Raw genomic sequence first — 72089 nt, 5'->3', positions numbered from 1 at the left:
ACAAAGATCAAGAAATGGCTCCTATCCTCTCACAAACGCTCTAGCTCCTTTAGGGTTTCTCTCTGGGGTTTGGTAGCCGCAAATGACGGCCCAAAGGCCTTTAAATAGGTCCCAAACCCAGGAAATTAGGGTTTCATTAAACAGCATGGACTCGCCGAGTCCACCTCATGAACTCGCCAAGTCCAACCATGAACCCGGATGAGAATGCGGGACCCTACTCGGCGAGTCTAAGCACCAACTCGCCGAGTCCCCTCACAACCTCCAAAAATAAAAGAATAAATAAATATACCTGGGAATCCGGATGTTACAATTCTCCCCCACTAGAATCAGACTTCGTCCTCGAAGTCTTACTTTGCAAACAACTCGGGATTCTACTCCCGCATCTCTCGCTCTGGCTCCCAAGTCAACTCTGACCCTTTCTGATGCTGCCATTGGACCTGCACCAGAGGCACCTCCTTGTTCCTCAGAACCTTGATCTTCCGATCCCTGATCGCCACCGGTCTCTCAACATAGTTCAGGCTCGCATCCACCTGAATATCCTTTAATGGCACCACTGCCGACTCGTCGGCTATACACTTTCTCAGCTGCGACACGTGGAAGGTGTCATGAATCTGACCCAACTCCGCAGGTAGCTCCAACCGGTAAGCTACCCTTCCTATCCTCGCGATCACCCTGAAAGGACCAATATATCAGGGCCCCAACTTGCCCCTCTTCTGAATCGGATCACTCCTTTCCAAGGAGAGACCTTCAGGAGCACGAAGTCGCCGACCTGAAATTCGAGCTCGGACCGGCGCCTGTCCGCATAACTCTTCTGGCGACTCTGAGCAGTGAACAACCTCTGTCTGACCTGCTGTATTTGCTCTGTCGTCTGAAGCATGGTCTATGTACTACCCATCACACGCTGCCCTACCTCTCCGCAACAAATTGGGGTCCGACACGTCCTCCCATACAACAGCTCAAAGGGTGGCATACCAATGCTCGAATGATGGCTTTTGTTGTAGGAAAACTCTGCCAAGGGCAAGTACGTGTCCCAACTCCCGCCGAAATCCAACACACATGCTCGGAGCATGTCCTCGAGCGTCTGAATCATCCGCTCACTCTGCCCATCAGTCTGTGGGTGGTATGTGGTACTAAAATGCAGCCTCGTACCCAATTCCTCATGAAATTTCTTCCAGAATCTGGAACTGAAACGTACATCTCGATCTGAGACAATCGAGATCAGCACCCTATACCGCGATACCACCTCCCTCACGTATATCTCTGCCAACCTCTCTGCGAAAGATCTCTAACAGATAGCAAGGAAATAAGCGCTCTTCGTCAACCTGTCCACAATCACCCAAATTGCATCGACACCTCTCGCAGTACTCATCAATTTTGTGATGAAATCCATGGTAATCTGTTCCCATTTCCACTCGGGAATCTCTAACGGATGCAGCTTACCTTGTGGACACTGGTGCTCGGACTTAACCCTGCGACAGGTCAGGCATCTCTCTACAAACCATGCGACATCCCTCTTCATACAGGGCCACCAATACTCCCTCTTCAGGTCCAAATACATCTTAGTGGCCCCGGGATGGATCGAGAACATCGATCGATGAGCCTCTTCCATCAAAATGGTACGCGTCCCGCCCACAAACGGTACCCATATCCGACCCTGAAATGTCATAAGTCCTCGACTATCGGTAACGAACTCCGATACCTGCCCGATCACCCGCTCCCTTTTTCGGTTCTCCGGTCTCACATCCTCAGCTTGGGCCCCTCGAACGGTCTCCAACACCAGAGTCATCACCTTCAATCTCATACAAACGCCTCACATCAGGGCGCTCTCTGCCCTACGACTCAAGGCATCTTCTACAACATTAGCCTTGCCCGGATGGTATAGGATCTCACATTCATAATCCTTTACAACATCTAACCATCTCCTCTGGCGCATATTCAAGTTGGGATGATCCATCAAGTACTTCAGACTATTGTGGTCTGTGTATATGGTACACCGAACCCCATACAGATAGTGACGTCAGATCTTGAGGGCGAACACCACGGCCCCCAACTCCAGGTCGTGGATGGGATGCCTCGACTCATGAGGCTTCAGTTGCCTCGATGCATAGGCTATCACATGCCCCCTCTGCATAAGCACTACTCCCAACCCGGATATCGATGCATCACAATACACCACAAAATCCTCCATCACTTCCGGGAGTCCTAGCACCGGGGCTTCGCACAACTTCTTGCGAAGTGTCTCAAATGAGGTCTGCTGCTCCGGACCCCAGGAGAAAGCGACACCCTTTCGACTTAACTTGGTGAGTGGCACGACGATCTTGGAGAAATCCTTAATAAATATCCGATAATAGCCGGCCAATCCTAAGAAGCTCCGGATCTCGGTGGGCGATCTTGGCACCTCCCACCTCATGAACGCCTCAATCTTGGCCGGATCGACCAATATCCCATTCTGGTTGACGAGATGTCCCAAGAACTGGACCTCTCGTAACCAGAACTCACACTTGGAGAATTTGGCATAAAGCCTCTCCGATCTCAAAACTCCAAGGATCTCCCTCAAATGCTCCTCATGTTGTTCTTTAGACCTCGAATACACCAAAATATCATCAATGAATACGATCACCGACCGATCCAGCATCGGTCTGCACACTCTGTTCATGAGATCCATGAACGCAGCTGGTGCATTGGTGAGCTCAAAAGGCATCACGACGAACTCGTAATGCCCATAACGAGTTCTGAATGCTGTCTTCTGGATATCTTCATCCCGAACCCTCATCTGATGATAACCCGACCTCAAGTCTATCTTGGAGAACCAAGACGCCCCCCGCAACTGATCGAACAGATCATCGATCCTCGGCAACAGATAACGGTTCGTGACCGTCAACTTGTTCAACTCCCGGTAATCAATGCACATCCGGTGTGAACAATCCTTTTTCTTGACAAAAAGAATCGGTGCTCCCCAAGGCGAGCTACTTGGTCGAATAAACCCCTTCCCCAGCAGCTCCTGAAGCTGCAAGGATAACACCTGCATCTCTGGCGGCGCGAGGCGATAAGGCGCCTTGGCGACAGGTGCTGCTCCCGGAATCAAATCGATACAGAACTTCAGTTGCCTCTCGGGAGGCACACCTGGCAATTCCTCGGGAAAAACATCCGGGAACTCGCACACTATCGGAACCTCATCAATCGAACCTGGCCTCCTAGCGGCCAATCGCGTGTCCATCATATAGGCTACGAATCCCCTGCAGCACTACTGCAAACTCTGCCTCGCCCTGGCAGCCGAGCAAAATGCTGACCCACATCGGGTTCCCTCGCCATACATCGTATGTACTCCCCCACTAGGGTCTCGTATCGTCACCAACTAACGCTCACAGTCTATAACAGCTCCGAATCGGCTCAACCAATCCATGCCCACTATAACACACATGTCCCCCATCGCAATCGGAACCAGATTTATTGGGAACTCCACACCGAATATCTCAAGAATACATCCTCGAATTACCTCCGTACCATACACTGCTCGCTCGTCAGTGATGGAAACTCGCAGGGGTCGACTCAACGCCTCTTGAAGGATACTAATGTGCTGACTAAATGCCAAAGAAACAAATGACCGACTCGCAGCCGAGTCAAATAACACCAAAGCAGGTACAGAACTCACAAGAAAAGTACCTATGCTTATCATCATATAAGCACAATATCTCAACAGAAAGATAAATACAAAATACATACCAGCCACAACATCGGGCGTCGCGCGAACCTCCTCCGCAATCAACTAGAATGCTCTCCCATGAGCCTTCGGAGCCTCGACCTTCACTGGTCGAACCTCGGTAACCCTAGCAACATGTGCAGATCCCTGAGCTGACCCCTGATGCAACTGTGGACACTCGGCCTTCCGATGGCCAGTCTGGTTGAAATGAAAGCAAACCATAAATCCCTTGGGGCAATCCTTGGTGATATGCCCCTCCTTGCCACATTTGTAGCAAGCACCCGATCGACAGGCCCCGTCATGACTCTTGCCGCACTTTCCACAAGTGCGGCCCTTCTGGTCTCCAGTCCTCGAATCACCGAACTTGGTCCGCTTGGCTGCCGGCTGAGACTGAGCCGGCCGTCGATCCATCCTCTGAGACTCGGCCTCCTCCCTGGCCTGAGTCTCCAGCTCAATCTCCCTCTTCCGGGCATTTTCCTGGAGCTCAAAAAATGTCTGGTACGTCGAGTTCGACACGAAATCCCAAATGTCCCTCCTCAAAATGCCCAAATACCAACTCATCCGTTGATACGTGTATGGGCTGTTTTGTATTGAGATTGAATAGTGTTTGAGACAAAAACAATAAAAGGATAGATTTGATAAACAAACTAGACCTATAGCTTGTAAATCTGAAGACAAACTAAGACCTATTAGTTTGAATTCGATCAACTCAAGGATCACGTCCAAAAGATGATAATTTGTGAACTATGACAATAATTCAAAGTGACAAAAGGGTTCTTTGATTAAAAATTCGTCTATTACTTTTTCCATGCATAATTTGGCTTTATATGAAGCCTTTATTACAAATTTGGTGGTTACAAGCCAACCAACCAATTATTCATTAAAACTAGTAAATAGAAATTAAGGTAACTCTTGAAAGAACACAAAAAAAACGTCCATGAGACTTGTGAATGAAAAAAAACGGCTATGCTTCATTAAGGAGCCATAAGAAGCATTAAGGAGTCATCATAAGCATTAAAGTGTAACCCTAATCCACCAAAGAGTGTCAAAAACGGCTAGGAGGCTTTATGAAGCAAATAGTAACGTTTTTAGCACTTATGAAGCCTTAAAAATGTTGCCCTAGTCTTCATGCAACCCTAATTCAATTTGTGGGTTACCATGCACAACCCAACCATTGAGCCCAAACCACCTTCTAGCCTACTAGTAATCACTAATCCATCACATTTTGGGCTTTCATGATCCATGCATGGATCATCCCCTCCCCCTTTGAAAGGAATTGACCTCAATTCATCAAGTCCATCATCATCAAGATAAGGTGAAAGATCTCCCACATTAAAGGTAGCATGCACTCCATGGTCTCCTCCCAAATCTACCTTATAAGCATTATCATTGACACGTGACACCACTCTGTAAGGACCTTCAGCTCTTGGCATCAACTTGTTTTTCCTTTTGTTAGGAAAACGTTCTTTCCTCATATACACCCACACCAAGTCACCATCTTGAAAGACACGTGGTTTCCTATGCTTGTTGGACTTCTGTTTGTACAACTCATTCACGGCTTCAATCTTCTCACGAACTTGTTGGTGTAGTTTCATCATAGCCTTCAACTTGTCATTAGCATCCTTGTGAACCAATTCATCCTTTGGCAATGGAATCAAATCCAAAGGCATGTAAGGATTCACACCATACACCACCTCAAAAGGAGAGTGACCTGTAGCATAAGTAGGAGAACGATTATAGGCAAATTCAGCATGTGCAAGTTTGATGTCCCAATCTTTTTGAGTTTTGCTAACCAACCCTCTCAACAAAGCACCCAAAGTTCTATTAGTCACCTCCGTTTGCCCATCCGTTTGTGGATGATGGGATGTACTAAAAAGTAACTTAGTACCGACTTTCCTCCACAAAGTGTTCCAAAAGTAACTTAGAAACTTGGAATCCCTATCAGAAACAATTGTTTTAGGAATACCATGCAAACGAACCACCTCTTTAAAGTACAAATCAGCCACGTTAGATGCATCATTTGTTTTATGACATGGCACAAAGTGAGCCATTTTTGAAAACCTATCCACCACCACCATAATGGAATCCTTCCCCCTTTGAGTTCTAGGCAAAGCCATAATGAAATCCATGGACACATCTTCCCAAGGACGAATAGGAACCGGCAAAGGAGTGTAAACACCATGCTTGAAAGTTGTTTTTGCCATATGACATGTAACACACTTGCCCACTATGTTGGTTACATCCCCCAACATCTTCGGCCAAAAGAAATGTTCTTTAAGCACCTGCAAAGTTTTGGTAATGCCAAAATGACCAGCCAAACCACCGCCATGAGCTTCACGAATCAACAACTCCCGTATTGCATGTTTTGGGACACAAAGGCGATTGCCTTTGAATAGAAAGCCATCTTGAATCACAAATTCACCATTAGGACCACCTGCACATTTCAAAAACATATCTCCAAAGTCCATATCAGATTGATAATGGTCCTTTAGAGTTTCAAATCCCAAGAAACGAACATCCAAAGTCACCAACAACGAGTAACGCCTCGAGAGTGCATCAGCCACCACATTGCTTCTACCATCCTTGTATTTGCATGAGAAATGAAAGGATTGCAAGAACTCCACCCACTTTGCATGTCTTGTGCTCAACTTTTGTTGCCCATTGATGTACTTTAAGGATTCATGATCAGAATGCAAAATAAAATGATTTGCACGCAAATAATGACTCCAATGATCTAAAGCACGGACAATAGCATAAAACTCCTTATCATAAGTGCAATAATTCAAACGAGCACCACCCAACTTTTCAGAAAAATAAGCAATAGGACGTTTGGATTGGATCAAAACAGCCCCAATACCAATTCCACTTGCATCACACTCCACTTCAAATGGTTGAGAAAAATCAGGAAGAGCCAAAATAGGAGCATCACACAACAATGCCTTGAGTTTCTCAAATGCCTTTTGAGCTTCTTCTCCCCATGCAAAGACTCCTTTCTTCAAACAACCTGTTATGGGACTTGCAATGGTGCTAAAATCACGAACAAATCTTCTATAGAAAGAAGCAAGACCATGAAATGATCTAACTTCAGAAATATTAGTAGGAATAGGCCATGACTTGATGGCTTCAGTCTTGGATGGGTCCACGGACACGCCATTTCTTGACACCACAAAACCCAAAAATGCCACTTCTTCCACCAAAAACGAACATTTTTCTTGCTTCCCATAGAGTTTTTGAGCTCTAAGCGTCTCGAAAACCTGTTTTAAGTGCACCAAATGATCCTCCAAGCTCTTGCTATATACCAAGATATCATCAAGGTACACAACCACAAACCTGCCCAAAAAAGATTTTAGCACTTCATTCATTAGTCGCATGAAAGTGCTAGGTGCATTAGTTAGACCGAAAGGCATCACGGTCCATTCATACAAGCCATGTTTAGTTTTAAAGGCTGTTTTCCATTCATCCCCTTCACGCATACGAATTTGATGGTAACCACTTCTCAAATCAATTTTTGAGAACACAATAGAACCATGCAACTCGTCCAACAAATCATCAATTCTAGGAATAGGAAATCGGTATTTTATGGTGATGTTATTAACGGCCCTACTATCAACACACATCCTCCAAGAACCATCTTTTTTTGGAACCAACAAAACTGGAACAGCACAAGGACTTAGGCTTTCACGAACATAACCCATTTTCATGAGTTCATCAATTTGTTTTTGCAACTCTTTTGTCACCTCCGGATTACATCTATAGGCAGCTTTATTGGGCAAAGGAGCACCCGGAATAAGGTCAATTTGGTGTTCGATACCACGGATTGGAGGCAAACCCGGTGGTAATTCGCTTGGAAACACATCTTGAAACTCCAAAAGCAAATCAGCAATAGCGTTTTCTCCATGCACCATCTTCTCCACCTTTGCATGCTCTTTGGCCACAAGCATGTAGATAACATCACCTTTGTCAAGAACTTGCTCCACCTCCCTTTCACTAGCAAACATAGAAAGATTAGGTTTTTTTACTTGTTTAGAATTCATGGACCTTATGGCCGTTGGGGACATGGGTTTTAACACAATTTTTTTTATTATTGTGTTTCAACTCATATTCATTGCTCCTCCCTCTATGTAACACGTCCCTATCAAATTGCCAAGGACGCCCCAACAAAATATGACATGCATCCATAGGAATAACATCACACAACACTTCATCTTCATAAGACCCCATAGTTAGACCAACTCTAACCTGTTTTGTCACCTTTATTTTGCTTCCATCATCCAACCAATGAAGAACATATGGTTTTGGGTGGTTTGTAGTAGACAAACCCAATTTGATCACCATTTCATTAGAAGCAACATTAGTACAACTTCCACCATCAATAATCAAACTACACCACTTGTCTCTAACCAAACATTTGGTGTGAAACAATTGGTCTCGTTGATCCATATCAGCCACGGTTTGAACCCCTTGAGTTTTAAGGGTTCTAAGCACCAAAACTGTATCATACACCGGTGCTTCATACTCTACCTCCTCCTCTTCTTCCTCTTCTTGTTGTGTATCATAAAAAATACCCGCCAACCTCTCTTCTTCCTCCAACTCTTCACGACATTCAATGGCCTCCCTTAAAGTCACCACCCTTTTGTTTGGACAAGCATTTTGGTAATGACCAAAACCTTGACACTTGAAACATCTAATTTTCGCCAAACTAGTTTCTTTGGTACCACTAGTAAGTTTAGGAGCAACGGGAACACTACTAGAACCAGAAGGAGTAGAAACAGAATTTTGTCTATTGCTAGACTCGGGCTTGGACCACGACTTTGACTTGGGACTTTCGAGACTTGAACTTGAACTCCCACCATAACGTGCTTTGGCCTGCCCCTCCAACTTCAAACACAAACCACAAAGAGTTCCAAAATCAGCATAAGGATACAACTCCACAACATTGGCAATGTTGTAGTTCAACCCTTTCAGAAAACGAGTCATTTTTTGTTCTTCAATTTCTTCAATATCCCCCATCAAGGTCAACTTCTCAAATTCATCAATGTATTCTCCAACACTCATTTTTCCTTGCCTCAAATCAGCAATCTTCTTGTAAGTGGCAATTCTATGAGTAGAAGGAACATATCTCTTTCTTAGCTTTCGTTTTAGAGAAAGCCAAGAACAAATTTTTTCTTTGCCTTCACGGGTTCTCTTGGCCTTAAGCCCTTCAAACCACAATGAAGCACCACCACTTAGCTTGAGAATGGCATACTTGCAGCTTTTTTCATCATCCACTTCTTTGAACTCAAACATTCTTTCAATCTTCCTTTCCCACTCCAAGTAGCGTTCAGGATCAGTTCCACCAACAAATTCAGGCAATTCAGACACCTTGAATTCTTCCACAACCCTATGTTCACCACGGCGGGGTTGCCTTCGATTTCCACCTTCTTGGATGTTTCTTAATGCTTCACGAAGATTTTGTAGGAACTCCGGATCATCAAAATCCATTATGCGCTCTGATACCACTTATGATACGTGTATGGGCTGTTTTGTATTGAGATTGAATAGTGTTTGAGACAAAAACAATAAAAGGATAGATTTGATAAACAAACTAGACCTATAGCTTGTAAATCTGAAGACAAACTAAGACCTATTAGTTTGAATTCGATCAACTCAAGGATCACGTCCAAAAGATGATAATTTGTGAACTATGACAATAATTCAAAGTGACAAAAGGGTTCTTTGATTAAAAATTCGTCTATTACTTTTTCCATGCATAATTTGGCTTTATATGAAGCCTTTATTACAAATTTGGTGGTTACAAGCCAACCAACCAATTATTCATTAAAACTAGTAAATAGAAATTAAGGTAACTCTTGAAAGAACACAAAAAAAACGTCCATGAGACTTGTGAATGAAAAAAAAACGGCTATGCTTCATTAAGGAGCCATAAGAAGCATTAAGGAGTCATCATAAGCATTAAAGTGTAACCCTAATCCACCAAAGAGTGTCAAAAACGTCTAGGAGGCTTTATGAAGCAAATAGTAACGTTTTTAGCACTTATGAAGCCTTAAAAATGTTGCCCTAGTCTTCATGCAACCCTAATTCAATTTGTGGGTTACCATGCACAACCCAACCATTGAGCCCAAACCACCTTCTAGCCCACTAGTAATCACTAATCCATCACATTTTGGGCTTTCATGATCCATGCATGGATCATCCGTGCCTGCTCAGAAGACACCTGCTCAGGGCAGAACATCGCCCTCTCATGAAACTTCCGGGTAACCACAGTAACCGAATCATTACCCTGCTTGAGGGTCAAGAACTTCTGAACCAACCGTTCCCTCTCTACCGGGGGAACATACTCGTCTCTAAACATGGTGGTGAACCTCTCCCAGGTCACCGCTGAAATATCTGCAAGAGTGAAGCTCACCGTCACAAACTTACACCAATCCTTCGCTCCCAAGCGAAGCTGGTTCAAAGCGAACCATACCCTCAGATGCTCCGGACATGAACACGTATAGAAGCATCCCTCAATATCAGCAATCCATCTCATCGCAACGATTGGATCCTGTGTCCCATCAAAATCGGGTGGCTTCGTGTTGCTGAACTCCTGGAACAACATCGAGTCACCTCCCTAAGGCTTGGAAGCAGCCACAGCTATTGTAGCTGCAGCGGCTGCAGCCTCAGTCACCGCAGCTTACCGCTCATCAAAAGTCTCAATCAGTTTGGTCTTGATAGACCCAAACATCTCCGGAATCTCGGCCCTGATCGCCGCAGCCACCTCATCGTGGATCATCCGACGAAGCTCCTCATCACTCACACCAGCGCCTCAGGTCTGTGGTGTGTCCCAACCATGATGTATCTGAAATATAACACAACAATATCAAAAACTCATTCGAGCATGCTCGCGCTCGATAACTCAACCCTACTTGTTCCTTAGTACCCAAAGGATTCTTACTTAGAGTGTGCACTGCTCCGGTGTCTTCGGTAGTACGGGCCCTTATACTACCGCCGACACCGCATCAGTATTCACCCTAAGTCCTCCTCATTGGATCCCAGATCACAAGTACCCTATATCTCACTGGCATAGGCTACCCTTCGGTAGACCTCTTATCAGCCCCTCACCGCTACCTACTCGCTTTCAAGCATCACATAGCAGCACAATCGTTCTTAGACTAAGGCATCACAAAATCAGGCCACTCTAGTTCTAATATGAATACCTAGACAAGTCTAGCATGCATAAACATATCATCTCTCATAACACATAGCGTAAGGGCATTTTGGGGATTCACCGTTCGGGTGTTGGCTGACCGTACACACTGCTTCGCTCTAGTTGTCTCAAAACCTCTTGTATTTTTCTTTTTTTAGAAAAATTAATTTTTATCGTTTGAAAATTTTCTCAAATCCTCGGTTTGAGTTCAGTTACGCCCGAAGGTGCATCCGAATACCTCAAACCAAGGCTCTGATACCAACTTGTAACAACGTAAATTTTCAAAACAATTTTTCATTTCTTTAAAACATAATTTCATTCAAGACAAACCATAAAATCCAATGTAACATGATCATAATACAAAACATATCAAATCCCAAGATCAGACATATCTAGTCCACCTATGTGTGTGTGTATGAGTCATGTCGGCGCCTTCCTACGGTCCTCATTAATACCTGAAACACATTACACATAACACTGTAAGCAAGAAGCTTAGTGAGTTCCTCAAAATACCACTTACACACATACGCCATTCCAGGCCATACTCCACACGACCTTCCGGTCCATGTGTATCAGGGGACTTCCGTCCCAACCCGGTAAACCTTCCGGTCCTACCCGTGTTGACCTTTCGGTCCATAATTCCCTGACCTTCCGGTCCACATCATAATGCCTTCCGACCCATATCAAGCATAGCATCCATATCACATACATAGTGCATACAAAACAGGCAACTCATAGCATATGATACATATATCTCATAGCATACCAGACCTTCCGGTCACACATATACCCATCCAGGTACAGTATAGTGAGAAGACTCACCTCAGATGTCTCGGTAAATCTCTGACTCGGTAGAAATATGATCTAGCCTCCGCCTAATCACATAAAGTAAATACTCTCATAAATATATCTCTTGGGACTAGACTCAACCCTCTCTTGGCACCCTTAGAAGGGCAAAAGACCATTTTACCCCTCTTTGACTCAAAGGCCACATTGTTGACCAAAACCTAAAAGTCAACAAAAGTCAACGGTCAAACTTTGACCCGACTTGTCGAGTGCACTTGGGCGACTCGGCGAGTCTACACGTGTCCACTAACTCTATAGTCTCGCTTGGCACGTCGAGTTCCTCCCCTTGCTCGACGAGTCACACCTGGCATGAATCGCGGGGCCACCCCGACTCAACTCGCCGAGTCTCAAGATCAACTCGGCGAGTTCCGCTTTAAACTCCAACCTCTAAACCCCCCTGACTCACTGAGTTATTCCCTCAACTCGGCAAGTCCACTGACTGAGTGATTCACGGGAAACCCTAACCCTACTCGCCGAGTCTGCCCTTGCACTTGGCGAGTTCATGCCATGCATAAACTTAAATGGCCTCCTGAGGTCAGATCTGTTCCTTGAATCCATAGGTCTGACCTTCCCAAGCCAGATAAACACGTAAAGTTCGAAACTTGACACTCATGGGAAGTCTAGGAGGCTTCACTTGACGATTTAGTCCCAAAAGTAACATCCTTAGCTCGACACCTCTATATCTCAACATAAAGCAAGCTGAGATTAGCTCTATAGACCACTATGGGTCCAAATCTGAAGTATCAAAGTGAATAGGGCCATATCCTCACAATCTTCTTCCAATAAAGGTCATAAAACTCTACATCCATGGATTCCTTCCACAAAACAAATAAAGGGGCGATAATATACCTCAAAGATGAAGTCTCTTGCTTGAAATCCATAGATGCACGACCTCATTGGTCTCCTCTAAGTTGGAAACACCTCCTTCTTGCAAGAATCAACCACAAAGGCCAAGAAATGGCTCCTATCCTCTCACAAACGCTCTAGCTCCTTTAGGGTTTCTCTCTGGGGTTTGGTAGCCGCAAATGACGGCCCTAAGAGCCTTTAAATAGGTCCCAAACCTAGGAAATTAGGATTTCATTAAACAGCATGGACTCGCCGAGTCCACCTCATGAACTCGCCGAGTCCAACCATGACCCCGGATGAGAATCCGCGACCCTACTCGGCGAGTCTAAGCACCAACTCGCCGAGTCCCCTCACAACCTCCAAAAATAAAAGAATAAAATAATATACCTAGGAATCCAGATGTTACACATGTGTTCTGATATGTCTAATAGACATTAAAGTATTAATCAAAATGAAGAATGTGTCTTGAACGAGCTCCATCTTCTCTAAACCTTGCATTGGTACCTGTCTACTGTTGACCTGAGGATACAAGTTATTTTAAAAGAGAGTATCAGCTTTAAAGCTGGTGAGATCATAAGTACTTTAGTCACTTAATTTGTTACAAAGTATTTGTAAGTATGTGAAGTGTAAGTATGTAAAAGTTTTGAACCTCCTAGAAAACCCTATGTTTCCTACTAAAAGTAGCCTTCTACCAAGGCATCCAGTATCTGTGTGTGTCTCTTGTAAGAGTGTGTATTTTCCCAAATCTGACTATCATTAAACAAAAACATAGCTTTTACATTACCGTGCATCGTGTGAATGTTCACGAAGTGAATGTAATGGGAAAAATATTATAGTACTGTAGTATTGTAATAAGTAACTATTGCTGTACTAACTACCTTAAACAAATTGTAATTTAAAGTACCATGTGATCGGCCTGTATCCTGCTACCTACTCTAGTAAAATGACGATGTAAGACGCCGTAAGAAATGACATTTGGCAACCATACTCTTGCAAGTCCCACTGTAGCGAGCAGCAAGGTGTAGGATAGTCAATCTAGTATAGATCTATACGTAAACTCATACGCTCCCCAATTAAGGAGATTATTGATACAAAAACGGCCATGGCAGGTAGTGCCATCCCCCGTTTAGTGGCTCACATAACTACATGAATGTATATGTAATGAATGTGCTAGTTGTATTGTATGTTCTCCCTCTGTCTAACCTGTATGTATTGTAATGTTCTGCGTGTACTAGCTGTATTGTGTGTTCTCTCTCTATCTAGCTACTATTGAAATGTACTGTGTGTACTAGCTGTACTGTGTGTTCTCTCTCTCTATGTAGCAAGTATTGACTCATGAATGAACTGAATCATTGTATTATTCTTCATTCTAGTAATAGTATTAGTAACTTCCTAAACTATGCCTATCGTAGTTTACTAGTAATATCACTTGTACGTATGAACATGAACATATACCCTTGCTACCCAAGGGTATTAAATTGACTGGTAGAACTTTATGTCTATATATATACATAATATATAACTAATATTTAGACGACCTTCGGACGGATAACCGATGCCCTAAAGCCACATCCCAATGAGGAAAAGGAGATAAAGCGAGCTAGCCTTCCTAAGTCCTTTAAACATTACTTATATAACTATACATATATAGACATGCAATTGACAACTATGTTTGTCATTTAACAGATTTCACATGCTACAAAATGTTATGCATGAAATGGTTTTACATCTTAAAAACACATTGTTACCAAATGTTTTACCTTTGAAATGTTTATTAAAATGACATCAAGTCATTGCTAATTATTGTTCAAAACCCATAAGATGTCTTACAAAACCATTTTTACATTCTTGAAGTAAACTATGCTTATACATTTATATTTTCTTATATAGATATTAATATTATAGTTTACATATCATAGGGATAATTTGAAGATATCAAACATTATTACTATTACCAGGAATCACACAAGAGTCAGTTCATTCATGAGTCTTTACTAGTACATTACCTGATACATGAGTACCTTTACATATGCTTACATGATACATGAACACGCTTACATGAACACATTACATGAATACCTTTACGTAGATACATCGACCTGTGTATACTTACATGAATAATTGAACCTCGGTTCATTAGGATGAATTATTAGTACCTTCAGTAAATCGTCTTGCCTATCCCAGTTCCACGGGAGTCAGTTACGGGACTAACCATTCCTGGAACCTATTGTTCGCTACAGAGGTTAATTGGACAATCTTCGGATGTTCATTAGGTTATCTATTTCGCTTATAGCAAGGTAGAGTCAGTTACAGGACTAACCATTCCTGGAACCTACTGTTCGCCACAGAGGTTAATTGGACAATCTTAGGATGTTCATTGGGTTGTTATTACATATATTAGGAGACAGTTACAGGACTAACCATTCCTGGAACCTACCGTTCGCTACATAGGTTAATTGAACAATCTTTGGATGTTCATTAGGTTATTTACTTCGACTACATCGATGTAAAGTCAGTTACGGGACTAACCATTCCTGGAATCTACTGTTCGCCACAGAGGTTAAATTGAACAATCTTCGGATGTTCATTAGGTTATATCTTTCGCTTATTGCGATGTTGTGTTACTCCTAGTACCCAGTGACAACACTTACATTAGTACCTTTTCCTGTTTACTTTATTTTGTGATACTTTCACATAAACGATGAGTTAGACTAAGTACTTTAGTACTAAACAATTAGAGGAAAACTATCATTTTACAAACAAAACATTCGGGTCTTGGTTGAAGACTACATTTCATACTCATAGAAAATAAGGGTTTTTCTAGGGATTTCATACTTACTTCAATATTTTCATTTAAAGGCTTTCATGGCCTTCATAACAGATCTTCATAAGCAAGACAATGACACTTAATTTCTTATGAATTCACCAGCTTTAAAGCTGATACTCGCTTTCAAAATAACTTGTATTCGCAGGTCAGCAGTAGACAGGTACGATGGCCAGGTTTTGAGAAGACGGAGCAGTCAAGTCTCGTTTTTTATTTTGATTGTATATTTTTGGTGTCTTATTACAATGAAAGAACACACATGTATTAAAACTTTACTTATAATGCAATGGATGATGTTGTTGCTTGTTTATTATATTACACTGTTGTGATACTGTACATGACGTCCTTCACCCCTGAACGTTTCCGCCGTTCGTGGTTTTGGGGTGTGACAAATAGACACCAAAATATATCAAAAATAAGAGATGGGTCTTGTATGCTCCATCTTCTCCAAAATTTTGCACCTGTACCTGTCTATCTTTGACCTGAGGATACAAGTTATTTTGAAAACGAGTATCAGCATAAAGCTGGCAAGTTCATAAGAATTTAGTGTGGTTGATGTATTAAACGTATTAAAAATTATAGCGTGAAAAGCTTCAATTTACATTTATAAGTAGTAGAAAACCCTAGAAAATCCTATATTTTCCAGAAAGTACATCGTAAGTGAAAACCTTTAAGTTGCGTGTAAGTTTTATCATTGAAAACTGTTTGTTTGTAAAAGTATAGTAGTAAATCTCCAGTAAGCAGTGTAGATGAAGAAAAGTTATGCCTGTTATCAGTAGTAGTGGTGCGAACTTCCATTAGTAATAGATACTTACTTACTTCGGGATGTTAGCTTGGATTTTATTCTTAGTGTTTTGTTGTGCATATGAGTGTATTCCTTTTATGTGACCAATAGTGTGAGAAATAGAGAGTTCGATGACCTTCCCGGTCATGCGTAGTGTAGTGAAGTAGTGCCATCCCTGAGCCTGATCGGCCCGGACTGTAAATAACAGTCGGGATATAATAGTGTCTGCCCCGTATAGATCTATACATGTAGTGTCGCCTTCCTTTCGGAAAACCCTGGTCACAGGATGTAAGCGCGATAGAGTGTCTTATAGAGGGATTGTGTGTTATACTCTGGATTAGTGTTTTCTCCTGTATTATAGAGTAGTAGTAGTCTTTTGTATAGTTCAAGGAGCGTTCTCTTATATATGTATCATCTTGTAATAATAATGGTTATAGTGTGTATAGTAGTAGAAGTAACGAGTAGTAGTAGCCTTAACTATACCTATTATAGTTAACTTAGTGTGTATGGTTCTCGGCATTTGTATAACAAAGGTATTGAGTATGATGAAGACTTTTATATCTAACACCAATATACATGATATATAACTAAGAAATCAACGACAGTCGGACGGATAACAGATACCCTAAGACCACATCAAACAAGAACAGGAAGTAAGGCGAGCTATCGGTCCTAAGTCCTTCAAGTCTTACTTATATAAATATATTAACGTAGATACATTTTTATAAGGAAAGTAGCTTAAACACAGTTTGAAAATAATTTAATAACAATTTAACAAAAGAATGGATTTAGATATTGAAAATAGTTTTGTTCTCAAAGCAGTTTTAAAAGGAATGTAGAAAATCCTTTATAAAGCATAGTGATAAATCACATGTGATTTGTACTATGAATTGTAAATCACATGTGATTGATTTCCATAAATTGTACATTTGACTTGTATCCCCCCCCCCCTAAAACATGTAAAAACAATTGAAAAGGTTCATTAAGGGGTATGAACTCACCTTAAATGAGTAAATCGGGTGAATGTGTCGGTTGAGCGTTTGGTGTCAAGTAAGGACTTGTACACCCTTTATGACCCTAGTGACATATGAGATATATGTTTTACAAGTAATTAGTGGCTTATACTCTTATTAAAACATTTAGACATCCTAATTTGATTTAAGGTCTTATGGTTGAGTGCTAGAAGGTTAATGAGTTGTATGGAAGGAGTGTATGACCTCACCTTGGAGTTTACTCTCCTAAAACCCACCCTAAGTGATTTTACGGTTGGGAGGCCACATCCCCCATGAGTTTACGGTCGTAAACTCATGGGAGGAGTGTTTTTGAATGCTTTCAAGTCTCAAGTGGTTCTAGAAATGGTTCTAAGGGATTTTACAAGGCTATAGGGGTGTTTAGGGGTCCAAGAGTATACTCCCTTGGAGTTTACGGCCCAAAGGCCACTCCTTGGGAGTTTATGGCCGTAAACCCTATGGTTTATGGTAGTACACTCTCATACACCCTATTCCTTGATTTCTAGGCCCTTGGTTTGATTTCTAACAAATTCTAGTAAAGGTTATAAGGCCTTTTAGGGGTTTAAACTCCCATTTATCATGATTTAGGGGATTTTACGGCCTAAGCACATGCTTGGGTCGTGAACTCTATTTTACCCTTCAAAATTGTGTGTTTGAGTGTTCCAAGTCCGAAATGGCAAGTCCCTAATTCATATCTTAAGTCTAAGGGTGGTTTGGAAGTGTTTTTGGACCTTTTTGCATGGTTAGAGGGTGTTTACGGCCTAAGCACATGCTTGGGCCCTAAACCCTCTTTTATACCCTAAAAATTATTGTTTTGAGGTTTAAACACTCCTAGGTAAATTCCTCAACTAGTGTCTAAGCTCAAAAGAAGGAAAATCGGGACATTTGGTACCATTTTAGGTGTTTACGGCCTAAGGAGGTTCTTAGGCCGTAAACTCCTTTTTGATGGCCATTTTGTGTGGTTTTTGAGCTAATGCAACAATAAATGATGTTTAGAACAAGTTAGGGTAGAAGATCTTACGTTTTGGAGGCGGAAACTTACGGTTTTGAGTCGAAAACGAGCTAGAGAGAGAGAGAGAGTAGAGAGAGAGTGGATCTAGAGTGGTAAAAGAGTTCTAGGAAGTATTCCACCTTCTTTATATAGGTCTCGGGTGTTGCACCCGGTATACGACTACCCGATGCTAAAGCTTAACGGGGTTTAAACTTTTTACCCGGGTTAAATGGTTGTAATAATATAACTTCATTCCATTATCTGGAAATGAAATTTATGAGTTATATTTATTTTGCTATGATAATAATCACATGAAATATAAATAAATAAATAACTATTTATTTATTTGGCGACCCCAAATTACGAAACTTTTTATAAAATGACGTATTCCGTCAGCGGATACGGATTAATATAACGGAATAAACGTTGGGTTGTCACATCATCCCCCCGTTAGGGGAATTTCGTCCCGAAATTTAGAATTCAACCAGTTAAGTTATTACAGTACTACTAGCAAAAGAAAGTTTGACTTTGATTGAATGTAGGGTTTGTTATAAGATAGAAATTTCGAGTTGTCACAATTGCTTAATTCTTGAGTATCACAATAGAAGTCTATGCAGTTTAAGCAAAGCTTTGATGAGCATTGTTTAATTAACGAGTTCCATGATAGAAGTCTATGCAATTTAGCAAAGCTTTGATGAGCATCCTTTAATTCTTGAGTTCCACAATAGAAGTCTATGAAATTTAAGCAAAGCTTTGATGAGCATTGTTTGATTCTTGAGTTCGATAATAGAAGTAGTCAATGCAATTTAGCAAGGCTTTAATGAACATTGTTTAATTCTTGAGTTCTACAATAGAATTCTTTGCAATTTAGTATCGCTTAGATGAACATTGTTTAATTCTTGAGTCCTACAATATAAGTCTATGCAATTTAAGAATGCTTTGATGAGCATTGTTTAATTTTTTAGTTCCAAAATAGAAATCTATGGAATTTAAGCAAACAATTTGATGAGCATTGTTTAATTCTCAAGTTCCATAATTGAAGTCTACACAATTTAAGCAATGCTTCAATGATCATTATTTAATTCTTGAGTTCCACAATACATGTCTAGGCAATTTAGCAAAGCTTTGATGAGCATTGTTTAATTCATGAGTTCCATAATAGAAGTCTATGCAATTTAGAAAAGCTTTGATGATCATTGTTTAGTTTTGGAGTTCCACAATCGAAGTCTATGCAATTTAAACAAAGCTTTGATAAGCATTGTTTAATTCTTGTGTTCCATAATAGATGTAGTCTTTGCAACTTAGCAAAGCTTTGATGAGCATTGTTTAATTCTTGAGTTCCATAATTAGAGTCTATGCAATTTAGTAAAGCTTTGATGAAGTAGTCTACGCAATTTAATTATTGATTTCCACAATAGAAGTAGTCTTCGCAATTTAGCAAAGCTTTGATGAGCATTGTTTAATTCTTGAGTTCCACAACAGAAGTCTACGCAATTTAAGAAAATATTTGATGAGCATTGTATAATTCTCGTGTTCCATAATAGAAGTCTATGCAATTTAAGCAAGCTTTAATGAGCGTTGTTTAATTATTGAGTTCTACAATACATGTCTATGCAATTTAGCATATCTTTGATGAGCATTATTTAATTCTTGAGTTCCACAATAGAAGTCTATGCAAGTTAGCAAAACTTTGACCAGCATTATTTAATTCTTGAATTCCACAATCGAAGTCTATACAATTTAAACAAAGCTTTGATGATTATTGTTTAATTCTTGAGTTCCACAATAGATGTAGTCTTTGCAAGTCAGCAAAGCTTTGATGAGCATTGTTTAATTCTTGAGTCCACAATTGAACTCTATGCAATTTAGTAAAGCTTTGATGAAGTTGTCTTCGCAATTTAATTCTTGAGTTTCACAATAGAATTAGTCTTCGCAATTTAACAAAGCTTTCATGAGAATTGTTTAATTCTTTAGTTCCACAACAGAAGTCTATGCAATTTAAGAAAAACTTTGATGAGCGTTGTTTAATTCATGAGTTCCATAATAGAAGTCTATGAAATTTAAGCAAAGCATTGATGAGCATTGTTTTATTCTTGAGTTCCACAATGGATGTATCATTGCTATTTAGCAAAAGCTTAGATAAGTATTGTTTAATTCTTGAGTTCCATAATTGAAGTCTATTTATTATACCCAAGCTTTGATGAACATTGTTTAATTCTTGAGTTCCACAACATAAGTCTATGCAATTTAAGCAAAGCTTTGATGAACATTGCTTAATTCTCGAGTTCCATTATAGAAGTCTATACAATTTAGCAAAGCTTTGATGAACATTGTTTAACTCTTGAGTTCCACAATAGATGTCTATGAAATTTAAGCAAAGCTTTGATGAACATTGTTTGATTCTTGAGTTCGACACTAGAAGTAGTCAATGCAATTTAGGAAGGCTTTAATGAGCATTGTTTAATTCTTGAGTTCTACAATAGAATTATATGCAATTTAGTAACGTTTTTATGAACATTGTTTAATTCTTTTTTTTTTTTTTTTTGAAAGAGCCAAAGCTCAGCAAACTATATTAAAAAGAATAAAAGAATACAAACACCAAAAATTCAAACAAATAACAAAAATAACCAGCCTATCCATAACCAACTACCAAACCACTTCCTAAGAATAAGAGCTAACCACTCACAACCCCAATAATCCCTAAAATCCTTAAAGTTAGCCCAAGGACTTATTGAATGAGGGAAAAAAGGTAACTTCACCCCCTTGCACCTCCAAAAACTCCGAGAACCATAAAAAAAATAGCAAGGGGTAAGGCCCTTAAAAAAACCCTCAGTCCAAAGACTAAACTTTAAAGAAAATCCAACTAAGACCAAAATCCTCAACCAACAAATCACAAATAAAAACCAAACATATTTACAACTGCTAAACAAAATAACAATGCAATCCCAATTAATCTCCAAGAGCTGACCAAAAACACTTCTTCTGTCCCTTTTCCAATTCTTCATCCTCCTCTTGATTTTCTGCATGAAACTCTCTTCCTTCTTTTCACTAATGTCCATCTTCATCCAATGCAAAAGATTCCTGCAAAGAATACAAAACCCAACGAACCAAAAACCAATACCGAGACTCCAGAAATTCAGAATAAGTTTCAGACTAGACATGGCATCAATCACATGTCTAGGATTTTCAATTTGAATAATCACATAAAAGATCATATCCAAATTAAAAATCCCAATGGTACAAGTCAAATGATTAGAGAGAGAACTCCCCAACCATTGACAATTTCCGTCAATTCCTTTGTAAAACCACTTATTCCAAAATTGCCCCCATCTAAAACCAATACTAAGAACAAACTCAAAATAATTTCTCCACTGCCAACCCCAATTAAAAATCACTTCAACCATCAACTTCACAATTCTGAACCAGAAAATCATCTCTTATTTTTGTCCTTTCCATAAATGCCCCAATCCTTATAGATTCTTTCTTTAATCAAATTGTTATTATTCCTTAAACTCAACAGCTTTAATCTGATTTCATTCTCAATACAAGCTATCACTCCTTCAGCTGTTAATCTCTTCTTATTAAAAATCCTAGCATTCCTTTCCTTCCAAATATGTGCCACACAGCTCGCAAGAATACATTTATTAATTAAATTCTCACCAGAATCCTTGTACAACAGTTTGCAGCACTTCAGAATCAGCTCATTCCAGCCACCCATCTCCAAATTAATTCTCATCTTATCACAAAAATGTCTCCAAATACTTTGTGAGAATTCACAATTAAAGAAGAGATGATCATGTGAATCAGGAATAAGATTACAAAAAGGACAGAGGAGAATTCCTGAAGTTTCCCAAACTCTAACACGATCCTGAGTTTTCAATCTATTCAAGATAGCCATCCATAAAATGAAAGAATTTCTAGGAATGCCCTTACCATACCAAACGATTTCCTTCCATGGCACCTTATTCCCAAAATTATTAATATCTCTCCACACTTGATTGCACGAAAATTGCTTGCAATTACCCTCCTTATCTCTCCAACCAGCAACATCTCTCATATTAGGATCAATACAAAACATAGGAGCATCCTTTAGACCTGAAAATTTATCAACCCAATTTACAGGCCAACAATAAGTATCATAATCAAGCACATCACTAACCAAAGAAAAGTCATTAAATCCATTACTAAACCATTCTCTTCTTGGAATGATAGTGCTTAAAATACCTAAAGGATGCCACCAATCATGCCATAAGGAGGTGTTCCTCCCATTTCCCACACAAGCAACAATATGAGGTCTAACAATTTTCCTAATTTCCAAAAATCTCTTCCAGGTCCAGCTCATGCTTTTCTTTTGCATTATATCCCAAAAATTCCTCTTTCCAATGTAATAAGCTTTCACCCATTGCACCCATAAAGAATTTTTATTATTAACAACATTCCACACATGTTTTGCAAGTAAAGCATCGTTCCATTTCCTTAAATTCTTAATCCCCAATCCTCCATAATCTTTAGGTTTACAAACATCATCCCATTTGACTTTAGCTTTCCCATTAACTTTTTCACCATTAGCCCATAAGAAGCTTCTACACATCTTTTCAATCTCTTTTATAGTTGCAATGGGAATTTTAAAAATTGAAGCCCAATACACATGAATAGATGTCAACACAGATTTAATGAGCTGCAATCTTCCAGCAAACGATAAAGTTTTGCATTTCCAGTTGAAAATTCTCATTCTAATCTTTTCTAACAACTTCTTGCAATCTCTTTCAAAAAGTTTAGTAACACACATAGGAACACCCAAGTATTTAAAAGGAAATTTCCCAACATCAAAAGGAAGAATTCCCAAAATAATTCTCCTCATATTCGGTTTAACACAACTGAAATAGATCTGGCTCTTTTCCATGCTAACCTTCAGCCCAGAAACATTTTTGAAATCATCAAGAGCTTCCCTTATGATTCTAGCCGAGTTCCCATTACCATAAGAAAATACCAGAAGATCATCAGCAAAGCATAAGTGTGAAATGCTAAGCACCTCACACTTATTATGGTATTTAAAATTATGGCTGTCTTCTATTTTCTTGCCAAGAATCATATTGAACACTTCCATCACTATAGTAAATAGGTAAGGTGACAGTGGATCACCTTGCCTAAGTCCCCTCTTTCCTTCAAAATACCCATGGTCTTCACCATTAAAATTGATCATAAACCACGGTGAAGTCACACAAGCCATAATCCACTGAATCATAATCGGATGAAATCCAAACCCTTTAAGACTTCTTTTAAGAAACTCCCAATCCACTGTATCATAAGCTTTTTGAATATCAATTTTTAAGGTACACTTTGGAACTCCCCTCTTATTATTATATCCCACCATCAATTCCTGCGCAAGAAGAATATTATCCAAGATCGATCTTCCAGGAATGAAAGCAGATTGATTCTTACTCACAATTTTCCCCAAACAACTTCTAATTCTATTCACTATAACCTTACTAATACACTTATACAAAGTGTTACAGCAGGCTATAGGTCTAAAATCAGCAACCTTCCTTGGCATATCCACTTTAGGAATTAAAATGACTCTCGTAGCATTTATCCCTTTAAGCAGCTTCCCTGTCCAAAAAAATTCTCTCACTGCTTTGCAAACCTCCGATCCAACAATATTCCAGGCACTTTTGAAAAATTTTGAAGAATATCCATCAGGCCCAGGGGCACGATTGTCATCAATTTCAAACATAGCTGCTTTAATTTCTTCATCAGTCACCACTCTTATCATATTAGTAGCATCTGTTCTGTCTAACCTATTTTGAAAAAGATCTACAACTAGCTCCGGTTTAACAGATCCATCCTTACACCCCAAGAACTTTTTGAAATACGAAACAAATTTATCCTTCAAAGCAATTCCACTAACCCATCTTCCATCTTCATCCAAAACTCTCATAATTCTATTTTTATTGCCCCTGCTCTTCACAATACTATGAAAAAACTTGGTATTATTATCGCCTTCCTGAATCCATTTAATTTTAGATCTTTGGAATAAAAGCTTTTCTTCATCATTACAAGCCTCATTAAATTTGAACAAAAGTTCAGCATGCTCATTCCTAACCTTATAATCATAAGGATTACAATCAATTTCCACTTGTTTACTTTCCATCTTTTTCCTTAGCTCGTGAATTCGCTTCCCATATCCTCTGTAACTGTTACAAAGATCCCTACAATGCCTTTTAAGAATCTTCAATTTCTGACAAACCTTAAACATATAAAACCCTTCAATGTTTTCTTCCCAAACTTCCTTAACCATAGGTAAAAATTCTTCCTTCTCAGTGATAAAGTTAGCAAATCTGAAAGAAGGTCGCCATCTCATTTTGCTCAAAGGTATATTAAGAACAGCAGGACAGTGATCTGAAATTCTATAGGGTTTGAACATAGCATGAGCCAAAGGATAATCCGAAACAAACTTCAAATTAGTCATCACTCTATCCAGTTTCTTCAGGAGGCCCATACTTCCAGCAGGAGTTTTATTCCAAGTAAATTGAAAACCAGTCGAATTCAGGTCCTCAATTTCTAACCAGTTAATACAATCAATAAAGTCCTCAACACCTTTAGGAAATCTAGAACATCCTTCAGAATATTCCGAATGTTTTAAAGCAACATTGAAATCTCCTAATAATCCCCAAGCATCCTCTTTAACCACCAGTTTATGTTTCTTCAAATTCTCCCATAAATCTCTTCTATCCAGATAATTGGAAGCAGCGTAAATAAAAGACAAATACATGCTATAATTAGATTCACAGAATCTAACATAACAGTGAATAACTTGTCTAGAATGAGAAATCACCATCACATCCACAATTCTAGGATTCCATCCAACTATGATCCTAGTTCCAGCCTCACAACAACTGTTATTAGAAACCCAATCCCATTGTCCAAAAGTCTTGGCACAAACATTATTCAAATTACCAATCCTAACATGCGATTCCACCACAGAGCAAATGCTAAGATTATTGCTTCTAATAACATCAATAACCTCCTTCTGCTTAACCATCTTATTTAAACCTCTAACATTCCAGCATCCTATCGACATCATTGTTGACCAGCATAATTTTTGACATCAACCTCCTCTAATGCCTGAGAGTTCCCAACTATACTTTTACTACTCCCCTGATTCTTCAAAATACCCTTCTCATTTCTATTACCACTCTTTATATTATCTTTCTCAATTATCTTAGATGATAACATCTTATTTTTCATTTTCCCATCAATATCATCCAAAGATACTTCATTATCTCCATTCTGCAATTCTCCTTCTTTTTCCCCTTTAGTATCTTCTTCCATTCTATCCAAAACTTCCTCCTCTATCATTCCCAAAACTTCAAAACTGTTTTTGTTATTGCCTTCAATCATTGTTTTATTGATATTATCACTTCTCAACTTTTCTTCTTCTTTATTATTAGTATTCATATCAGCATACCCTTGTTTCTTATTATCCTTAACCCCCTGATTACCCTCCATATTCTTACTATTCACATACTTCTCATATCTTTTATTCTTGTCTAAATTCCAATATCCAATCCCCTTATTGCCCCAATTCCCATTCTGCCCTTTTCCACTATCCCCTCTATAACCATTATTTCCTCTAAATTTATTCCCCCTGTTATAATTACTATTCTTCCCATTAAATCTCTGATTATTCATCTGAGAATAGCCTTCCTTATTTTTGCTTGTACCTTCTCCATTATTATTACTTGCCTTCTTCTTATAATTGACTTCCACAAATCCATCATCCTTAGCAATTTCCTTTCCTTTATTATTCTTAATATTCTCTTCACCCCCATTTTTAACCACTTTATCTTCACTCAAAGCAGCAAGACAAACTTTATCCATGTGCCCAAATACCTTGCAATGATTACATCTCGAAGGAGTCCAAGCATATTCCACATCAAAACTCTGAATTACAGCAGTATTAGTAACAAAATCCCACGTAGATATATCAATTTTCCTCTTCCATTCCTTATCAGCTTTCATTTCAACAAGGATCCTAGCATAAGCATTTCTTCCTTTGTGTTCCAAACACATTTCCTCAGTAAAAGAATCAAATGCCAGCGGAATACCTATCTTGCTAGCTATTATACACAAATTATCTCCACTCCATACTTCTAGAGGCAAATCAAAAATTTTTATCCATACCGGTATTTTATCATGATTATTTTTTGTTAAAGTCAAACCTGGTCTCCAACGTTGAAGAAATAGTGGCATATTATTAAACATCAACCATGGGCTACCCTCCAACACCTCTAACATCCCTTTTTCATCACTAAATTTAAAAAAGAAAAATCCTTTGCTGTTCATGAATACCTCCTCTAATCCCATATTCTTCCAAAGTCTTCTAACCTCTTTCTGTATCACTGGAAAAGCCAACTTCTTGTCAATCATATACCCATACAAAGTATTAGTATAAGGAATACTAGCACTTTTTAGATTTTCAATTGGAATGATAACCGGCCCTTCATCATTATCAATTACTCCTGGTATATATCTAACATCTATTTTACCCTTATGCCTATTTCCTTTTAACACCCCTGCATAAGAGTTCTCCAACTTCCCCTGCACCTCATTCTCAACCACTTTACCATTTTTAGCAACTCCCAAAATTGAAGGTAAATTATTAATACTATTAATAACAGTTCCTGATAACAACTTTCCATTATTATCAATACTAGTCATATCAATATCCTCCTCCTCCATCATTATTTCTTCATCTTCACTTGTCTCTTCCTCACTTGAATCAATTTCCCCCTCTTCTTCTTCTGAACTCTCTTCTTCTTTATCATCTTCCACCTTATCCTCTATCTTACCCAATTTCAAATCATCCATATTCATATTCTGAATCATCCCCTTATCAACTCCCTTCCCCACCTGTCCTTCTTCCTTCAATTCACTCATAAATTGAAATCCAACTCCTGGACTGCAATCTTCTTTATTACTAGCATTTTTCTCCCCATTAGTTCTAATCTTCATAACTTCATTATCTTCTATTTTAGAATTATTCTGATTTTTAACATCCATCACCGATATGGTAGAATTCACCCTAACCATTTCACTAATAACATTCTTCAGTTCAGTATTCGGACTCAAAACTTCATTACTCATCATCAACCCATCCCAACTTTTCATCAGATTAGCAGTATTACCAGTTGGAATAGTAACAACATGAGATCTAACCTTTTTAGAATCACCAGACGACTCTTTCTTCAATTCTTTCTCCTTTCCATCAGATCCAATTATAGAAATGTTAGTATCCGACTCCCAAACTGAGACAGATTCCGATTCTTCTCCCGTTTCCTCCTCTGAACCATCTTCATTAACGAACTCTTCAGTATCCATCGGAGCTAATTTATCCACCTTCTTCCTAGCTCTGTTCTTAATCCTGAAACTTTTCCCCTCCATTTTCCATCCAGCTTTGCTAATCCCAGATGTAACAGCTCCAGTCGCACTTGGTTTGCGACGAGCTTTATAGATCGTGGCAGATGATTGTTCAATTACCCCAGGAGGAACAAGATCATTCACCTCCATTTCAGTTTTTGTATAACGAACTGCAGCACTTTTATCCGGAGGTTTAACCTTCACATCCTTCAATCTATCCGATTTGGAAGATGCTCCCATTAAATCAACGGAATTAGGAAAGATATTGCTTCACCGAATAAATAAATTCGTCGGAAAAGCAGCGCCGATGAATCTCAGCTAGATCGCACCACCGTCAGAAAGAATCAGGATAAGAGAGAGAAAGTAACATTGTTTAATTCTTGAGTTCCATAATAGAAGTCTATGAAATTTAAGGATGCTTTCATGAGCATTGTTTAATTTTTGAGTTCCACAATAGAAATCTATGGAATTTAAGCAAACAATTTGATGAGCATTGTTTAATTCTCGAGTTCCATAATTGATGTCTATGCAACTTAAGCAAAGCTTTAATGAGCATTGTTTAATTCTTGAGTTCCACAATACATGTCAATGCTATTTAGCAAAGCTTTTATGAGCATTGTTTAATTCATGAGTTCCACAATAGAAGTCTATGCAATTTAGCAATGCGTTGATGATCATTGTTTAATTCTTGAGTTCCACAATCGAAGTATATGCAATTTAAACAAAGATTTGATGAGCATTGTTTAATTCTTGAGTTCCACAATAGATGTAGTCTTTGCAATTTAGCAAAGCTTTGATGAGCATTGTTTAATTCTTGAGTTCCACAACTGAATTCTATGAATTTTTGTAAAGTATTGATGAAGTAGTCTTCGCAATTTAATTCTTGAGTTCCACAACAGAAGTAGTCTTTTCAATTAAGCAAAGCTTTCATGAGAATTGTTTAATTCTTGAGTTCCACAACCGAAGTCTATGCAATTTAAGAAAAGCTTTGATGATCATTGTGTAATTTATGAGTTCCATAATAGAAGTCTATGCAATTTAAGCAAAGCTTTGATGAGCATTGTTTAATTGTCGAGTTCCATAATAGAGGTCTATACAATTTAGCAACGCTTTGATGAGCATCGTTTAATTCTTGAGTTCCACAATAGAAGTCTATGCAATTCAAGTAAATCTTTGATAAGCATTGTCCGATTCTTGAGTTCGACAATAGAAGTAGTCAATGCAATTTAGCAAGGCTTTGATGAGCATTGTTTAATTCTTGAGTTCTACAATAGAATCCGAAGCAATTTAGTAACGCTTTCATGAGTATTCTTTAATTCTTGTGTTCCACAATAGAAGTCTATGCAATTTAAGAATGCTTTGATGTGCAATGTTTAATTCTTGAGTTCCACATTAGAAGTCTATGCAATTTAAGCAAACAATTTGATGAGCATTGTTTAATTCTCTAGTTCCATAATAGAAGTCAATGCAATTTAAACAAAGCTTTAATGAGCATTATTTAATTCTTGAGTTCCACAGTACATGTCTATGACATTTAGCAAAGCTTTGATGTGCATTGTTTAATTCTCTAGTTCCACAATAGAAGTCTGCAATTTTGCAAAGTTTTGATGAGCATTGTTTAATTCTTGAGTTCCACAATCGAAGTCTATGCAATTTAAACAAAGTTTTGATGAGTATGGTTTAATTCTTGTGTTCCACAATAGATGTAGTCTTTTCAATTTAGCAAAGCTTTGATGAGCATTGTTTAATTCTTGAGTTCCACAACTCAAGTCTATGAATTTTAGTAAAGTATAGATGAAGTAATCTTCGCAATTTAATTCTTGAGTTCCACAATAGAAGTAGTATTTGCAATTAAGCAATACTTTCATGAGAATTGTTTAATTCTTGAGTTCCACAACCAAAGTCTATGCAATTTAAGAAAAGCTTTGATGAGCATAGTGTAATTCATGAGTTCCATAATAGAAGTCTATGAAATTTTAGCAAATCATTGATGAGCATTATTTAATTCTTGAGTTCCACAATAGAGGTATCTTTGCTTTTTAGCAAAGCTTTGACGAGCCTTGTTTAATTCTTGAGTTCCACAATTGAAGTCTATGCAATATACCAATGCTTTGATGAGCAATTTTTAATTATTGAGTTCCACAACAGAAGTCTATGCAATTTAAGCAAAGCTTTGATGAGCATTGTTTAATTCTCAAGTTCCATAATAGATGTCTATGCAATTTAGCAAAGCTTTGATGAGCATCGTTTAACTCTTGTGTTCCACAATAGAAGTCTATGAAATTTAAGCAAAGCTTTGATGGGCTTTGTTTGATTCTTGAGTTTGACAATAGAAGTAGTCAATGCAATTTGGCAATGCTTTGATGAGCATTGTTTAATTCTTGAGTTCTAAAATAGAAGTCTTTGCAATTTAATGAAACTTTGATGAGCATTGTTTAATTCTTGAGTTCCACAATAGAAGCCTTTGCAATTTAAGCAATGATTTGATGAGCATTGTTTAACTCTTGCGTTCCACAATAGAAGGCTACTCAATTTAAGCAAAGACTTTTATGAGCGTTGTTTAATTCTCGAGTTCCATAATAGAAGTATATGTAATTTAAGCAAAGCTATAATGAACATTGTTTAATTCTTGAGTTCTACAATACACGTCTATGCAATTTAGCAGAGTTTTGATGAGCATTATTTAATTCTTGAGTTCTACAATAAAAGTCTATGAAATTTAGCAAAGCTTTTATGAGCATTGTTTGATTCTTGAGTTCCACAATCGAAGTCTATGCAATTTAAACAAAGCAATGATGAGTATTGTTTAATTCGTGAGTTCCACAATAAATGTAGTCTGTGCAATTAGCAAAGCTTTGATTTGAATTGTTTAATTCTTGAGCTCCACAAATGAAGTCTATGCATTTTAGTAAAGTTTTGATGGAGTAGTAGTCTTCGCAATTTAATTCTTGAGTTCCACATTAGAAGTAGTCTTCGCAATTTAGCAAAGCTTTGATGAGCATTGTTTAATTCATGAGTTCCACAACAGAAGTCTATGCAATTTAAGTAAAGCTTTGATGAGCATTGTTTAATTCTTGAGTACCATAATAGAAGTCTATGCAATTTAAGCAAAGCATTGTTGAGCATTGTTTAATTCGTGAGTTCCACAATAGATGTATCTTTGTTATTTAGCAAAGCTTTTATGAGCATTGCTTAATTCTTAAGTTCCATAATTGAAGTCGATGGAATATACCAAAGCTTTAAAGAGCATTGTTTAATTCTTGAGTTCCACAATAGAAGTCTATGCAATTTAAGCAAAGCTTTGATGAGCATTGTTTAATTCTCGAGTTCCATGATAGAAGTCTATACACTTTAGCATGTCCTAGGGTGTCTTGAATTTGTTTACTAGTTGTTTAAAGACTAATTTGATACACATATGTGATATTATATGTTAACTAGGATCATAGAGTGTGTTCAAGACTTCACTTGACACCTAGCAATCCTACATCTTCAGTTCATCTGTACCACTCACTACAGGTGAGTTCATACCCCTTAATCAATGTTTTAAATGTTTTATGGGGGGATACAAGTAGAATCATGCTAGTTATTATATCAATCATATGTGATTAATAAGCAGTATTTAAATGATTTACTACACATTAGCTGTTTTACCAAACAGTTTTCTTCAAATGATTTTCATATACGTTTTATATGTTTAAAACTACTTATTAAACTGTTCATTATACACTGTATGTTTCATTTCAAACCCATTTACAATTGTGTTTCAAACAAATGTTTCTTTATACTTAAACTGTTTTATCAAACAAATGCTTTCAACCCGCTTTATAGATTGACATCAAGTCGATCTTTTCTTAGATAGTAATCATGTTCAAAGGTTTTACAAAACTTATTTTAGGCTTTTATATTGTCAATTGCATGCCTATGTATGTATAGTTATATAAGAAATGTTTAATGGACTTAGGAAGGCTATCCGCTCTATTTCCTTTTCACTGTTGGGATGTGGTCTGGTGGGTATCAGGTTTCCGTCCGAAGGTCGTTTAAATATTAGTTATGTATCATGTGTACATATATAGTCATAAAGGTTCTTCCAGTCAGTTCAATACCCTTGGGTAGCAAGGGTATACTTCCATGTTCATACGTACCAGTTATATTACTAGTAAGCTACCATATGGGTAGTTTAGGAAGATACTAATACGTTTACTAAAATACAAAATCATACCACGAGTCAGTTCATTCATGAGTCTATACATGCTAGATAGAGAGAGAACACACATTACAGCTAGTACACACGGTACATAACTACACATGCTAGATAGAGAGAACACATGTTACAGCTAGCACACACAGAACATTACAGTACACTACTATACTGTTACATGAGTACATTTACATGAGTACATTTACCTGAGTACATTTACATAGATACGTTTACATAGAGACCCTGTTATAAGCATGCCTATACATGATCATAGTAATGTGAATGTTCACGGCTTGCAAACATGCAGGGGTCGTGTTTGGGTCCCAAAATCTCTTTGACAGGGGAGCATCTAGCCTGGGATCTAGCCATCACATTATGCCTTATCCCTTAAATAAGGTAATATTAGTACAAAAGTAGTCACTTATTACAAATACTACAATACTTACGAGATTACAATAGACTTAAGGTAGTTAGTATGGTTGTAGTTATTTGATACTACACCATAGTACTATTTCATTTTCCTATTACATTCACTTCGTGAACATTCACACGATGCACGGTAATATAGAAACTATATTTTTGGTTAATGATAGTCAAATTTGGGAAAATACACACTCTTACAAGAGACACACACACAAATACTAGATGCCTTGGTAGAAGGATACTTTTAGTAGGAAACATATGGTTTTCTAGGATGTTCAAAACGTTTTCATACTTACAGTTCATATACATACAAATACATTCTTACAAATTAAGACACTAAAATACTTATGATCTCACCAGCTTTAAAGTTGATACTCTCTTTAAAAATAACTTGTATCCTCAGGTCAACAGTAGACCGGTACCGATGCAATGTTTAGAGAAGATGGAGCTCGTTCAAGAATCATCTTTCATTTTGATTCATACTTTAGTGTTTATCATAATTTGATAGAACACACTTGTATTAAAATTATATTATTAATGTATTGTTGCTTGTTTACTACTTTTCATTGTTGTGATACTGTACAGGACGTCCTCCGCCCCAAAACGTTTCCGCCGTTCATGGTTTTGGGGTGTGACAGATTGGTATCAGAGCATTGTTTATAGTGAATTAAGTATATCAACCCATAAAAGATATACAGACTATAAATACAATGGGATTAAAAATACTCTGACCAAGAGTTTATACTTTAAATAATAAAATATTTAATTAAGTATGCGTGCCTGCATTCATACTAAAATCAATGTCACTAGGACAGTACAAAAGAATTACAATTGTTGAAGGGGGGGTAACCTAAGTGCTTGATGGTTGAAGGGGGCAACGGTGGTGCCAGTGTTAGGTGGTCAAACATCTAAAAACCAAAAATCGACCATATTAGCAAATCAAACCCATTATAGGTTTTGTTTAAGAGCTTTAGGACTTGAAATCATCAACACAAGTAATATTTAGGGCTTGAAATCGTCGCTTGCATTGATGTACAGTGGCAACTTCTAAACTCGTGGCAAGAAAACAAAAAGGCTTGTGTGTTCAGGTTTGAGCTTGAACTCGTGGGTTGTCTCACTATCACCTATATGCAAAACATCAAGATCGAGAGTTAGTTTATGGGATTGAAACCGACATAGATATGGAGGTTAGGGGAATAACTCACCGCTTACCTTGAATCAACCCATTCTGATGACCAATACTCATGAAAATATAACAGCAAATACTAAGAACCAAGAATAAGAGGCAAAAATAAACATGGTTTACATGTTCGTGGTCCAAAACATATTAGAAACCACGGGTTTCGATAGGGACTGTGAGCACCAAGGCAGTCCGATATGTCGTGGCTGTAAATGGGAAATTAAGTTTAGAGGTTATGGGTTTGATATGAAGAGTATTGGTTTGAAATGGTGGCTGATTATTGCGATGGTTTGATGATGGCAGAGGAGAATGTTGGTCATGCCGGAGGTGATTATGATGATGGAGCTGTGAGTTACAGTTTAAAGAGAAGAAAGCTTTTGGTCTAGATCTGAAAATTTTTGGTCTAGATCTACAAAAAGTACAACATACACCAGAATTCGTTTTGGCCGATATCTACGCAAATAGATGAAGATGAAGATTAATGGTTAATGTGTTGTAAAATCTATAATCTTTTGAAAAAATCTCCATCTGCAACAAATCAGTGATATATATTTAAACAAAATCTAAAATCTATTGAACATAAACCAACTATATAGATTTTTTTACCAGAGATCTAGAGGAAGAACCACCGATCTGAAACGAATCAAACAAAAGTGGAAAAATTAAACAAAATTAGAAATCCTAAGAATATATACCAAATATATATACATAATTTTACCGCAGACATGGAGGGCACACGAACGACCTGCAATAAATCAAACAAAATTGAAAAAAAACTACAGAACATATACCATACATATATATAAAGAGAGATAACTTGGTGGTGCGATTTTCGTGTACCATATCCATTCTCAAATCCCTTTAAGAAGAAAATAAAAATCTAGATGAGAGAAAATGTTTGCTAAGAGATGTCGGATTTGCGAACAAATACTGCTACCGATTTCTTTTTGTTTAGGTTTCCAAAGAAAGTGAGGGACGACTTAAAGGCTTGCGTTTGGTTTCTTTTAAGACAGTGGGAGAAGAGGTTAATGCCGCCCAAATTTTCTTTTGACAGGAATGCCCTTTTTATTTCAAAATTTAAACAAGTCGCCCAAAATGTGAATCACATGTGATTCCAACACTTGATCAAGGTGTTTCTTAGTCCTGGAAGGTGTTTCCTTTAATATAGTTTTTTATAAACACTATATTTATGTCAATATGTGTCCTTATATGTCATTTAGGACTTATTGTGTCATGGGACATCATTCATGGAACTTCTCATCCTTACACGCATACCCGATTGAATCACCCACATCAGGTGAGTTCATACCCCATAATTAATCTTTTAATTGTTTAAGGGGGGGGAATACAAGTTGAACACAATGATAATTGTGTAAGAGTTTTTTGTTAAGCATCTTTCAAAATGTTACTTATGTTATTTATAAGTTGTCAAAACATTTCAAAACTCTTTAAAGTCCTGTTACTTTATAGTTACACAAAACTCTGTTTTTAAAGTACAATCATAACTTAGTAGATAAATGAGTCTTTTCAATAACAGTCCAAGTAGAACATTAGTAAACTATAATAGGTATACTTTAGGAGAATGTTATTCATTACTTCTAGTACAATGAAGTACACAAAGAGTCAGTTCATGCAAGAATCAAACAAACAGTGAAGAGAATCAAACAATACCATACAGAACATGTAGTAAAGAGATAGAGAACAATACCATACAGAACAAACAAGTTAGGTTGCTATAACATGAGAACACACAAACATGATCTAATTATACCAATGAATCACTAACTCATTGTTTTAAACAAAAGGTGATAGTTATATTGGGTATACATGATCATATAACTTTAATGTGAATTACACGGCTTGCAAGAATTTGCAGGGGTCGCGTTTGGTTCCCTTAATCTCTTGACAGGGAGAGCGTTTAGTAGGGGTTCTAGCCTTCACATTATGACCGTAATAAAACAAATATGTTTTTAGGTTATTTAGTACATCCGTATGTCATTATAAACAACATTTGTGTACTTACTTTTCCCATTACTTTCATAAAGTGATAGTACCACTTGAAAGTTGAACTAAATCAAGCATAAGTCATAGACTTTTAAAAGGTTTAAAGAATTTAAACAGGAAGTCGAGAATCAATTGGGCAGGAACATTAAGATGCTTCGATCTGATCGAGGTAGTGAGTATCTTAGTTTAGAGTTCCTCGACTATCTTAGGGAATGTGGGATTGTCTCACAATTGACACCTCCCAGGACACCGTAGTTGAATGGTGTGGCTGAGAGGCGTAATCAAACCTTGTTGGATATGGTTCGTTCGATGATGAGTCGAGCTTCGCTACCAATCTCATTTTGAGGGTATGCCTTAGAGACTGTCGCGCATATCCATAATCTGGTCCCTACAAAGAAAGTTTCCAAAACTCCTCATGAGATGTGGACTTGTAAAGTACCCAAACTAGACCACATCAAGATTTGGGGTTGCGAGGCTTTCGTGAGACGCGAGACTCATGATAAGCTCGAACCTCGAAGTGAGAGGTGTATTTTCATCGGCTATCCACAGAAATCCTTTGGTTACCACTTCTACAGACCTAGTGAAAATGTGGTCTTTGTAGCTAGAAGGGCTTTCTTGAGAGAGAGAGAGAGAGAGAGTTAATAAGCTAAGGAAACAGTGGGAGGCAAGCTGACCTTGAAGAAATTCAAGAGTCAAGTGGTGAAGGAACCTCAAACCCTAGAACTCAACTTGAGGAGGAAACTCCTGTTGAGCCAATTGACAAGTCTGTACCTCTGAGGCGTTCCACAAGGGTTAGGATACCTTAGCATTACTATGGATTCCATATTACTGCGGAAGGTGATACACTTATCAGTGAAGAGACACTGATCGGTCTGGATGAACCTAACAGTTACGCGGAAGCCATGGCAGGCCCTGAGTCAGCCAAGTGGAAAAGAGGCAATGGACAGCGAGATATAGTCCATGTATGACAATCAAGTTTGGAACTTGGTTGAGAATGTACCAGGTCGTAAGACAGTTGGGTGCAAGTGGATCTTCAAGAAGAAGACCGACATGGATGGTAATGTACACACTTATAAGGCACGACTGGTTGCAAAGGGTTTCTCACAAACTCCAGGAGTTGATTATGATGAGACCTTTTCTCCAGTGGCCAAGATTAAGTCTATTAGGGTTCTATTAGCCATAGCCACATTTCATGACTATGAAATATGGCAAATGGATGTCAAAACCGCATTCCTTAATGGAAAGTTGGATGAGGATGTCTACATGAGTCAGCCAGAGGGTTTTGTTAATACAGAGTACCCTAATAGAGTGTGTAAGCTTGAGAAATCCATTTATGGATCAAAGTAAGCACCTCGCAGATGGAATCTTTGCTTTGATGAGAAAGTCAAAGAGTTTGGCTTTTCTAGGAGTGAAGATAAATCTTGTGTATATGTCAAGGCTAGTGGTAGTATAGTTAGCTTTTTGGTATTGTATGTGGATGTCATACTACTCATAGGAAATGACATCCCAACTCTGCAAGAAGTTAAGTTCTGTCTTGGGAAGTGTTTCTCTATGAAGGACCTAGGAGAAGCTACCTATATTCTAAGGATAAGGATCTTGAGAAACCGGAGTAAAAGACTAATTGGACTTAGTCAAAGTACCTACTTGGATAAGGTGCTTAAGAGATTCGGAAAGCAAGACTCCAAGAAAGGAAAGTTACCCCTCCAAAGTAACGCCAAATTGAGTAAGACACAAAGCCCTATTACTTAGGCTGAGAATAGCATAAATAAGTCGAATACCTTATGCATCGGTTGTAGGATCGATCATGTATGCTATGACGTGTACTCGACCTGATGTAGCCTTTTCCTTGAGAATGGTTAGCAGGTATCAGGGGAACCCTACCAAGGCACACTGGACTGCGGTAAAGAATATCCTCAAGTACCTACGGAGGACTAAGGACTGGGTCCTCACCCTCGGTGGGAGTGATGACTTGAGAGTTGTATGGTATAGTGATGCTAGCTTTCAGACTGTTAGGGATCATTTTCGCTCTCAGTCATGTTGGGTCTTTACCATAAACGGAGGAGCGATTTCTTGGAAGAGTTCCAAGCAAGAAATAGTGGCTGATTCAACTTGCGAATCAGAGTATATAGCAGCGAGCGAAGCAGCAAAGGAGGCGATATGGATGAAGAACTTCATTGGAGACCTTGGAGTTGTACCAGCTATTAAGAAGCCAATGGAAATTTTCTGTGATAGTGAAAGAGTTGTTGCCTTAGCCAAGGAACCAAGGGATCACGGGAGATCCAGATACATCGACAGAAAATACCATTTCATCAGACATCGAATAGAAGAAGGAATCCTCGTGGCGAAGAGGGTATCATCGGATGAGAATCCAGCAGATCCCCTCACGAAGGGACTAACTCGGGTTAAGCATTTCCAGCATGCTCAGAGCATAGGGTTGAAGGATGATATTAGATTTAGTAGTTAGATAACCTCGAAATTTGTAAAGTGTAATTGACATTAGATGATGAATAAAAGGTGTTTTATTTATGAGTAAAGTGTTGCTATCTCTTGTCGATCATTTACTATATTTCTTTTGCATGTTTTGACTTCCAGAATAATTATGTTTGGTATATCATATTATTCGAAGCTCCACTGTCGGTCATATGTTGGAAGTAGGTATGAATAAAGACTGTCATGATTGGTTGTAGAGGTCTAACTTGTTGGACATGACTACAACAATCATGAGTGCTCATAAGTTCTAAGCATTGAACTTAACCCACGCTCACTGGAATCACTTCATGGAATTTATCTCGAGTGATCGTGAGACGGTAGTATCATATAAGTCTTCAACCGTAGAGATATGATTTGCTACCTATGAGTTGGTTATGCATTGATTGTACGAAAACACATTGGTAACTCGATGTTATAAAACGTGCCTTTGTGTATGATTCAACAAGTAGTAGAGAAAACATATGAGTCGAAGTTTATCTGTTCCTTCTTGGATTAGAAGCTGATATCTGGGCCCCTCGATGATTTTTTTTTACCTATGTACCGGGCCCGGTCAGAACTAAGTTGATGTGTTCAATTAAGTTTTTGTTAAAGAAATCGAAAATCAGGAAACAAACTGCTAGACAATAAGTAAGACATTGTTCCATGTATTTGTCCGGCTGATATCTAGAACAGTGGATTATATGATCACTTACCTTAAATGACGTATCATCATCTTCTCATTTCCAAGAGACCTTGAAAGAGCTACGATTGCTGATCGGTTCCTGAAGTCATACTTGCAGTTATAGTTATTAGACATATCCAAGTGGGAGACTGTTGGATAAGGTGTCTAAGTCCATAACTATTTCTGGTATGTACTTGACCCGACCCGACATGGTCCATTTCGGTTGCATGGCATCATGTATTTGGATAGACTAAGTGAGAGAAAATAACACTTGTGGTTTATTAATATATTATAAGTTCTAATATATTAATAGTATTATTTAATTAGCATTGATCAAGAATTAATTAAGTGATCAAAAGATAACTAATTAAATATATGGGTTGATTAGGTAAATCATCCATAACTTGTATAGTAGGCTAAGAAGCTCCATAGATTATCAAGTTGGGTTAAACCCATATGATGATCCATGGGAGTTACAAACCCATGGGTCATGGAAATGAAGAGCCATGACACATTAGGGTTTACATGGTGTAACCCTAGATGTGTCACACTATATAAGGATCATCTCCTCCACCAAAGTCGGCTACACAAAGAGAAGTGAGGGCTAGGGCGATTTTTAGAGTGTGTGCATTCTCTCTAAAGTCATTCCAAAAGCATTTGGTATTGTGTGAAGCATTTGAGGCATCATACTTGGGGTGCTAGCCTCACAAGGTTTCAAGGAATCAAAATCAACTACAAGGTATGTATTTCTAGCTATCCTTTTAGGATAAAAGTTCCCCATGTATGCTAGATAGGATTATGAACCTTGGAAACCAAATTTTGCATGTATTTAGACAAACATAGATCCAAGGTTATTAGGGTTGCGTGTACATTTAGGAAGTGTTAGAATGCTCAAAATCAATCAGTTATAACCTACAAGAAGCATGGAAACAATTAGAATCAATGGATAGTATACTTTGATTTCACATTGATATGTGAATTCGACAACTACTTAACTGTAGTGAATATCCATATTTAGGTCACTCTTTGACTCGAACACTTTTTCATTAATCATATACACACATCATGCACTTGACCTAGTGGTAGAAATTAGGTCAAAGTCTCATAGAAACTTAAGTCAAAGTTAAAGACTAGGACTAGTATACTTGATTCCTCAATTTCGCTTGAATCTCGGAATCACTACATAGAATGCCAATAAACCGATAAAAATAAATTACAAACATTATTTATAACTATAAAGGAGTTATAATACCATAAGATAATTTAAAGTCTCAAGTATTCAATTTATTTTGATATTCAAAGTTTATTAAACTCCAAAACCCTAAAAGCCCTAAAACGTAAATTTTATAAAGTTTAACATCAAGAATTTTATAAAAATAGTCATGAAACCTCTAATGTTATCTTAAAATAATTAAATTCAAGGAAATATAATCAAGGAAAATAAAATTTTAAGTCATTAACATTTACCCTTAATTTATAAGTCAAAAATCAATATTTAATGAGTAAAAACTATAGTAAGGTGCATATTTTATTAAAAAATTGGTGTTTTTATAAAATAATTAGAATTTTATAAAAATGGAAGAGTGAGGGAACTTCTATCCTCATCAAAATTCGTCCCCCCTCTTTCCTAGGCACCCTCTTTCCAAAAATTTTAATCATTCACTTCACCCTCACACTCCATCTTCCCCTTTTCACTCTCTCTCACACTCCAACACCCACTCCACTCATTTCTCTCAAATATCTCTCTAAACTGACAAAAATTATATAGCCAAGAACACTTATCAAGCACAAAATCTTCATCATTTGATGTTATTCTTAATGGTAGACACGGAAATCCTTTACTTTCCTTCACTTTTCTCTCTAGTTTTGAAGGTCTTTCTTACACTTTCTCCTTCTTCTACTCCATTCGATGGTAAAATCATGAAAACTTGCTCAAACTCACGGTTTTGATGATGATGGTGGTAGGATTTCACCCAAAAACAACATGCATGTTGTAAATGGTGAAATCCAAGGACCAAAACTTAAGTCAAAATCCACATAATGCACATTTTCTACAAGTTTTTGGTGAAAGACACCACATGCATCCAAAGTTTTCTATCAAAAACGATTTTTGAACATTTCAAACTCATGAATGGCCTTTTAACCAATATGCATGTGATGATCTTCAAGCTTAGATGCTTGATGATCAAAGTTTGTTGTTAAAAAGCTTTCAAATAGGTTTATAAAGGATTTATTCGCAAATAAATATCTAAAACAACTTTTCTGATCAAATCCGATTTTTCCTGTATTCCACCAACAAAATGAGATGGTCTACAAATTTTCAGAAAATAATTCATTTTTCTCGAATTCTTATTGCAATAAAATAGGGCAATAAATCATATAAAATACTTTCTGAGATCTATAAATCCTAGGTAAATTTGTGGATGACCCCTATGCTATGTAATGTCATCTCAGTGAGTTTCATCGATTTTTGTTACTATTTGATATGGTTTTGAATTTTCTTTTTGTTTAGTTCAAATAAATCATAAAACCACTGTAAGGAATTTGAAAAGTCTATATAATAATTTTCACAGCTCCTACCCTATGTGGAAGACACAAAAAAATATTTTCAGATTTTTTCATACTATATTACTATTTTTCCCCGATTTTTGTATTTATAATGGACTAATAATGGGAAAAATATTTCTACTCATCCAAAATTAATGAAAATTTACCAAAAGACCTTAGAATAGAGTAGAAAACTAAATAAAAATTTTGATAATTTTTATATTCCGTAGACTATTTTTCTCCTATTTTCTAAGATTAAATACATTTAAATCCACAAAATCAGATTACACTATATAAAAATCACCATTGGGCCCAAATTATTTACACTGTAAATAAAGTTTACAACAAAAATGGTAATTATTTTAACTGTTTAATAATTATTCATCAATTAATGATTATTCAAGAGAATAAAACAATGAAAAATAGCAAAACTAATTGAAAAATATCTTTTATATTTTTCACAGCTTATAATTGTAAAATAACAGTGTTACAAAATGTTTGGGCAATTTTGGAAATAGTTTTTTATTTATTTCAATTCTTATTAGAATCAATGCAAAAAAATCATAAAATTCGGTTAAACAGTTTAGAAATCCATTTATATATTTTTTTCCCAGCTTAATAATGTTTAATAACAGTAATACAAAAATTTTGGGCAATTTTGGAAACTTTTTTCTATTTATTTCAATTTTTATTAGAGTAAATGCTCAAAAATCATAAAATTTGGTTAAATAGTTTGGAAATCCATTTTTATATTTTTCCCAACTTAAGTATTTCTAATGTCAGTATTATAAAAAGTTTGGAAATCCATTTTTATATTTATATTTTTATGAAGGCTTAAAATTTTGGAAATCCATTTTTATATTCATATCAAAAATTCAAAGGAAAATTTATGGAAGCCCTCTATTGTGTTTAGAATCAAAATATAAAGTTTGAGAATTTTGGGAAACTGTTTGATAATATTTTGGCTTTTTAAGAGCTTAAAACACATTTAAATGTGTTGAAATACCCTCAATTGTTATTACAAAAATCTGGAAAACTAATATCCAAAATTGTCTTAATCACATGAGTTATAAAACTTCACCATTTCATAAAAATGTTTGTAACTTATCAATATTAAATTTTGACACAATATTGGCATAATTTTATTGTAGTAGCAAGTATACTAGTGTTAGCTTTCTATTAGAGACTCATTAGTGTGTAACATCGTGTAGGAATTGATAGTGGTACAAGTGGATCGTAGTTGAAGGCACCATTTGCATCATCTCCAGGCATATTGTGAGTATTCACGACTCCCCCTATTTTCGGTTTTTATGTTTTGGTGTGGAAAAGCATGTCCTAAAATATTTATGTTTGTTGTATTTAATTTGACTTGTATCAAACTTGGTTATTATTTGTTGCTATGTATGTGTATGTTATTGTTAATTCATGAGGCCTTATCACATTTAAGTCCCTGGAATCAGTTCACACAACTCATTAACTCATTTGAGCCTATGGTCATTATGGATAGCGCTATTAGTGTCACACCCCCGAACCAGACGGCGGAAACGTCCGGGGGCTGTTGTGACTCAATTGAATACCATCACAATGAATATACATGAAACATAACATCATTCATCACCAACATTTGAATATTACAACTGATAGTGTTTACATCCATTACATTGTCTCAAAACATTACATTCTCAAAAGTAGATTGTTCGATACTAATTAAACAACAGCAAAACATCATAGAGTACAATTCTTCCATCACTTTATCTGTTACCTGAGAATACAAGTATTTTGAAAAACGTCAACATATGAAATGTTGGTGAGTTCATAAGTAGTGTTTGAAATCCAATGTTTTGTATTGTTTGAAAACCACCAGAAAATCCGATATTTTCTAAAAAGAACTTAGTATAAAAAGTGTGAAGATCCATAAGTATGCTTGTTTGTTTCTATAGTTGTAAAAATTGTTCATTAAACTTGTATACATTTCGAAACCGTATGTATTGAAAAACCCTAGGAAAACCCGATGTTTTCCTAACATTTTGAATTCCATGTAGTTGTTGTACCATCGCGGCGTGTGAAGTCATTGATTCCAGGCGACGTCGGATTATTGCGCATGGTGAATTGCTATAAACACGTGTTACGCAAACGACCAGTTTACAACTATACTAATGATCCCGTAGGCGTCGTCCGTACTATTCATGTAATCCAACCGCCCTGACTTCTTGTAGTCCCACATCCGAAGAGAAAGAGGGCACGAAGACCTCGATAACTCCGTTAGTCAGTTGGGGATAAAAAGAGTGCGAAGGGCCCTTGACCCGACTCGCATTAGAATAACCGACTTTACTAGCAGTACCAAGGGACCCTTGGGGACCAATAGTATAAAAGCCATTGAAAGTCCTTTTACGCTGTGTTGGATCATGTAAGACCCAACAACTCGTAAGGTTGAAGTCTTCGGGCCTAAAGATCAGGTCATTGGGCTAGCTAGGCCCAACAAACAAGATTTTACACTTTGGGGCCCAAAGATGGTGCGTCGATGTCTGTGCACTCTCATGTGTGTGTTGAATTCCCAAATTTTCCGTGTATGAGTCGAGTTATCGTCGTGTTAGTAGTTTCGGGTTTGTTATTGATTCGAGACCGAATCAATTTGTTTGATAACGATTTTTGGTGTTGTTGTGTAATATAATTCGTCGGTAGTCGCAGTGCTAGTGTTTGATCACAACGGATGTATTGAATTAACATTTCAACTTTTCTGTTACAGCCCCTCTTTTTGTTGTAAATTTACTTTTTCAACCCTTTGAATAAAAAAATTTCCGGTTTAGTCCTTAAACCATTTTTCTTGACATTTTAACACCAAAACTTATTGAGATTCATATTTTTCAGCATATTTTTAGTTGAAAACAGTTTTAGTCCCTGAAAATACAGTTTTCTCGGCTGTAACCCCTCTTTTCGCAATTTTTACACTTTTGGCCCAAATTGGAAAATTTTTGCAACTTTGGTCCTTTTTAATTATGAAAAGCATTTTTAACCTTTGAAAAGGACTTAGAACACTAGTAGTCCACTATTTTACAGAAAAACACAGTTTCAGCCCCTCAAATTGGAAAATTTCGCATATTGGGCCCTATTGGGCCGAAAATGTCATTTTTAGCCCATTAAGCTTGAAATTTATATTTTTAATCCTCCAAAAGAGTATATTTCCAGAAAATACTTTATTGAAACTGTTTTGACTCATCTTATCCATCAGAATTTATAATATGTCATTTTGGGCCCTTTAACTTTATATTTTTAACATTTTGTGTCCAAAAAAATGAGTTTTTAGCCCAAAGAAGATGTTATTAAGCCACTTAGCTATTTTTCTTGGAATACTTTGTATGTAGAAATATAATTGATGCTAGTATCATTTAACATAAAGTATATCTCAATTTTTTGGTGCTTATGACTAGATCCAACATCATAATCACATAAAAACACACATTTAAGCATAGAAATCATACAAGGCATACAAATACATATAGATCTACACATTTGCTTGTATTCCCCCCCCCCCCCCCCCAAAACTTATAAAACAGAAAAATAGGGAGTATGAAGCTCACCTTGGAGTTGATGGTTCGGTTTTTGGATGAAGAAAGTGAGAGATTTCGGCCTAGCTTGCTTCTTGAGAGGATCCTCAAAACTATGATGTTTCTAGTAGGATAATCAAGAGATTTGTGATGTTTCTAGGAGGATTTGATCATAGATGAATTTATACAACTTGAGGGTGAAGTAACTTACCTAGCATGTGAGTTTGATGAACTTTCTTGTGCACACACACCCACTCACGGGTTTATGGAGAAAATGGAAGAGTTCTTGAGGTTTTTGGGAGTGAAAGGAAACATGAATGATTTTTGGTGAGGGAGAATGGCCTTAGGCCGAGATTAAGAAGGGAGAGAGAAAGGAGATATTTTTGCATGGAAACATGGGAAATACATAGATACATGATGTGTATTAGACTTGGTTATCCTCCATACAATAATGAGGTGTCATGTTTAGATTAGTTTGGTCCTCCTTGTTAAGATATTTATTTATTTTTACACACTTGGGCCGAAATGGAGTAATCATGGAGGAGTTTGGGCCTTATCTTGGTCCTTACTCGAAATTATGAAGCCCAAAAATAAATTTTCGGCCCATTGGGGCAAATGAAATCTTTTATGGCCCAACAAGGCTCATTAGAGATAAGATGGATTATTTTAGGCCCACATGGCCCAAAATGCTAAAGTTTTATGAATGTGGTCTATTTAGAGCCCAATTAGGGTTTCTAGGCCCAAGATATTCAAGTTGAAGGTTTATTGGTCCATTAGGCCCAATAAGAGAATCCTAGTCCATAGTGAACTTGAACCGGGATGTCTAGGGTTTTCAACTCTTATTTGAGCATATGAAATATATTTGGATGAGAATAAAGTATAGTATTCACTTAGAGTACAAGTTATTACCCTAGGTGAATGATTGCATGAGAGTAGAATTTCCTAGCAAAATTGCAAGTTGTGACAATTAGGAGGTAGACAACTCGTCACTCACACGATTCGCTTCAGTGCATTTTACCATTTTATACACTATGTTTGCGATACACATAGTAGTCAATAGGGCACGATTCGGTCATTAGGCTTGGGTTGTGAACTCATGAATGGAAACTTGATGCACATACGAATCCTACATCGCATTTTAGCAACGAAACTTTTACACTCATTGTATCAATTAAACTTGTTTAATTATTATAGCAACGAAGTTTGTTTATGTAAACTTATTTACTCATTTGCAATATATTTATATTTATGGAAACTTTATTTCCCATGAGAATATGAACGTTGCATCTTATTTGGGCAACATACTTTATCTCTCATGATGACAAGGAACTTTGTTTATGTAAACTTATTTACTCATTTGCAATATATTTCTATTTATGGAAACTTTATTTCCCATCAGAATATGAACGTTGCATCTCATTTGGGCAACATACTTTATCTCTCATGATGACAATGAACTTTGTTTATACAAACTTATTTACTCATATTAACAATATACCTTATTTATGGAAACTTCTATTAAAACTTTGATTACGATCCATGAAACCAATATTATTTTTTAACCTGTGTGTACTCACCAACTATTTTTATAGTTGACGCTCGTTTTACATGCTTTTTCAGGAATCATCGAATAAGTGGCACTTAGGGACACATCACTTTTAGGAGCATTTACATGTGTTGTATTTCAGTTTACATCGTAATTTCTTTTAAAATTTTGTTGAAACCCATTGTAAATTTGCAATGATTTTTAAACTATGGTTGGTGTTGTCTTTTAACTTTTGCTATGAAACCCTTTATACTGCCACACCTCGTGTTTCCGCTTTAGCAGGGTGTGACAGAAATGGTATCAGAGCCGAATGTTATAAAGAATACCGGTTTTCCTTTGGAGAACCACAACTATAGCCAAAAAAAAATTTCAAAATGTTTTTGAAATACTGAACATACCATTGGTATACCTAATTCGAGTACGCATTATTTGACTTTAATTAAGTATAGCCTGGCCAATTATGCTTAATTAAGGAAAGTTAATGTGTGGGTGGAAACGGTTATACTAGAATTATGTTCAAAACAATTTTCAACTTAAACTTTTGAAAAACAAAATTTTTCGGTGTGCGTACGGGCATTGCATATTATAGGCATTCACCTAGATACACTTAGAAACTAAGTGCACCTTTATAACAATGCCTTTATTTAGAAATATTCTTATCCCTTATCAAGTGCTAGGTTAACCACTTAGGTTATATCAGTAGCCCCTCTAGGAGCAATGCACTTAGTACTAAGAATGGGTATTCCTCGGTAGCTATTGAATTTAGATCTAAGATTAGTAGCTAGATATACACTAGTAATAATCTTAAGTCGAAACATATACCAATTATTCCTCAATACCTCTTCGTCGTCTTCAAGAGTTACAACTAGGAAAAAGCATTTCGATACCGACACGAATGCTAATTGGAGCATCGCGTAAAGAGGTAGATAAGTCGCCACAAAGTAATCACTTGGATACCATTTGCGGGCATTCCAGATTCGACTCATGAGGAGATACGGAGGTTTAACCCATACGTGAGACCTTATTACTACGCTACTATTTAGCTCTAGGTTGTTTCCACCTTGAGCTTAAAACTTAACATAAGGTGTCCCTTTGACCTCTATAAAAGGTCATAAACTGCATTGACACCATGAAACGTTTTTCAAATAATTTTTCTTGTCCTTTATCTTGGGGAAAAAGACATCGGTACTCGCCTTATACTCGACTTGTACTCGCCTTAGTATTTAGGTACTATCAACTACACTAACATACTTTCTCCTTACTTCTTAATCTTTCATCGAAAAGTTATTTCGCTTCATCGGTTTTACTTATCATCAATAAAATATTTTATAGACACATAATACAACTTACTAGAACTTTCCTAACAATGTAAGCCATATTCTCGCTAAAAATCTTTTGACAACTTGCTTTAACTTAACACTTTTCTTCAAAACTCAATTTAACCAATATTGTTTTTAATCTTGCTATTACAATTTCATTTCAAATCCATTTCAATGGATAGATGTGCTTTTAAGGGCATATAAACCATTTTAAACCTTGCTTATCATTTTGACACGTTTTCGAAAAACTTACAAACATTTTCTTTTATAAAAGTGTTTAAACTCTATGCTATAAAACTTAAACATATGACATTAAAGTTCATAGTATGTGTAAAAGCTTCATCGGATCTTCAAACCACTTTTGTTTTAAGTCTTTTGACTACTTTCTCATTTAGGCATTGTACTTAACTTAAATGTGTTGTCTAGTAACCTAATATAGTATTTTTACAACTTTCTAATCCAAATGTGTTTATAAGACATCACTGATGCATACATTTCAAAACACACCTTATTTGTTTATTTTATTTCAAATTAGTTTTATAATCCATGTTCATAAAACTTACAACATTGCAAAACTTAGTGTTCACTTTTAAAATTCCAACAATGTACTTTTGACAATGCATAATTATTCATCTAAATATGTTAAGTCTTTACCTTATCCGTTTTAACCATTGTTGGACCCCAGTCAAAAAGGTAAAAATTGCCAGATTTTCAATTACAAGTTTTAGTGTTTTTTTTTTTTTTTTTTTCACAAATGGAGTTTAACTTAATAGATAACTCGTGAATTTTAAGCAAACCTTAGAAAATACTTTGAAACTTCTTCATTTCTAGTTAATCATCAATATACATCAAATATTGAAATTTGAAATAAATCTCAACCTGGTTTTAAATTTACATATATGTATTGTCTTATAATTTTAACAATAACAATCATTGCCGCCGCTACCTTCCTTTTTCTTTCCCCCGAACTTTATTTTTTGCTCTCCTTCTAACTTTAGATCTCGCACACCATAATAGTAACATAATACATTGTCTAACTTTGTTTCTGTCTATTTTGCTTCTCCTAGTATCATGTTTATATACATAAAGACTAGAAGTCTACCCTTTCATTTTGAGCGATTAATATGTTGGTGATTTGTTATCATCAACGTTATTTAAGTGTAATAGGGATTACTTTGTTGACTAAAAATGATCTTGATAAATATTAAACAAGTAAGGAAGGTGTGGAGTACACACTTGTTTAAGTTTGATCAAGTATTAAAGTATACTGTCATTTAGGGGCGAAGCCCCTGAATGAACGGGGGTCCGGGGGCAGCGCCCCTGGGAGCGGGGTCCAAGGGGCGGCAGCCCCTGGTGGGGTCCAAGGGGCAGAGCCCCTGGCTGGGGTCGAGCTGTTGAGAAAATCCATCAGAAAATCCAAATTTTGAATATTTGACCCGGTTTTGACTTTGAATTAATCTTTATACAAAACCCGGATTTATGACAGTTTTTACTGTTGAGAAAAACTGTTATATGACAGTTTTGACAGTTTTTCGGATAAGGCAGGTTTATAACCAATTTTAGTCACTTTTCTGGTACTCACGAAATTACACCATTTCAATCTCTCTTTCTTTTCTCTCTGATTTTATTTGAGTCTTATCCAATTGAGGATTTGGGAGTACCACCCAAATACTTCGATTTGAAAGTGATTATCACGATTCTCAGATTTCCAAGTGCCACTAAACCATATTTCTAACATAATATGTGTATAGTTGTGAGGCATAATTTTGATTTAGTCAACTTTGATATATTCAATTATGCTTTTTATCATATATATCTTGTTTTTATTTTGAAATTTACAATAAACAAGTAATCCTTATTTACGTTTGCTCCTTTTGCTCTAAATTTAAAATTTTGATTAAACGCGTAATTTTCATCGTATTTCCTTACAATTAATACACAAGGTGACTGCCTTGTTCTTATCATTTTTCAAAATCCAGAAAATATATATGAAGAATACATTTCATATGTTTCATATTTTCTTTAAAAATATGAAAAGTTTTAAAAGTTAGATTATTTATCCTTCAAATGAATATTTTTGTAGAATCACTAAATTAAGAATGCAGTGTTTTCGATGATCGACATTTTTACACCTTTCTTAAAATCGTATTTAACAAGGTAGGCAAAGGGTAACTTAATGTTTATCATAGTATTGATGGACCGTGTGTGGTTAACCGGCACATCGATTGAGGGGTAAACACTTAAGGGTACCAGGTATATTTGCATGGTTATTCACACTTTTTTTTTGGGATCCTTGACATCCCAGTCACAAAACCTGAAGGGCACACTCGAGATTGAAACATGCCATTGAACAGTTCAATGAATCTCAAAAGATCTAGGAGTTTCAAAACCAATTAAAACCTAATAATACATTTCGTTTATCTTGGTGGAAATTGGTGAATCGTCATTCACCTACCTTCAAATATTTTATAGCTTGGATTACGACATCCATCTTCTAAGTTACAAAATAGTTTGTTGGGTCCTAGCCTTAATATTTCATCTTGGGTGTCATATTAAGGACTTTAGATCAACTATCTTGAATATCTCCCAAAAAGATGTCTGGTTTAGACATTTATGATCTTCCCAAATCTCTTGAAAAAAGCTATCCTAAATGAAGATGATGTCCCATGGAAATTATACTTCTTTCACCTCCTCCAATTATTCTCCCTAACCCACAAGTTCTTGAAAAGTTTAAGGTCACTCAAGCCCTATTGGCAAGAAAAGATCTATGTGTGATCACATCTTGGAGATGTAGTCACATATTGACAAGCCGGGAGAGTTGGATGTCAAAGTCTTAAGAAAGTTGGTGGTTCAATCACTTTCCAAGTCACATAGTGAGTTCCTTTGGGACTCCTATGAAACAGACTATGACAAGACCCTTAATGATCTTATCTATTTGCTAAGATCAACTTCCTAAAACTTTATGGACATTAATAATGATGACATTGGATATCTAGTAAAGCTCTCTCTTCCCAATGGAAAGGGATCGGCCATAGTCAACTCGGTTGACCAAATGGTAAAGAGCAAGGCTAAGTATGAGATAGTCCCATTATCAAGGGTCCATTGCCAAAGGAAGGGGCACTAGTTGCGAAGCTGCCAAATTTACCTAAGGATGTTAAAGTCAATAAGTTTGACTCTACTTCAGGTAAAGTCCATTATCTAACTCTGCTAAGTTTCTATTCTAAGATTCTTGATACATGATGTGACTGGGTCTCATGTTGATGTTTTAAGAATCAAAGAAAAGTGAAGAAACTTAAAGGAAGAATATGTTGAATCTGATCGCATAGATGGATTTCTATCGCATAGTTTGAAGATCAGATTCTTGAGCTACTTCTTAGGAGTTATGAATATTGCTTAGGAATAGATAACAACGAAGTTTTCATGTGCCTTCGCAATGTAAGGATAGTTTTTCCGCAAAGTTTTAAAAATAAAAGGAAAAATTTTGATTTTATTTATTTTAAAATATCCTTACAATGGCATTTGTGGAAATTGTTATTGCTTATAAGATTCCATTAAGAGCAAGAGTGGAAATATTAATTTGATTCTTTCATTTGTGGTAGTATCTAAACTTACCAAATAAGGAAAGATTCTCATCACCCAAGTTTTAGTTGGATAGAAACTTGGAATCATGCAAGTTGTATAGCATGATGAATGAGAACTTTCAAGCATTGGAAAATTAAGAATAATTACTTGTTCACATGGATGTGTGAGTCAAGTAAAGGACTAAGGGATCGAGTACACATTCTTGTGCATTGGTTAAGTCCACCACAAAAGATCGATAAGACTATTAGTCATAATTTACTATAGCTCAGTAAATATGGTTATACTTACAAGCTTAAGTGTAATTCTGAGACATTGGAAAAGGTTCCAATGTATGGCAGAGCGAATAAGAAGAATCAACTTAGGCAGAAAGATAAAAGCTTCTCAAATCTAAAAACATGGGAGAGTACTTTAGTATCATGTTTTAAGACCATCTTAATTATTTTGAGACCTTATCCCAATTCATCCTCTAAGTTCATTCTGATAGTTAAGAAGAAGAGTTATCAATTGTTGAAGTGGTTAAATCAAGAAGATGATTCATACTTCGTTCCAAAAACAATTCTTAGAGTTATACCCTAAAATTGTAACTTGAGTGACATGTCTTAAAGAAGGTTTAAAACACTTATCAAATGTAAGAGTAAAAGTTTTCTACTCTTGTACATTTGAAATTGGTAAGTTGTGATATTTTGGATAAAACAAAGACCAACTAAGGCCAATTGTGTAAAGTGTTTGTCTTAATAAAGAATCCAAACTATCTCTTGAATATTTGGAAAGTGAGTCTTATATGTCAAGAGGACAGTGGGAGTCTTAAAGGTCTTGAAAGTCTCAAGAACTAATCAAGAATAAAACCTGGAGTTCTTCACTAGCACACGACTTGAGGTTTATAACCTATCGTGTTGACATATTTTGTGCCCATTCCAGTTAAAGTTGGCTTTGCATATGAGTTCTTAGAGTTCTCAATTGGTTGCATAACAACTTGGAAGCAATGGCAGACCCTTGAGCTGCCAGGTGGCAAGAAATTAAGATTGAGTTCAGTCCATATGAGTTTGAAATTGTCATTATCCTTGTCTTGTGACTATGGTTTTGACAATTCACATGGATAAGAACACATACACTATTAAATCTAAGTGTCATAAGGTTTCTCTCCAATTCATGAAAATGATGGTGAGGAAACACTTTCACTAAGTAGATTTTAGCTAGATAGCAATTGTGATATTTGCATTCTCAAAGTCGTTAGTGGATCATGTGTGGTTAACTGGCACACTAACATGGATTTATGAGAAATGGAAAAGGTCTAAACAATTGAGACTATGATTACAACATCCTTTTTCATAGTTCTAAAATTGTTTAGACACACCTGTGTGCTATCTAAGAGAGGTGTATGATTTTGATAAAGTCTTATCAAAGCAATCTAGTATCAGAAATCTGAACTTTGGTAAGAAAGTCAATAAAGTGTTGATTTCTAGAAGACCAACTGATTTCATAGTACATGTCAAAGCTAGTAGGAGCATAAGTGTTATGCTAATAATCATCATGTTAGTGGGAGCATGATAACTATGATAAAGGTTGCAAGTTAGCAATGTTAATTATAGAAAACAAAAGGTCTCAATTGGGAAAAAGTTGTTTTGTTATAATTAAGGGAGAGGAAATTATACTTCATCTCAAATCTAAAAACTTAGATTGAGGTTTTAATCGTATTTAGTCAAAGATATATATATATATATATATATATATATATATATATATATATATATATATATATATATATATATATATGAATTTCATGTTGGAATGGCTCAACATAAGGAAATTCTGTATATGGGTCCATTATTTGCGTTCTAAAATTCGATTATGATTACGACATCCCTTTTCATAATCTGAATTATGAGAACTTGACAAATTGAAATGGAAATATTATAGCAAAAGACTGGTTTAGTCTTTATGTGAGACATCATGAATCGTGTCCTATATGCTTCTGATATAGGATCGATTACATGTGCTATATTCATCCTTTCTAAAATTTTCCAAATGCTTGGGGCATTAAGAAGGGAAAAGGTCTAGAATTAGATATGACTAAAAGGATTAAGCAATTGTTAAGGACAATCTAAGGTTTACCAAATATTGGTTGCTCAGGGATAGTTGGAAGTATAGTGTTAGGTCTGGAAGGACCATATTGACATATTCTGAAAAGAGACAACTCTTGTTCAGAAGTGATAGTCAAAATGGAATATGGAAATGTTTCCAAGTTAGAAATTATTCAATCTGTGTAAGATTAGAAGAAACTTAATGCAAGAAGGATGTTTCCAAGGAGCTGATCTCCTTTGGAATGCTCTGTAATGTTTGTTGTCAAGTCTTTCTGACTTTGTGCATAATCATTACAAGAGGATCAATGCATATAAGTTTAGAATCTAACAAATTTTGGTAAATGGCATGAATTTGGAATTCTTGCATTTGCAGTAAGGATTTGGAACTGTGAATTGAGAATCATTGGAGTTATGTTCAATTGATCTAGTTCACAAAGTAAAAATCATAGACAAACATAATATGCATACTTGGTGTATGGCATAACTGATGTTTAGAAAACATAGTGTACATGCTTGGAGCATGGGACAACTATTGTTTTAATTCAAGAATAAAGTTGATATTTGAAACGGTATACAATGAATAATATGTAATCATATGGTGATAAATAAAAGGTGTTTTGTTTATATTCATAAGTTATGAGACCATATTGGATTCGATTATTATTGCGTTTCATTTTGCATGTTTTGTCTTCCAGAATAACTAGGTCGTTCTTCCTAATTGACTAAGTTATTCAAAGCATCCACATTCAGTCATATGTTGGAAGTAGATATGAATCAAGACTGTCATGGGTTGGGCTTGTAGAGGTCTAAGATGTTGGACAAGGTGGTGCTACAACACTCATGAGTGCTCATAAGTTCTGAGTATTGGATTCAACGTGCGCTCATTGGAATCACTTCATGGATTTTATCACGAGTGATCATGAGACGATAATATCTTCTATTCTTCAAACCTAGAGATATGAGTTGTTACTATGAGTTGGTTGTACATTGATTGCACGAAAACGCATTGGTAACTCGATGTTATCAAACGTGCCTTTGTGTATGATTCAACAAGTAGTAGAACAAGCCATATGAGTCAAAGTTTATCTGTTCCTTTTACCTTCGGGATAAAAGCGATATCTGTGGGCCCCTCGATGATTTGGTGATGACAAATGTAAGTGCTCGGTCGGGCCTGGACTGATTTGATTTGTTCAATTAGTCAGTCATCATAAATCGGAAATCGGGAAACAACAAATTATCAGATAGAATGATTATAATCCATGTCTCAGTCCATATGATATCTAGAATGGAGGAATATATGATCCCTTATCTAATGGACAAGTCATTGACATAGGTCAGAGATCATCGGCAAGGTCAGAGTTCGACAGAAGCTTTTGAGAGCTACGATTTCCAGTCGGTTCTTGAAGTCATACTTGCAATAATAGTTTTAGACTTATCCAAGTGGGACACTATTGGATTAATGTCTAAGTCCATAACTATAATTGGTAAGATTTGACCCGACCCGGCATGGTCCATTTGGGTTGCATGGCATCATGCATTTGGATAGACTAAAATGAGAGAAATAACACTTAAGGTTGGTTAATATACTATAAGTTCTAATATATTAATAAAGTTATTTAATTAGTATTGATCAAGAATTAATTTGGAATTAATTAAGTGATCAAAAGGAGACTAATTAAATATATGGGTTGATTGTGTAAATCATTCATTCTTTTATATGTGGGCTTGTGATCCAAGATTCCTTATGTTGGACTAAGTCCATGGGGTGACCCATGGATACTCCATGGAGGTTAAAATCCATGGAGCATAAGGAATGGGTAAATTTGTGAGTTACATGGTGTAACCCTAATAGCCACCATATAAAAGAATCACATGGCTCAAGAAATCGGCCACTATGTGTGATAAAAAGGGCTAGCCGATTTTTATGAAGTGTGTATTTCTCTCTAATCTATTCCAAGTGTATTTGGTGTTGTGTGAAACATTTGAGGTGTCACACTTGGGGCACTAGGCACTCAAGCTTCATGAAGACATTCTACATCAAAGAGGTATGTAATTCTAACTTGATATATTCATATGAATCAATGTTATTATGCTAGTTAGGATGAATACCTTGGAAAGTTCATATTTGCATGTATAATAGAGAAAACATAGATCCAAGGAATTTAGGGTTTCATGTACACTTAAGAGTGTTAGAATGCTCAAAACCCAACAAATACGTCATGAATTGAATATCGGGACGAAATTCTTTCAACCGGGGGAGACTGTGACAACCGTCAAAATTCGATTCGGTTCTAAATTTTACTAAACTTAGTTGCACATATAGGCACGACACATACTAGACTAAGTAAGTAGAAACTAAGTTATAACCTACTAGAAGCGTGGAAACAATTAGAATCAATCGATAGTATACTTAGATTTCACATTGATATGTGAATTCGACAACTACTTAACGGTCAAAGTCTCATAGAAACTTAAGTCAAAGTTGAAGACTAGGACTAGTATACCTGATTCCTCAATTTCGCTTGAATCTCAGAATCACTACATAGAATGCCAATAAACCGATAAAAATAAATTACAAACATTATTTATAACTATAAAGGAGTTATAATACCATAAGATAATTTGAAGTCTCAAATATTCAATTTATTTTGATATTCAAAGTTTATTAAACTCCAAAACCCTAAAACCCCTAAAACCTAAATTTTATAAAGTTTAACATCAAGAATTTTATAAAAATAGTCATGAAACCTATAATGTTATCTTAAAATAATTAAATTCAAGGAAATATAATCAAGAAAAATAAAAATTTAAGTCATTAACATTTACCCTTAATTTATAAGTCAAAAATCAATATTTAATGAGTAAAAACTATAGTAATGTGCATATTTTATAAAAAAATCGGTGTTTTTATAAAATAATTAGAATTTTATAAAAATGGAAGAGTGAGGGAACTTCTATACTCATCAAAATTCGTCCCCCCTCTTTCCTAGGCACCCTTTTTCCAAAAAATTTAATCAGTCACTTCACCCTCACACTCTATCTTCCCCTCTTCACTCTCTCTCACACTCCAACACCCACTCCACTCATTTATCTCAAATATCTCTCTAAACTGACAAAAATTATACAGCAGAGAACACTTATCAAGCACAAAATCTTCATCATTTGATGTTATTCTTAAAGGTAGACACAAAAATCCTTTACTTTCCTTCACTTTTCTCTCTAGTTTTGAAGGTCTTTCTTACACTTTCTCCTTCTTCTACTCCATTCTATGGTAAAATCATGAACACTTGATCAAACTCATGGTTTTGATGATGAAGGTGGTAGGATTTCACCCAAAAACAACATGCATGTTGTAAATGGTGAAATCCAAGGACCAAAACCTAAGTCAAAATCAACATAATGCGCCTTTTCTACAAGTTTTGGGTGAAAACACCACATGCATCCAAGGTTTTCTATCAAAAACGATTTTTGAACATTTCAAACTCATGAATAACCTTCAAAGCAGTATGCATGTGATGATCTTCAAGCTTAGATGCTTGATGATCAAAGTTTTTTGTTAAAAAACTTTCAAATAGGTTTATAAAAGATTTATTCCCAAATAAATATCTAAAACAACTTTTCTGATCAAATCCGATTTTTCCCTATATTCCACCAACAAAATGAGATGTTCTACAAATTTTCAGAAAATAATTCATTTTTCTCAAATTATTATAATTATTGCAATAAAATATGGCAATAAATCATATAAAATACTTTCTCAGGTCTATAAATCCTAGGTAAATTTTTGGATGACCCGTATGCTAAGTAATGACATCTCAGTGAGTTTCATCGATTTTTGTTACAGTTTGATATGGTTTTTAATTTTCTTTTTGTTTAGTTCAAATAAATCATAAAACTAGTTTAAGGAATTTGAAAAGTCTATATATTAATTTTTGCAGCTCCTACCCTATGTGGAAGTCGCAGAAAAATACTTTCAGATTTTTTCATACTGCATTACTATTTTTCCCTGATTTTTGTATTTATAATGGACTAATAATGGGAAAATATTTCTACTCATCCAAAATTAATGAAAATTTACCAGAAGACCTTAAAATAGAGTAGAAAACTAAATAAAAATTTTGATGATTTTTATATTCCGTAGACTATTTTTCTCCTATTTTCTAAGATTAAATACATTTAAATCCACAAAATCAGATTACACTATATAAAAATCACCATTGGGATTTTTCCCAGATTATTTACACTGTAAATAAAGTTTACAAAAAAAAATGGTAATTATTTCACAGCTTATAATTGTATAATAGCAGTGTTACAAAAGGTTTGGGCAATTTTGGAAATAGTTTTGTATTTATTTGAATTCTTATTAGAATAAATGCACAAAAATCATAAAATTGGGTTAAACAGTGTAGAAATCCATTTTTATATTTTTTTTCCCAGCTTAATAATGTTTAATAACAGTAATAAAAAAAAATCATAAAATTGGGTTAAATAGTTTGGAAATCCATTTTTATATTTTTCCTAGCTTAAGTATGTCTAATTGCAGTATTATAAAACATTTGGGAATTTTTATCATCTGGATTCTATTTTTCACAAATTTATATTGTTATGAAGGCTTAAAAGTTTGGAAAAATAGTTAATCATATCAAAAATTCAAAGGAAAATTTATAGAAGCCCTCCATTGTGTTTAGAATCAAAATATAAAGGTTGAGAATTTTGGGAAACAATTTGATAATATTTTGGCTTTTTATGAGCTTAAAACACATTTAAATGTGTTGAAATACCCTCAATTGTTATTACAAAAATCTGAAAAATTAATATCCAAAATTGTCTTAATCACATGAGTTATAAAACTTCACCATTTCAGAAAAATATTTGTAACTTATCAATATTAAATTTTCACACAATATTGGCACAATTCTATTATAGTAGCAAGTATACTAGTGTTAGCTTTCTATTAGAGACTCATTAGTGTGTAACATCGTGTAGGAATTGATAGTGGTACAAGTGGATCGTAGTTGAAGGTACCATTTGCATCATCTCAATGCATATTGTGAGTATTCACGACTCCCCCTATTTGCGGTTTTTATGTTTTGGAGTGGAAAAGCATGTCCTGAAATATTTATGTTCGTTGTATTTAATTTGACTTGTATCAAACTTGGTTGTTATATGTTGCTATGTATGTGTATGTTATTGTTAATTCATGAGGCCTTATCGCATTTGAGTCCCTGGAATCAGTTCACACAACTCATTAACTCATTTGAGCCTATGGTCATTATGGATAGCGCTATTAGGAGGTAGACAACTCCTTACTCGCACAATTCGCTTCAGTGCATTTTACCATTTTATACACTATGTTTGCGATACACATAGTAGTCAATAGGGCACGATTCGGTCATTAGGCTTGGGTTGTGAACTCATGAATGGAAACTTGATGCACATACGAATCCTACATCGCATTTTAGCAACGAAACTTTTACACTCATTGTATCAATTAAACTTGTTTAATTATTATAGCAACGAAGTTTGTTTATGTAAACTTATTTACTCATTTGCAATATATTTATATTTATGGAAACTTTATTTCCCATGAGAATATGAACGTTGCATCTTATTTGGGCAACATACTTTATCTCTCATGATGACAAGGAACTTTGTTTATGTAAACTTATTTACTCATTTGCAATATATTTCTATTTATGGAAACTTTATTTCCCATGAGAATATGAACGTTGCATCTTATTTGGGCAACATACTTTATCTCTCATGATGACAAGGAACTTTGTTTATGTAAACTTATTTACTCATTTGCAATATATTTCTATTTATGGAAACTTTATTTCCCATCAGAATATGAACGTTGCATCTCATTTGGGCAACATACATTATCTCTCATGATGATAATGAACTTTGTTTATACAAACTTATTTACTCATTTTAACAATATACCTTATTTATGGAAACTTCTATTAAAACTTTGATTACGATCCATAAAACCAATATTATTTTTAACCTGTGAGTACTCACCAACTATTTTTATAGTTGATGCTCGTTTTACATGCTTTGTCAGGAATCATCGAGTAAGTGGCACTTAGGGTGTCACACCCCAAAATCCAAAACGGCGGAATACGTTCTGGGGTGGAGGACGTCACGTACAATATCATAACAATGCATAATAGTAAACGCAAGCAACAACATCCATTGCATTAATATAATAATTGTAATACAAGCGTGTTTTGTACAGTTTGATAGACACCAAAAGTATAAACAAAATAAAAGATGAGTCTTGTATGTGCTCCATCTTCTCATAAGTTGCATCAGTACCTATCCATTGTTGACCTGAGAAAACAAGTTATTTTGAAAACGAGTATCAGCATAAAGCTGGTGAGTTCATAAGTATTTAGTGTCTTTGCTTGTATAAAAGTATTTTCAATCATGTAGTAAAATAGATGTTATCAAATCTTGAAAATAGTATGATCTCTAGAAAATCCTATATTTTCCAGCATAAGTAGTCTTCTACCCAGACTCGGTTATTTACAAGTTTGATCCTTTAGAAATGTAAAAGTTTTCCCCAAGGAAATTATTAATATGAAAATGTTAAGAGAAAAACTTGGAGACACACTTGAACAAACGTTAGAACAAGTCAGTTGCGGAATAGTTAATCTCTAAGGATCTAAAAGCTCAACAATAATAAAGTTAGATAGTTAGATAGTTAGTTGCGGAAAGTAAAGAAAGATAAATGACAAAAGTTATATCAAGAATACACTTAAACTGATTCATAACGAGGAATGCAGTCACTCCAAGTTAGTAAGCGAGATCAAGTTTAGTGATTAAGTCTAGAAGACTTGCTCCGAAGAGAGGTTATGTTCCAGCAGCAGTTTGAGTGTGAAGAGTAATAAGATAGATAACTGATGAAGATAAGAAAGATGATTGAATGAGAAATCTTGTGTATTGAGAAGTTAAGAGTTTTCACACTCACATATATCACCAGTACTTAATACATAAGAAAGAGGCTCTATTTATAGAGTTTAGAAAAGAACTACTCTATGAGCAGCCGTGCAAGGCATGCTGGACAATAGAGTGAATTACATAGTAAAGGGAATAACTAAGACTGCGGATAGGGAAGACTTGAAGACTCCGGATGCTGATATGGTTGCTGATGGAGAATGGTTGCGGTTACAGTTATGGAGATTGACTTCTGGTGCTGTATTGGCTGCGAGTACTAAACTGTTGCGGTATTTAAGTTCAAGAGGGTCACTTTTATGTTTCAACAATTTCCCCCTAAGTGACCTCTTTAACTTTGGTTCAGTTATCAAGTTTGAGAAACTTGATCAAAATCCACCAAAATTTTCTAACATTTTCCAGCCACATGATTCTTATGGAGATCTCAAACTTGACTTCAGCAGTAGTGTGCTTTGATTTTTCTACTGCGTTCTTGCAGATGTCAAGTTGCTTCTTGGGCAGGCGATGCATGGCATTCATCGGAATGAAATATTTGACATTGTCTGTCTTCCGTTTGAATATAATGCCAAGTTCTGGGAAGTTGGTTGCGCCTAGAGATCTTTCTTCATAACCTTCTGTAAGCATTGACACTGGTTCAAATGGTGGAAGTTCAAATTTCTTGAGGATGTTGGGGTGGATGTCCGCATCAATCTTCGCAAAGTCACAGACAGTGTCCTTAAGGAAGGACTTGGCTTTGTCGAGAGCTATCTGCATCTTAAGGAGAGGCCTTGTTCTGAAAAACTCTGGCAATGAGAAATATTTCTTCAGGGTTCATGCAGGGGAAGTCTGCCTGGGTGCGGATGTAATCATGCTCTCTTCTGGTCAGAGTGAATTGAGCAAAGTCTGCTTTCATAAACTTTCGCATCTTGTAGTTCTTCACTGCGGACGGTCTATCGTTAGACCAAATGTTTTCAACTGATGAGCCATGCTTCGCATAGAAGCGATTCAGTCTTTCGAATTCCATTGGCAGACGCTTGTGATCAGGAAGACTGCGGTCGAAGGAGTCAAAAACAGCAAAATACTTGGCATTAGGAGAAATTGGAATATCCCAATAACCATCGGATGGTGGTTCAGCATATGTGAGGTGGGGAGTGTAGTCTTCATCTAGTAGCCTGCGGAGAGGATTGACCCATGAGCTGATCAGTGATTCATCAATCATAGTGTCAAAACCGCATTCTCTCCATATAATTTCAGCTAACTTGGCTGCTTTCCTGATGCGTGTATGGGCTTGATTTGGTGAGTAGGGTAGTGTTTAGGTAAATTAAAAGAGAATAGTAACCACAAATGATATATGAATGGAAAGAAATGGATAGATTAGTAACAACTCAAGACCTATTAAGTTGTATACCGGTGAAAACAATCCAAGACCTATTGGATTGAGTTCGTATCAAGTCAAGAACACGTCCTAACAAGATAATTTGTGAATTATAACAATAATTCAAAGTGAACAAAAGGGTTCTTTGATTAAAAATTCGTCTATTACTTTTTCCATGCATAATTTGGCTTTATATGAAGCCTTTATTACAAATTTGGTGGTTACAAGCCAACCAACCAATTATTCATTAAAACTAGTAAATAGAAATTAAGGTAACTCTTGAAAGAACACAAAAAAAACGTCCATGAGACTTGTGAATGAAAAAAAAACGGCTATGCTTCATTAAGGAGCCATAAGAAGCATTAAGGAGTCATCATAAGCATTAAAGTGTAACCCTAATCCACCAAAGAGTGTCAAAAACGGCTAGGAGGCTTTATGAAGCAAATAGTAACGTTTTTAGCACTTATGAAGCCTTAAAAATGTTGCCCTAGTCTTCATGCAACCCTAATTCAATTTGTGGGTTACCATGCACAACCCAACCATTGAGCCCAAACCACCTTCTAGCCCACTAGTAATCACTAATCCATCACATTTTGGGCTTTCATGATCCATGCATGGATCATCCCCTCCCCCTTTGAAAGGAATTGACCTCAATTCATCAAGTCCATCATCATCAAGATAAGGTGAAAGATCTCCCACATTAAAGGTAGCATGCACTCCATGGTCTCCTCCCAAATCTACCTTATAAGCATTATCATTGACACGTGACACCACTCTGTAAGGACCTTCAGCTCTTGGCATCAACTTGTTTTTCCTTTTGTTAGGAAAACGTTCTTTCCTCATATACACCCACACCAAGTCACCATCTTGAAAGACACGTGGTTTCCTATGCTTGTTGGACTTCTGTTTGTACAACTCATTCACGGCTTCAATCTTCTCACGAACTTGTTGGTGTAGTTTCATCATAGCCTTCAACTTGTCATTAGCATCCTTGTGAACCAATTCATCCTTTGGCAATGGAATCAAATCCAAAGGCATGTAAGGATTCACACCATACACCACCTCAAAAGGAGAGTGACCTGTAGCATAAGTAGGAGAACGATTATAGGCAAATTCAGCATGTGCAAGTTTGATGTCCCAATCTTTTTGAGTTTTGCTAACCAACCCTCTCAACAAAGCACCCAAAGTTCTATTAGTCACCTCCGTTTGCCCATCCGTTTGTGGATGATGGGATGTACTAAAAAGTAACTTAGTACCGACTTTCCTCCACAAAGTGTTCCAAAAGTAACTTAGAAACTTGGAATCCCTATCAGAAACAATTGTTTTAGGAATACCATGCAAACGAACCACCTCTTTAAAGTACAAATCAGCCACGTTAGAGGCATCATTTGTTTTATGACATGGCACAAAGTGAGCCATTTTTGAAAACCTATCCACCACCACCATAATGGAATCCTTCCCCCTTTGAGTTCTAGGCAAAGCCATAATGAAATCCATGGACACATCTTCCCAAGGACGAATAGGAACCGGCAAAGGAGTGTAAACACCATGCTTGAAAGTTGTTTTTGCCATATGACATGTAACACACTTGCCCACTATGTTGGTTACATCCCCCAACATCTTCGGCCAAAAGAAATGTTCTTTAAGCACCTGCAAAGTTTTGGTAATGCCAAAATGACCAGCCAAACCACCGCCATGAGCTTCACGAATCAACAACTCCCGTATTGCATGTTTTGGGACACAAAGGCGATTGCCTTTGAATAGAAAGCCATCTTGAATCACAAATTCACCATTAGGACCACCTGCACATTTCAAAAACATATCTCCAAAGTCCATATCAGATTGATAATGGTCCTTTAGAGTATCAAATCCCAAGAAACGAACATCCAAAGTCACCAACAACGAGTAACGCCTCGAGAGTGCATCAGCCACCACATTGCTTCTACCATCCTTGTATTTGCATGAGAAATGAAAGGATTGCAAGAACTCCACCCACTTTGCATGTCTTGTGCTCAACTTTTGTTGCCCATTGATGTACTTTAAGGATTCATGATCAGAATGCAAAATAAAATGATTTGCACGCAAATAATGACTCCAATGATCTAAAGCACGGACAATAGCATAAAACTCCTTATCATAAGTGCAATAATTCAAACGAGCACCACCCAACTTTTCAGAAAAATAAGCAATAGGACGTTTGGATTGGATCAAAACAGCCCCAATACCAACTCCACTTGCATCACACTCCACTTCAAATGGTTGAGAAAAATCAGGAAGAGCCAAAATAGGAGCATCACACAACAATGCCTTGAGTTTCTCAAATGCCTTTTGAGCTTCTTCTCCCCATGCAAAGACTCCTTTCTTCAAACAACCTGTTATGGGACTTGCAATGGTGCTAAAATCACGAACAAATCTTCTATAGAAAGAAGCAAGACCATGAAATGATCTAACTTCAGAAATATTAGTAGGAATAGGCCATGACTTGATTGCTTCAGTCTTGGATGGGTCCACGGACACGCCATTTCTTGACACCACAAAACCCAAAAATGCCACTTCTTCCACCAAAAACGAACATTTTTCTTGCTTCCCATAGAGTTTTTGAGCTCTAAGCGTCTCGAAAACCTGTTTTAAGTGCACCAAATGATCCTCCAAGCTCTTGCTATATACCAAGATATCATCAAGGTACACAACCACAAACCTGCCCAAAAAAGATTTTAGCACTTCATTCATTAGTCGCATGAAAGTGCTAGGTGCATTAGTTAGACCGAAAGGCATCACGGTCCATTCATACAAGCCATGTTTAGTTTTAAAGGCTGTTTTCCATTCATCCCCTTCACGCATACGAATTTGATGGTAACCACTTCTCAAATCAATTTTTGAGAACACAATAGAACCATGCAACTCGTCCAACAAATCATCAATTCTAGGAATAGGAAATCGGTATTTTATGGTGATGTTATTAACGGCCCTACTATCAACACACATCCTCCAAGAACCATCTTTTTTTGGAACCAACAAAACTGGAACAGCACAAGGACTTAGGCTTTCACGAACATAACCCATTTTCATGAGTTCATCAATTTGTTTTTGCAACTCTTTTGTCACCTCCGGATTACATCTATAGGCGGCTTTATTGGGCAAAGGAGCACCCGGAATAAGGTCAATTTGGTGTTCGATACCACGGATTGGAGGCAAACCCGGTGGTAATTCGCTTGGAAACACATCTTGAAACTCCAAAAGCAAATCAGCAATAGCGTTTTCTCCATGCACCATCTTCTCCACCTTTGCATGCTCTTTGGCCACAAGCATGTAGATAACATCACCTTTGTCAAGAACTTGCTCCACCTCCCTTTCACTAGCAAACATAGAAAGATTAGGTTTTTTTACTTGTTTAGAATTCATGGACCTTATGGCCGTTGGGGACATGGGTTTTAACACAATTTTTTTATTATTGTGTTTCAACTCATATTCATTGCTCCTCCCTCTATGTAACACGTCCCTATCAAATTGCCAAGGACGCCCCAACAAAATATGACATGCATCCATAGGAATAACATCACACAACACTTCATCTTCATAAGACCCCATAGTTAGACCAACTCTAACCTGTTTTGTCACCTTTATTTTGCTTCCATCATCCAACCAATGAAGAACATATGGTTTTGGGTGGTTTGTAGTAGACAAACCCAATTTGATCACCATTTCATTAGAAGCAACATTAGTACAACTTCCACCATCAATAATCAAACTACACCACTTGTTTCTAACCAAACATTTGGTGTGAAACAATTGGTCTCGTTGATCCATATCAGCCACGGTTTGAACCCCTTGAGTTTTAAGGGTTCTAAGCACCAAAACTGTATCATACACCGGTGCTTCATACTCTACCTCCTCCTCTTCTTCCTCTTCTTGTTGTGTATCATAAAAAATACCCGCCAACCTCTCTTCTTCCTCCAACTCTTCACGACATTCAATGGCCTCCCTTAAAGTCACCACCCTTTTGTTTGGACAAGCATTTTGGTAATGACCAAAACCTTGACACTTGAAACATCTAATTTTCGCCAAACTAGTTTCTTTGGTACCACTAGTAAGTTTAGGAGCAACGGGAACACTACTAGAACCAGAAGGAGTAGAAACAGAATTTTGTCTATTGCTAGACTCGGGCTTGGACCACGACTTTGACTTGGGACTTTCGAGACTTGAACTTGAACTCCCACCATAACGTGCTTTGGCCTGCCCCTCCAACTTCAAACACAAACCACAAAGAGTTCCAAAATCAGCATAAGGATATAACTCCACAACATTGGCAATGTTGTAGTTCAACCCTTTTAGAAAACGAGTCATTTTTTGTTCTTCAATTTCTTCAATATCCCCCATCAAGGACAACTTCTCAAATTCATCAATGTATTCTCCAACACTCATTTTTCCTTGCCTCAAATCAGCAATCTTCTTGTAAGTGGCAATTCTATGAGTAGAAGGAACATATCTCTTTCTTAGCTTTCGTTTTAGAGAAAGCCAAGAACAAATTTTTTCTTTGCCTTCACGGGTTCTCTTGGCCTTAGGCCCTTCAAACCACAATGAAGCACCACCACTTAGCTTGAGAATGGCATACTTGCAGCTTTTTTCATCATCCACTTCTTTGAACTCGAACATTCTTTCAATCTTCCTTTCCCACTCCAAGTAGCGTTCAGGATCAGTTCCACCAACAAATTCAGGCAATTCAGACACCTTGAATTCTTCCACAACCCTATGTTCACCACGGCGGGGTTGCCTTCGATTTCCACCTTCTTGGATGTTTCTTAATGCTTCACGAAGATTTTGTAGGAACTCCGGATCATCAAAATCCATTATGCGCTCTGATACCACTTATGATGCGTGTATGGGCTTGATTTGGTGAGTAGGGTAGTGTTTAGGTAAATTAAAAGAGAATAGTAACCACAAATGATATATGAATGGAAAGAAATGGATAGATTAGTAACAACTCAAGACCTATTAAGTTGTATACCGGTGAAAACAATCCAAGACCTATTGGATTGAGTTCGTATCAAGTCAAGAACACGTCCTAACAAGATAATTTGTGAATTATAACAATAATTCAAAGTGAACAAAAGGGTTCTTTGATTAAAAATTCGTCTATTACTTTTTCCATGCATAATTTGGCTTTATATGAAGCCTTTATTACAAATTTGGTGGTTACAAGCCAACCAACCAATTATTCATTAAAACTAGTAAATAGAAATTAAGGTAACTCTTGAAAGAACACAAAAAAAACGTCCATGAGACTTGTGAATGAAAAAAAAACGGCTATGCTTCATTAAGGAGCCATAAGAAGCATTAAGGAGTCATCATAAGCATTAAAGTGTAACCCTAATCCACCAAAGAGTGTCAAAAACGGCTAGGAGGCTTTATGAAGCAAATAGTAACGTTTTTAGCACTTATGAAGCCTTAAAAATGTTGCCCTAGTCTTCATGCAACCCTAATTCAATTTGTGGGTTACCATGCACAACCCAACCATTGAGCCCAAACCACCTTCTAGCCCACTAGTAATCACTAATCCATCACATTTTGGGCTTTCATGATCCATGCATGGATCATTTCCAGTCATGTTTCCTTTGAACAGTAGCAGGATTGTCTGTAGAGCTTTCTGAAGACATATGTTCCTCAACATTCTTTAGGTGAGGAGGAGGTTTAGGTCTATTGAGGGTGTTTTTGGGTGATGAGTGGGGAGATGGAATATTTTGAGATGGTGGAGGTGAGGGCTGCGGAGTGGGAATTTTGTTTGTGGTGATTGGAGGGCTCTGACGGATGGATGTATTCGAGCGATCGCCTTCTTTATCACTTCCACCTCTTGAGGATTGCAACCCTGGTGCTTCCTCAAGCCATTGTTTAAGTCCATCAACTTTGTCACAAACCTCAGCAAAGTGTGCTTTCATCGATTCGGCCAGTTGGGAGTTGTTTGGAATGGCAGAGTTGAAGAGCAGCTTGTGAATATCCTTTGTGAGCTTCATATCTCTGGGCCATGAAAGTTTGATGTGAGAGATTTCTGCATTCGGGCAATTGTGGCATGAAGGACAGAAATAGTGGACTCATAGGCAGTATGAGTTTCCTCTATTACCCTTTGGGATTGGGCAGCTTGATCCGCAACAGCTGTTTGTAAGCCTTGTTTGATTGCGGTTACCTCAGTGATGAGGCGTTCTGCTGCGGCCATAAAATCTTGATGGTCGGCCCTGCGGTTGTTGTCGAGAGATCGAATCCCCATCTCGACTTTGAGAGAGATGCGCTCAGCGGCCATACGCTCTCTCGTTTCAAGTCGTTTGATGCGCTCAATTAAGGATTGCGTACCTGGGATATCTTCTGGTGGAGGTTGGGTAGGCTTAACCGCATCCAAAATTTGATCAACTTTGGCTTGAAGGTTGAGGAATTCTTTGCGAGTAACAACATCTTTCTTCTTTTTCTTCTTCTTTTCTTTAGGCTTTGAAGTGGAGTGCTGAGAACCGCTGGATTCTTCTTCTTCCTCGAACATCATAAGGTCGTCATCTGAGGGATTCAGTTTGTTGACCTCTTGGATGTCTTCATCGTCAAAACCGAAGGTTGGGGCCGAGCTGAGTTCAATAGCTGGCTCTTCGTCTTGAGATGGGTTGACTGCGGTAGGTGGAACAGGAGTTGAAGTAGGAGGAACATTAGATGTACCTGCGGCTACGGTTGAGGCTTGAGCTTTCAACGTAGTTTCATCCATTTGGTCCATCCAGGTGTGAACCTTTTGGATTGTGGCAGCAGTGTGGGCGTTGCTGATGGCATTTGCCCTGTACCTGGCTACTGACTGAATTTCTTATTCCTTTTGCTGTTGTTGTTTGACCTGCTGTTCCTTGCGGGCTTGGAATGCCCTTTTGAAAGCAGCATACTTCTTGATTTCAGCATCAGTGGTTGGCTGATACCGACTCCAAGAGTCATTTGATTCTTCATCGTCAATTCCTTGTGTTCGCACCAAGGTGTCCCTTGGGTTTACGGTTCCTTGCACATTAGTGCTCACCGTGCCTAAACTACATGATACAGATGTAAGCAGAGTAGGATTTCCTGGGCTTCCTTGGTCTTCTTGACCCGTGGTCAAGTTTGGCCTCAGCCCAGTTCTGGCATGGGCAAAAGAGATGCCCTGCGGATGGATTGGTGTTTGTAGTGTTTGGGATACTTGCAAGAGGATGGAGTCTAACTCCTTAGAAGAAAAGATGTGCAGCCGGGAAGCCCTGGAGACCTTAGGGCGTTTACCAGTTCTATCTACTTGAGATACAACTGGGGGACTGTCTCCACATTCAGAAGAAGATGATGATGAAACAATCTCACAAGATGAGGTTGAGTGGTATTCGATAGTGGCATTGAATGGATGTGCGGCCATCCCAAGGACTACCGGAGCCTGTTGAGAGGCTTCAGTATCAGTCCGGTCACGCATATGGCTAGTGGTTTCGGTTGTTTTTCTTTTCTTGAGGATAGATATGGGTAGTCTATCTTCCTTAGAGTCACTGCTCGATACAGTGGTGGTTTTGGTTTTGCGTTTCTTGGAGGGTGCGGTTTGTTTTGTGACTTTCTTTTTGGGTGTTGTAGCTTTCTTTTTAGAAGCTACAGATTTTCTCCGTTGAGAAATGTTAGAAAGTGTAGTGGCAGAGGGGGCTGCGGTACCCTCAAGAAGAATAGTTGAAGAAGGAAGAGGTGGGGTAGAAGGGTATGGGATAATACCCTCCGTGGCCTCAATATGATCTGAGACATCAGCAGTCTCAAGACCAAGCAGTGAAAGAGTGTGTGTGGGGAGCCTGCGGATAGGTCCAAAAATAGTTTGATCAGAGGAAGGAGTATACCTTTTGAGATCCTTATTGACAAAGAAATTGATGTCACTTCCCATGTCGAGACCAGCATCCGCATGCAGATCAGAAATTCACAGAGACCAAAAGCGAGCAAAAGTGAGCTCGGTTGGGTTTTCCTTTGGTTGCTCTTTGGGAATGTACTGGAGGAAATCATCCCAAAGAATTTGACCGTAGTTGACATCATGGCCGATGAAGATGCTTCATACGAGTTCAAGGAACTTGAGTCCCATGTTGTCAATGCCTCCAGTTCTGCCAGATAGACAGCGGATGACAAAGTGGCATACAAACTGCCAAACCGCTGGCAGCTGATTCTTTTTAAACTCACCGATCCCTCGGATTGGTTTCTGGTAACCCATTTGGTAGAGTGCGGTAGCGATGTCGGATAAGGATGAAGTGAAGATCTTGATGGAAGGATGGATTAACAGGTTAATGGAGGTTAAGAATTTTTCTTTGGTCAAGATGATTAGGGAATCGTTGATGAGGTTCAGATGCACTTCTTGGGGGTCTTCCAGTGGTCTGTATGCAGACAGAGCACACTTAAAAAGAGTGGAAACGGGAACAACATCAGTGAATGCGTCGAACGGGCCAAATAAGATGTGGTTCTTGAGATGCTTGATCATCAGTTTTGTTGGAGCATTGTAAGATGGATGATCGTCAAACACAACTCTGAAGTTGCTTGAAGCGATTGTTGGTGATGTGGAATCGGTTTGATTCATCGAGCTTGAAGCCTTGGTTTGCTTCTTGGATGCACCAGATTTCGCCATTGAGAGTTGTGAGATTGAAGCTCTTGAGAGCTTTTGTGAGTTCTTGGAGAGTTGAGAGAATAATCGATTATCAGAGAGCGTAAACGATTATAGAGAAGATGGGGTTATAAAGGGGGTAAAAGGATTTTAACCCTAGGTAAAAGATAAAAGAAGGTAAGAAGTTGAATGGGGTTTTGGGGGGAATCAATGATTCTGGGATTGAATCTCAGCCACACGAATATGAAACGGGTTTTGAAGAGATTTGAGAAATCTTAAAAAAAAAGGGTTTTGCATTTAATGGTGGAGTGGACGCATGGTAATACGTCAGGTAATCGTGGGTTGATGAGAGAGAATGTTGTAACTGATTGGACGTGTTTGGGAGAGGAAAGGACAGGTTGAGAAAGGATTGATTTGGGAATCGTTCTTTTTGTCATCATCCCTAAAATAGGCCTGATACAGGGTTTATTAAGAAAGGTAAAGTGATAGTTTCTAAAGGGAATGTTTGTATTTTATTTAATTAAGGATCATTAAATAGCACACAAAGATTCAAGAATTAATGAATCTGTTGGAATTTATTTGAGGTGATTGCGGATGAATTCATCAATGCGGTTGAGAGACTCCATCGCGGATGAGAAAAGAAAATTTAGAGAATCTGTGAGACAAACACTTGTACGAAAATTAGAAATAAAGGAACATTAATACCCATGAGAAGTACGCATGACATATGGTTGCAGTACCTAGATTGCGGTATCAAAACCATCTATCATATGTAATTCTTAGTTAGAACCGCAATGGAGACCAATGACAGTCTGCGGTAGCTAACACTTCAAAAAGAACTGCGGGTTCGGATTCATCATTCCCAACATTTGTAAGAATAGATTGAGTTTTGTAGAGTAAAGAGTTTTTGTAAAAACATCAGCAATCTCTTCATGAGTAGGAACAAAGATGAGTTCAATATTACCTTTTAGAATATGATCTTTGATGAAATGGTACCGTAACCTAATGTGTTTCGTCTTGGAGTGCTGAATAGGATTATGCGAGATAGCTATAGCACTTTCAGAGTCATAGTAAATTGGTATCCGCAGGATTCGGTACCCATAGTCTATTAATTGTGTCTTCATCCAAAGAACTTGGGAACAACAGCTGGCTGCGGGCATAGATTCTGCTTCTGCGGTAGATAGAGATACACACGTTTGTTTTCTTGAAGACCAACTTATAAGTCTTCCTCCTAGAAATTGAAATCCACCTGAAGTACTTTTTCTATCGAGCTTACAACCTGCATGATCCGCATTGGTGAATGCTTGAAGACTGAATTCGTTGCTTGCAGGATACCATAAACCCATAGATTTGCTTCCTTTAAGATACCGAAGAATTTGTTTGGTTGCGGTCATGTGAGACACTTTTGGATCAGCCTGGTATCTTGCACATACACCAGTTGCAAAGACAATGTCAGGTCTGCTTGCGGTGAGGTACATTAGCGAACCCATGATGCCTCTATAAGTCTTGTGATCCACAGATTCACCAGAGGGATCAGCAGAGATCTTATATCCGAAGGCCATAGGGACTTTAGCAGAAGAGCAGTAATCCATTGAGTATTTCTTCCGAAGTTCTGTGGTGTATTTTTCTTGATGAATGAAAATTCCTTGTTGAATTTTTTTGACTTGAAGACCTAGAAAGAAGTTGATCTCTCTATTCATGCTCGTTTTGAATTTGTTGCTCATGAGCTTTGCAAATTCATCTACCATATCTTGATCAGTAGACCCAAAAATGATATCATCCACATATATTTGTACCATCATAAGGTGGTCACCATTTGCTTTTCTGAATAATGTGGGATCAATCACTCCTCTTTTGTACCCGGATGAGACAAGAAAATCAAAGAGTGTCTCATACCAAGCCCTTGGAGCTTGTTTCAGGCCATAGACTGCTTTTTCGAGGTTATAGCAGTGGTCTGGAAATTCATCATTTTCAAATCCTGGAGGTTGCTGAAGATAAA

The 72089-nt window shown here is 37.0% G+C and overlaps 1 protein-coding gene across 1 annotated transcript; it reads right to left on the bottom strand.

Annotated features, from left to right (window-relative positions):
• Positions 1 to 33861: 33861 nt before the first annotated feature.
• On the bottom strand, positions 33862 to 66345 carry LOC145096022 (uncharacterized). The gene is made up of 6 exons (XM_079033805.1): positions 64200 to 66345; positions 63949 to 64049; positions 63148 to 63534; positions 34127 to 34153; positions 34015 to 34041; positions 33862 to 33936 (listed from the first exon to the last, which is right to left on the bottom strand). Exons 1-6 carry the CDS (start codon positions 66343 to 66345, stop codon positions 33862 to 33864), a joined length of 2763 nt encoding a protein of 920 aa, XP_078889931.1.
• Between the last annotated feature and the right edge of the window lie 5744 nt (positions 66346 to 72089).

This window comes from Lactuca serriola, chromosome 3 (assembly GCF_051521515.1).
Source record: "Lactuca serriola cultivar US96UC23 chromosome 3, Lser_US96UC23_V15, whole genome shotgun sequence".
Taxonomy (NCBI): domain Eukaryota; kingdom Viridiplantae; phylum Streptophyta; class Magnoliopsida; order Asterales; family Asteraceae; genus Lactuca; species Lactuca serriola.
This window is presented reverse-complemented; position numbering and strand designations above follow the sequence as displayed.

Excerpts from the sequence above, each read along its gene's own strand:
- LOC145096022 (XM_079033805.1), bottom strand. The coding sequence starts at position 66,345 with ATGGATTTTGATGATCCGGAGTTCCTACAAAATCTTCGTGAAGCATTA. Across the intron at positions 63,535-63,948 it reads TTCCTACTAATATTTCTGAA|TACATCAATGGGCAACAAAA; the intron begins GTTAGATCATTT and ends GAATCCTTAAAG. Across the intron at positions 34,154-63,147 it reads GCATTACCAAAACTTTGCAG|GTCGTTCGTGTGCCCTCCAT; the intron begins GTGCTTAAAGAA and ends GATTTATTGCAG.